We start from the raw sequence: 72,089 nt of genomic DNA on the forward strand, positions 1-72,089 counted from the left end.
ATCACAACGCGGTTTATGTGAGTCAATTCGTTTCTTTGTTGAGTTTATCGGTTTCTGTGTGAGTCTGTGGGTCTCTATGTTGAGTTTATCGGTCTCTGTGTGAGTCTGTGGGTCTCTATGTTGAGTTTATTGGTCTCTGTGTGAGTCTGTGGGTCTCTATGTTGAGTTCATCAGTCTCTGTGTGGGTCTGTGGGTCTCTATGTTGAGTTTATCAGTCTCTGTGTGAGTCTGTGGGTCTCTATGTTGAGTCTATGGGTCTCTATATTGAGTCTATCGGTCTCTATGTGAGTCTGTGGATCTCTATGTAGTTGATCGGTCTCTATGTGAGTCTATTAGTCTCTATGTTGAGTCTATGTGTCTCTATGTTGAGTTTATCGGTCTCTGCGTGACTCTGGGGGTCTCTATGTTGAGTCTTTGGGTCTCTGTGTGAGTCTATGGGTCTCTATGTTGAGTTCATCAGTCTCTGTGTGAGTCTGTGGGTCTCTGTGTTGAGTCTATCGGTCTCTATGTTGAGTCTATGGGTCTCTATGTTGAGTTCATCAGTCTCTGTGTGAGTCTATGGGTCTCTATCTTGAGTCTCTGTATCTCTATGTAGTTAATCGGTCTCTATGTTGAGTCTATGTGTCTATATTGAGTTGATCGGTCTCTGTTTGAGTCTGTGGGTCTCTACGTTCAGTGTATGGGTCTCTATGTTCAGTTGATCGGTCTCTGTGTGAGTCTGTGGATCTCTACGTTGAGTCTATGGGTCTCGATGTGAATCTATTAGTTTCTATGTTGAGTCTATGGCTCTCTATGTTGAGTTGATCGGTCTCTGTGTGAGTCTGTGGGTCTCTACGTTGAGTTTATGGGTCTCTATATTGAGTTGATCGGTCTCTGTGTGGGTCTGTGAGTCTCTACGTTGAGTCTATGGGTCTCTATGTTGAGTTGATCGGTCTCTGTGTGAGTCTGTGGGTCTCTACGTTGAGTCTATGGATCTTTATGTTGAGTTGATCGGTCTCTGTGTGAGTATATGGGTCTCTATGTTGAGTCTATGGGTCTCAATGTGAGTCTATTCATCTCTATGTTGAGTCTATGGGTCTCTATGTTGAGTTTATCAGTCTCTGTGTGAGTCTGTGCGTCTCTACGTTGAGTCTATGGGTCTCTATGTTGAGTTTATCGGTCTCTGTGTGAGGCTGTGGGTCTCTACGTTGAGTCTATGGGTCTCTATGTTGAGTTGATCGGTCTCTGTGTGAGTCTGTGGGTCTCTACGTTGAGTCTATGGGTCTCGATGTGAGTCTATTAGTCTCTATGTTGAGTCTATGGGTCTCTATGTTGAGTTGATCGGTCTCTGTGTGAGTCTGTGGGTCTCTACGTTGAGTCTATGGATCTCTATGTTGAGTTGATCGGTCTCTGTGTGAGTCTATGGGTCTCTATGTTGAGTCTATGGGTCTCTATGTTGAGTTTATCAGTCTCTGTGTGAGTCTGTGGGTCTCTACGTTGAGTTTATGGGTCTCGATGTGAGTCTATTAATCTCTATGTTGAGTCTATGGGTCTCTATGTTGAGTTTATCAGTCTCTGTGTGAGTCTGTGGGTCTCTACGTTGAGTCTATGGGTCTCTACGTTGAGTTTATCGGTCTCTGTGTGAGGCTGTGGGTCTCTACGTTGAGTCTATGGGTCTCTATGTTGAGTTGATTGGTCTCTGTGTGAGTCTGTGGGTCTCTACGTTGAGTCTATGGGTCTCGATGTGAGTCTATTAATCTTTATGTTGAGTCTATGGGTCTTTATGTTGAGTTTATCTGTCTCTGTGTGAGTCTGTGGGTCTCTACGTTGAGTCTATGGGTCTCTATGTTGAGTTTATCGGTCTCTGTGTGAGGCTGTGGGTCTCTACATTGAGTCTATGGGTCTCTATGTTGAGTTGATCGGTCTCTGTGTGAGTCTGTGGGTCTCTACGTTGAGTCTATGGGTCTCGATGTGAGTCTATTAATCTTTATGTTGAGTCTATGGGTCTTTATGTTGAGTTTATCTGTCTCTGTGTGAGTCTGTGGGTCTCTACGTTGAGTCTATGGGTCTCTATGTTGAGTTTATCGGTCTCTGTGTGAGGCTGTGGGTCTCTACATTGAGTCTATGGGTCTCTATGTTGAGTTGATCGGTCTCTGTGTGAGTCTGTGGGTCTCTACGTTGAGTCTATGGGTCTCGATGTGAGTAGCTGTTTTGTACTTGGTTCTAGATTGCCTTTCTGAGCTTTATCCCCACTGGTCACCTCCTGGAACAGGCTTCTTGCAATCTCTTCCCATAACAATCAACGTCGCCATCTCCTTCTTCCCTTCGGCCTTCCGCCAGACCCTGCAGCTCGTCGCCAATGTCAACGCTCGACCTCCACGGCCCCAAATGAAGGCATTCGAGCGTTGTATTATTACACGCTTTTATTTAACTCACTCTGTCTGTTGTTGTCGTTACCGCAAATCTTGTAACTTAATTGTAACCCATTTCCCAATGTGGTATCGACTGCAAACTTCATATAGTTATGTCTTACTGATGGCAATACTATATTCTATCATACAAAATAAAAAATATTAATTTTTAAACAATCTTTTTACACGCTTTCTATTAACTCACTCGGTCTGTTGTTATTGTCATATCCTCAAATCGTGTAACTCAATTTTAACCCACTTCCCAATGTGGTATTGACTGCAAACTTGGTATACGTATGTCATACTGATGACAATACTATATTCTATCATTAAAACAATATTTATTTTTAAACAATCTTTTTACATGTTATGTTTCGGCTTGGGTATAATTGTCCACGATCAACTAACGTTGGCTGTAAATCACCACGGTCCCTTACGTTATGGCAAGCTTCGGGGCCACTCCCTGGAGTCGTGGAGTTCTGCCATTATGAGTACGGTACATTCCATTAAAGCGTGTTTAAAAAAAGAGTATTTTTAAATATGACTTATTTCTTTTTTGTTTACCCAGGTGGTGAGAAGTCCCGAGAGACACAGACATCAAAGGGGTAGAGTCTCAATCGCAGGAGCGACTGCACCTGGATCACCAAAATAACAATCTCATCATCACCACAAATTAGCACGGGACGGCGCTCAGCCTTGTGGGAATTCCATATTCCCATGGTAGGAGACATTCTGTCCGTGGGATGAGCGCGGCGGTGACACTCACATTCGTGTCATCCAACTCAGCACCAAAAACAGCCCCGCTCGTCAAGTCCGACCCGCCGCTAAAACCCGAGCCGCGTGAAATGTGGATTTCTGGGGATGAGAGATTCCATGGCATCTGCCAAGCGACCTCCCGTGTTCATGGAAAGGGTTAAGTCAGTGTTGTGGATGTGGCCACGTGTCAACTCCCTGCCCCCCACCCTCCCAGTCACACTCCACAGAGCCATCCACATTAGCGCAGCGCTTCTGCGTCCGCTAAAGCAACGCGCACAAAGAGACGGCATCAGGGACTCGGCTCCAGGAGACTGTACCTCAGGGTCTTGAAAGGAGACCGGATCTCAGGGTCTTGAAAGGAGACCGGGTCTCAGAGTCTTGAAAGGATACATGGTCTCAGCGTCTTGAAAGGAGACCAGGACTCAGGGTCTTGAAAGGAGACCGGGTCTCAGGGTCTTGAAAGGAGCCCGGGTCTCAAGGTCTTGAAAGGAGACCGGATCTCATGGTCTTGAAAGGATACATGGTCTCAGCGTCTTGAAAGGAGACCAGGACTCAGGGTCTTGAAAGGAGACCGGGTCTCAGGGTCTTGAAATGATACATGGTCTCAGCGTCTTGAAAGGAGACCAAGACTCAGGGTCTTGAAAGGAGACCGGGTCTCAGGGTCTTGAAAGGAGACCGGGTCTCAGGGTCTTGAAAGGAGACTGGGTCTCAGGGTCTTGAAAGGAGACCCGGTCTCAGGGTCTTGAAAGGATACATGGTCTCAGGGTCTTGAAAGGAGACCGGGTCTCAGGGTCTTGAAAGAAGACCGGGTCTCAGGGTCTTAAAAGGAGACCGGGTCTCAGGGTCTTAAAAGGAGACCGGGTCTCAGGGTCTTAAAAGGAGACCGGGTCTCAGGGTCTTGAAAGGAGACCGGGTCTCAGGGTCTTAAAAGGAGACCGAGTCTCAGGGTCTTAAAAGGAGACCGGGTCTCAGGGTCTTAAAAGGAGACCGGGTCTCAGGGTCTTGAAAGGAGACCGGGTCTCAGGGTCTTGAAAGGAGACCGGGTCTCAGGGTCTTAAAAGGAGACCGAGTCTCAGGGTCTTAAAAGGAGACCGGGTCTCAGGGTCTTGAAAAGAGATCGGGTCTCAGGGTCTTTAAATGAGACCGGGTCTCAGGGTTCTGAAAAGAGACTGGGTCTCAGGGTCTTGAAAGGAGACTGGGTCTCAGGGTCTTAAAAGGAGACCTGGTCTCAGGTTCTTGAAAGGAGACCGAGTCTCAGGGTCTTAAAAGGAGACCGGGTCTCAGGGTCTTGAAAAGAGATTGGGTCTCAGGGTCTTTAAATGAGACCGGGTCTCAGGGTTCTGAAAGGAGACTGGGTCTCAGGGTTTCGCGACTCAGCTCCAACGTGACTTCCCTTCCATCAGTGCGCCGACCCCTCCGGCACACGGCATCGAAAGTGAACTTCGCCCTGGCGCAGACACCCGCGGTGACATCACCGCCGCCAGCCGCCAACCGCGACAATTAATTCCGACGACTGCGTTGCCATATTTAACCGTGGCCAGGGGCATCAAGTCACGCTCATGAATTCGTCTCGGGTGACAAATGGCAACAGCCTCTGCGCGTCGGTGTGGCTCGCCGCCGTTTACTGCCACCGAGGCCAACACGCGCGGCATTGCGGGGCCCCTGTCGAGAGATATAAATTGTCCCGCTCGATCGCGGTTGGGAACGAAGCCGCTTTTCGCCAGCGCTGCCGTTGCCCCTTGCAAGTTGTGGTTTGCTTCACGCGCGATCGGGGCCAGTGCTCGAGGAAGCTAGTGCGGGGCCGGTAGCATATGTTGTTATAAAGGGGCCTCGAATAAATACAAAAACACGTAAATATTAAAACACACATTTTTTTACTTGCACAATAAAGGAATTGATTTTTTAAATTTGCTATACAGACAGATAATACGACAAATCGCAAAGGCGGTATAGTACTATAGTAATAGAGCAAGTGCAGAATCACTGAACCGGAATTGATAGCTTGAAAGCGTTTAGCGCGGGGCCCTTGAAAGTGCGGGGCCCGTAGCATTTGCAGCTACTTCATATGACAGATGACTGGCCGATGTGCCACCTGTGCCCCCTACGGTGCCAGGCTAGGTGCAGGAGGTCACGGGACAGACCCAACAGGTGCCATGGGTTGGCTGACTGAGATGACCGGTAGGTGCACTCCTCCTGTGCCCTCTGCTGTGCCAACTCGCTGGACGTTATTCTGCCAGCGCTCTGTACGTTGTTGCGAGCGTCGCTCCTCTGCCCTCGCTGTTGTTGGAGGGCGACTGTCTCCAACTGCCCGAGAAGCAGCGTCCTTCACGAGCCTCCTCACCACACCCACAGTGCAGCATCGAGTCGTTTTCCACCTTCAGGAAGCACCGAGAGGCGACGCAGCTGTTCCAGTGGAGCCTTCTGAGCGACTGCGAGCTGCCATCCGCCTCGCCTCAGAGTCGCGCTCGAATTTTAGTCGGATTTAGAAATTGCGTTACATTTTTGCAGCTCCAGATTCCGCTCCAGGAGACCGGGTCTCATGGTCTTGAGACTCTGCTCCAGGAGACCGGGTCTCAGTGTCTTGAGACTCGGCTAAATTTGCTCAAAGTTAATTTGAGTCAACGTGACTGACTAACCGGCAAGAGCAGCAGTGGTTCAGTTATAGACAAACCGTGGATCGGTTTCATCATAATCAGCACACCGTACGGTCACCAATGTTCACCGCCGCAAAGTCTGTCTCTCTGGCAACCAAATATGGGGGAGCCTTCATTTTTTCCCCACGTCGCTTGAAAGCGCGGTCGCCACCCGCATCTTACGCACGCAAAGAATGAAGCAGAATTATTTAAATGTCCCAGTTTTTTAAGGGGCCCGCGACGGAGGAGGCAGTGAATGTGTTGCCGCAGGGAGTGTGATGCCGAGAGAGGGCCCATGATTACAGAGGACCAGGTTCAGAAGTCCGGCCCTGGCTGGGAATAGAACCTAGGTCACCGCGTTATGATAAAGCAAGCACCGCTCCCCACACACAATAAAGATGCCCCCAAAAAAGCCTTAACAGACTGTTGGGGCAAGTGCTGTTAGCGAAGGCCAGAACGGTACACGAGGGGGTGGGTGGCCAGCACTAAACCCGACCGCCTTTGTCTCCCCAGTGACGATGTTTACTACACACCGCACCAGGTACTTATTTTAGTCGAACTAGGGGAGGCCCAGTACCGGTTCAAATAATCGTCACTGGTGTTGGCCGTGAGCGGGAATCGAACTCAGTTCGCCGGGTTCATAGCGCAGCGCAATAACCAATACACTACCGCTCCCCACCTCACATACACACACCACATACATACACACACATCACACACACACACACCATACACACACCACATACACACACCCAGGGGTGGTTTCTTCATTATGGCGATTGGGCGACGCACCACCAATGTCATTCAACCACAGAGTCACGCTAGCCGTCACTGCAGCCTCTGGATATAGTCCAATCAGCGTCATGCTACGTTCTGTGGAGTACCGCCTCTTTTTGGGCGATTTCCCTCCAGCTGAGAATCGCCCCGAGTGGCCCCATAGACTTACATTCAAAGATGTTTTTTTTCGAACGGGGGCGCTGCAATGCATTCTCTATGGCTTCCGGGAGGGCTCGCCCTAACGTGCTTACGTCATCATACGTGCTTACGTCATCATACGTAAGCACGTTTCATCCAACAATATAATTTGTGGCCACCTAGTGGAATCTTTAATAAAATAAACTTGAGTGGTTTGTTTTAATAGTGAGTATAAAAACAAACAAGATGTATTGTAAGAGTCACTTTATTTATCATTAATATTAAAGAAGTGAAGTTGCCTTTACATGTTTAAGCTGTTAATTTATCCATTGCATGGGTGGACCTTATCCTTATCAATCATCCAGACATTTGCCCCCCCTGAGAGATTTTGCAGGAGCCGCCACTGCACACACCACACACCACATACACACATAAACTACACCACACACACACAGATACACCACATACACACACAGCACACACACACAGATGCACACAGCACATACACACACAGCACACACACTCCATACACACAGACACATACACACAACACACACACACCACATACACACACACCACACACACACACCACACACACCATACACACCACATACACACACCACACAGATACACACACCACATACACACATAAACCACACCACACACACACAGATATACCACATATACATACACGCACAGCACACGCACACAGATACACACACTACATACACACTCCACACACACACACACAGACACACACAGACACATACACACACACAGACACCTACACACAACACACACACACACACCACATACACACACACCACACACACACACACCCACACACACACACCATACACACAGATACACACACTATATACACACACACCACACACACCACATACACACATAAACCAAACCACACACACACAGATACACCACATACACATACACGCACAGCACACACACACAGATACACACACTACATACACACTCCACACACACACACAGATACACACACCACATAGATACACCACACACACATAAACACACACCACATACACACAGATACACACACCATACACACCACATAGATACACACACCACACACACACACACCATACACACACAGATACAAACACCACATACACACACCACACACACACACCACATACACACATAAACCACACCACACACACACAGATACACCACATACACATACACACAACACACACACACCACACACACACCACACACACACCATATACACAGATACAGACACCATATACACACACCACACACACCACGTACACACATAAACCACACCACACACACACAGATACACCACATACACATACACACACAGCACACACACAGATGCACACACCACATACACACACAGCACACACACCATACACACAACACACACACCACACACACACACCACATATACATACACCACACACACCATACACACAGATAAACACACCATATACACACACCACACACACCACATACATACATAAACAACACCACACACACACAGATACACCACATACACATACACGCACAGCACACACACACACAGATACACACACCACATACACACACCACACACACACATACACACACCACACACACACAGATACACACCACACATACACACCACACACACATAAACCACACACACCACACACACCACACACACATAGATACACACACCACATACACACAGATACACACACTATACACACCACACACACACACCACACACACACACACCACACACACAGACACACACACCACACACACACAGATACACACACCACATACACACAGATACACACACCACACACACCACACACACACATAAACCACACACACCACACACACCACCGAACTTTACAGCTCGGATGATCGGGGTGTGTCGAGCGCAGTGATTTACGCGCTGAGTGTGGGCAATCATTTCTCACGCGTGTCGCGCTCGGCAGCGCATGGTGACAGCCGCACGGGGATATTTAAAAGTGAGTCACTGCGTCTCTCTCAACCGAGGATTCATAATCGCTGTGCCAGCAACATCCGCGTGTGAATTATTACGAGATACATTTTTGGATTAACTGAACATTGTTGTTGTTATTAGTTCGTGTTGCTGTTGTTGTTTGAGGTTTCAGGGGCGGTGACGTGGCCCAGCCGTTCGACAGACGGTTCGAATCTGCGGTGGCTATGAGATGTTAACTACCTCGCCTGGTATGCAGGAGGTCGTGGGTTCCATCCCGACCCTGACGATGCCTGCTGCTGTATGTTTGGAGTTTGCGTGTCTCTCTCTCTCGTCATCATCACGGTGGCTATGAGATGTTAACTACCTCGCCTGGTATGCAGGAGATCGTGGATTCCTCCCCGACCCTGACGATGCCTGCTGCTGTATGTTTGGAGCTTGTGTGTCTCTCTCTCATCATCATCACAGTGGCTAGGAGATGTTAACTACCTCGCCTGGTCTACAGGAGGTCGTGGGTTCTATCCAGGCCACTGCGTGCCAGCGTCAGGGGTCCAAAGTTTCCGAATAAAAAAAATCACATCGCGAGCTACTCAAAATACTCCCCCGCCCCCCGTGTCGCCTTACCAGACTTGTGGGGCAAGGCGCTGTTAGCCAGGAGCTAACCTACAAAGGGCGGCACGGCACACGAGGGAGTGGGTGGCCAGCACCACGCCCGGCCGCCTTTGTCTCCTCCCAGTGGCGATGTTTACTTGGCAAACTCATTTCTTTAGAGCTGCGTTTGTGCGTTCTTCGTTTCTTCTCCTCCCTCCCCCCCCCCCCGATGAGCACCGTTGGCTACGTGAGGTGCGAAAGAAGTTCTACACATATACATACACCGCACCAGTCACTCATTTGAGGCCGACTCGACCAGGATCGGTTCAGATCATCGTCACCGGTGTTGGTAGCCGTGTGCGGGAATCGATCTCGGGTCACCGGGTTCGTAGAGCAGCGCCATAAGTGATACACTACCGCTCCCCACACTCACCCACCCGCTCATTCACACAGCCACTCACTCGCCACACGACAGATCACAACAACACACCCACTCACGCACTCGCCACGCTCCGGGTCATATAACAACTTCTCTGCTTCCAGCGTCTCTCTGCCCCAAAGCTCTTACAATAATAACCCTGCTCAATTTAAGACACTGAAGTTCACAACTCACATCCATTACATCTTTGGCGGTGCTCTTTGTTGCTCGCCCGCTTTACGTTTTTTGCCCTTTGGTGCTTCTTGTGCGAAATATTAAAAACAAAAAGTCTGTCACGTGCTCTCCTCGTCGTGATCTTGCCTCTTCTCGTATTGGACATTGTCCCAGATATTGAGTTGCAAAGTTTATCCCAATGCGTCACCTCTCTCACGTGCCCTCTGTTCAGTGCCGTGAATCTTCTGATCTCTCGTCAAATGCGTCACCCCTCCCACGTGCCCTCTATTCAGTGCCGTGAATCTTCTGATCTCTCGTCAAATGCATCACCCCTGCCACGTGCCTTCTGCTCTGGGTTGTGAATCTCATGCTCCCTCGCCCACTGTCCGCCTCTCGCCCATCTGGCTGCGTCGGCTGCGAGTGTGAATGCTCGGTGCAGGTGAATAGGATTGAGGAGGCCAAGCGCCTAACCAGCGCGAGCCACCGCGCCGCGCGCGCCTGCCTGTCAGGGCCACCGAGCCAGCGCCGCTGAGAACCTGAACTTAACGTGTAAGCCCCTGGGTCTGGCTCTCGCTCCCAGTGAGATTCATGGCAGCCACGTGTGGGACACCGAGCCAGATCCGATCGTCCCTTTCATTCTCCCAATGTGATTCACAATGACCCGGAGTCACAGACGCGGGGCCAGAGTCACCGCTATCGTGGAATTTAACGTTCAAATGCTGGGGGCTGAGTGCAAGACCGTAGCCATGGAGTCAACATTGGGGGGGACCAAGTCTTCCGGAGGGTCTGGGGGTCATCCCCCAGAAAAAAAAATCTCAATTTGAAAACGAATTTCCTGCCATTTGCTGCCTAAAATATAAAAAAATTCACTAACACATAAGATGGACTTTTTTTCTTTTTTTACAATAATGTATAACAGTGTATTGTATTACATTACTCTGTTTTTTTCTTCTTCTCCTTTTCTTGTTTCATTGTACGTAATGACAGAGATTATGGATTAATAAAGTACAACCATAACCACAATCATATAAACAGAAATCTATAGCAATATATGGGGGGGGGGGGACATTTTGAGCATATTTGAATATTGGGGGGGATGTGTCCCCCAATATCTATTATAATTACGGCCTTGGCTGAGTGTTTCCCTCTCTCTTCAAGTCCAAAGTGGCCGCGTCGATAACAACGAGCCACTGCAATTGGAGCCCTGGGTTCAGATCCCAGGCTGGGTGTCTCTACCTGTCGCTCACCGGGTCAATCGTGGACTTCCAGCGACGGTGAGCTAGAATATTCCACTCTTTCACTTGAGACTAACCCCTGGTCTTTTAGAGCTCTCGCCTGGTTTAACAAAATACAACTCAACTCGACTCAATCCCTGGCCCTGGTCTACCTGTCTCTCGAAGTTCCCGGGGTTACAATTACAACATCTCGATTTAAAGCTTTCGTGACTGCAGGGATTCATCTTCTTGATTCTTTCGGTAAAGTCACGTAGAAGGGAAATAATAAAATAATAAAAAATAAACATAATAAAATCATATAATAATATTATATTATATGAAACATAAAAATAATATAATATAATAATATAATATTATTTTTTTATGTTTTATTTTTAGTATTTTGTAATTTCCCTTCTACGTGACTTTACCGAAAGAACCAACAAGATGAATTACAATATCACTAAGCCAGCTGTTGAGTTTTTTTTATCATGATTTCGGCAGCCCGTGATTCAACCGATTTACACATTTGTTGTATACATTTTTTTTTTACAATTTTACGTGTAGCGAGATCCGCGCTTTGAACCCTGGCTATCGCGTGTCGCGAGATTACCGCTCTGGCCGCGGTCACTCAAAAATAACCGCGCACCCCGTTCGCCCGTTGCATTGCGCTCTCGAACCGGACCACTAAAGTCGGGTTGGCTCGGCACCGTCATGGGTTTGCTGAGCGTAAAGTCAAACTTAGCGTCACCTCCTGACCTGCGCCCTAACAGTTTAATGTTGAGTTGTTAATCAGACACCCCCCCCCCCCCCTGCACCGGTAATAAGAAAGCAGCTGTGAGCCTGTGTATGTGTGTGTATCTTTCTCTCGCTGACCATATATGTTAGGTACGCTTGAGGAGGGATGTGGTTTGGTGTGTTGTAATGATCGTGTCAGACACACCGAGCCAGGACCCCTGGGATCCTGGATTCAAGCCCTGGGTCTGGGTGTCTCTCTCTCTCTCTCTTATGGGGTTCATAATGGCTGTCAGACACACCGGGCCAGAACCACTAGGATCCTGGATTCAAGCCCTGGGTCTGGGTGTCTCTCTCTCTCTCTCTCTTATGGGGTTCATAATGGCTGTCAGACACACCGAGCCAGTACCACTAGGATCCTGGATTCAAGCCCTGGGTCTGGGTGTCTCTCTCTCTCTCATGGGGTTCATAATGGCTGTGTCAGACACACCGAGCCAGTACCACTGGGATCCTGGATTCAAGCCCTGGGTCTGGGTGTCTCTCTCTCACGGGGTTCATAATGGCTGTCAGACACACCGGGCCAGTACCACTGGGATCCTGGATTCAAGCGCTGGGTCTGGGTGCCTCTCTCTCTCTCTCTCATGGGGTTCATAATGGCTGTCAGACACACCCGGCCAGTACCACTAGGATCCTGGATTCAAGCCCTGGGTCTGGGTGTCTCTCTCTCTCTTTTATGGGGTTCATAATGGCTGTCAGACACACCCGGCCAGTACCACTAGGATCCTAGATTCAAGCCCTGGGTCTGGGTGTCTCTCTCTCTCTCATGGGGTTCATAATGGCTGTCAGACACACCGGGCCAGTACCACTAGGATCCTGGATTCAAGCCCTGGGGCTGGGTGTCTCTCTCTCTTATGGGGTTCATAATGGCTATGTTAGACACACCGAGCCAGTACCACTGGGATCCTGGATTCAAGCCCTGGGTCTCTCTCTCTCTCTCATGGGGTTCATAATCACCTCCAATAAGCATGGTTGGCTACGTACGGTACCAAAGAAGTTCAACATACATAACGGCCATGTCAGAGACAATCAGCCGGCACCATCGAGATCCTGGGCTTGAATCCTGGTTTCAGACCCGGGCATCTATTACTCGGCAAACGAAAAAAAAGAGACGCCTATAATTTTATTTGACAATTTTTGGTAAAATTTCAGCGGTGAGTGTGACGCGTGTTGGTTTTATCGTCGAACATCTTTTGCAGGGCATGGACAAGGCGTAGTGCCCCTAGGAGCAGGGATAAGAAGCCAGGGTTTGAAGCGACATTACGAGTTGTATTTATGAATACATATTTTTTGGTGAAGACATGTTTTTGTTTCTTTCTTCCGCAAATTGTATCCCGACTGAGCTACTGTCGGCATCGAGTCGCCACGATCTAAATAACGATCTGTTGGGAAATCACGCAGAGCAGTGCATAGCCCCCTCTGGTATTCGAGAATGTCCCGCAGAAGTGGATATCCCAAGGTTACTTCTGAGGTTCCTTCTTCCAAGTGACCTCTGGTCCAGACCAAGAGGGGGCAGCACTTTTGCCACCTGCTCTCCCACTGTGAGCGTCACGTGACGGTCACCCCACGATATGACATTCTCAGAGCTGGAATTTAGTGAAATGAAGTGCAGGAACCAAATGCAATGTGATGGTTTTTTTCGTGCAGCCCTTGGAGTCTGGTTCGAGATCATCAACTCATTACATCTTGAGACCTCCGGTGTGATCACAGGCGGGGCCGTAACCCGGATTTGAACCCTGGTGTCGTGATGCCGGGCTCAGCGTCTCTGACCTCTGAGCCACTCAGCCGCCTCCGGTTCGGTTGCTGTGTTGCCCTCTGCCGTGTGGACTCGAGGCCACTCTGAAGAGGGGAATGTCAGGAGTAGCTCTGTGATATCCACTTCTGTGGGACATTTCTTTTGAGATCTGTTTCCACAGACGCTTCTCCGCCACGAAGGGTCGATGCACCATTGTCCGATTTTGCAAACGGATCTTGATCTCATGGACGTGACACCCAAAGCAGAATCGGGATCATATTGCGGAAGAAAATTAGTAAACAAAAGATAAATATATTTTTGTCTACTCGTTTTAATTGAACCCTAAGGGAGGAAACTTACAAGGATTTCCCGTCCACACATGGGGCACCACGGAGCCAGCGGGGATGTGATGCGAGTGACTGCACTCGGAAAGAATGCCTTCACCCCATCCTTGGCACTGCTGTGCGAGGGGTCTGGGCAGGAGATCTGTGACATTGAAAGTAAAAGGGCGGCGGTGCGACCCAGCCCAGCCGTTGGCAGCTCTCGTCTTCGCATAACAATGATTCGTTTGATACGGCGTTATCACGAGTCCGTGCAAACTGCATCTCACAATAGCCGAGGAGCCACGGGTATCAGACGGGCGCTTGGCCGGCGGCTGCCAACAAGCTCGTAGCTACAACACCGAGGGGCCAAGCGGCTCGACGGCAGTGCCGACGCGAATGTAGCCTTGACGTTTCAAATTTTGGTCCGTGTCTACCAATCGCCAACTTTGGCTGTGAGGAAAATCGCCCTTCAAGGAAGGGAGCGAGGCAGACGGGGTGGAGTGAGTCATTTGCCTGCCGCGCGTTGCGGAGGAGATGGAACGATAATAATGATTTGAAGCTTTCGTGACTTGCAGGAATCCATACTCTTTTGTTCTTTTGGTAAAGTCACGTAGGTAGAAAATAAAATAAATCACAAGCGGTCGTCCTCAGGCGGAAACAAAATAATCCAGCAGTGGAACTGCTGAGGACGACCGCTTGTGTTGTGATTGAAACGTCGTGATTTATTTTATTTTATACCTACGTGACTTTACCGAAAGAAGCAAATAGTACGATGATAATAGGCGCGCCATTAAATGGCCGTTACACCACGTGGCAATTTTAAATTTGTGTGGCCGTGTCAGCTGGTGTATGTACGGGCCTTGGCGACGGTGCACGTTTGGTTAGACCGCTGCGGTGAGCGAACCAAAAAGATATTGGTGCGAATCAATTGGGAGGCGGTGAGGTCAAATCCTGGTTGGGAACGGACTCAGGCCTATCATCCCTCCCTATGGGGTCGATACAACGAGCACCACTTTGTGGGGGAAGTCCTGCGGGTAGACTCGCCTCCTCAATGTGGCAAATGCAGAATTGCCACCGCTGGCTCGGGAGATATCAGCACCGGTAGGCGCGCGGCTCCATTAGAGCAGCCAATCACTTTGAGACGGGACTCGCACGCGGCGAGAGACACGCCGAGAGGAGGAGCACGCGGATCAGAGGACGCGACAGAAGGGAGCGAGGCTTCTTTGTGCGTGCGTCGAACCGCCTTTCGTAGCCAACCGCACGCCGCGTGACTTGCGCGGGCACACACGAGCCACTCGGGAGAGTGGAGAGGTCAGCCAAGTGTTGGTGCGGAGAGACGGGTGTCTTGATTGAGACACGAGGTGGTGACACGGCCCAGCGGTAACGTGTTCGCAACTTGCTGTTGGCAGGTGGTTCGCGCTTCGAACCCGGCAGGTCGTCCTGTTTAATACTATATATACACACATATTACGGACGATAATAAGTCATTTGGAACGAGCAAGGCAAGCGTCATGGTTGGAGGCGGGAGGATGATGCAGCGTGCGTGAAGCACAGGTTACGTACGGTGCGAAAGAAGTTCAACATACATATACATACAACCAACTACACACTACACTACTATAGACTACGATACACTACACTACTATACAACACACGATACATTTACACTACTACACAATGCACTACTACACACTACACTACCTTACACTACACCACTATACAACATTGATAGCTAATTTCTTTAGATCTGTTTAACACGTAGGCTTTCGCGACCAATATCATCCATAATAGAGGTTTTTGGGTTAGATCGCGTAAATATATGAATGTGTCGTTAAACCCGCCACCACCCGACACAGCCAACTAGTAAGGGTTGTCACGTTAACAGAACGTGGCCAATTTGTCACTATGACAGCAGACCGGTGTGTTGGAGAGTAAAGCCACAAGGGGCCGTCCATAAATGACGTCACGCACCTAGGGGGGGGGGGGTCAGACATTTGTGACGATGTGTGACGAGGGGGGGGGGGAGTTGAGAAATGTGACGTCACATAAAAATGCGCAACTTTAAATAAATATAGACAACACGTTCTACTTATTTAAATAGACTTTTTAATAAATGTTTTATCCTACAACATTAGACTGCAGCGCTACATGAAATACGCACTACAATGGCAAGAGTTTAAAGCGATTTGAAGCATGTTTAAAAAAAAATGTGGGGGGGGGGGGCAGAGCTTTGTGGCGTCATATTTGAGGGGAGGTCTGACTTTTTGTGACGCCATGTGACGAGGGGTGGGGGGGGGGGTCAAAAATCGTCAAAAATCGCGTGACGTCATTTATGGACGGCCCCCAACATGTACAATTCGAGTCACAACATTTACAATTCTTTAGACCTGCTTGTTGTGCTTTAGTTTGTTGTCCGTCGATGATCACGATTGCCTACGTACGGTGTGAAAGAAGTCCAACACACATACGCACGTGCAGGTGCCGGAGCGGATAGATGCATCACCGCCACGGTGAGAGACCGGCAGGCAGACCGGGGAGGCAGCCCTTCATCATCCAGCAGTGGATTGACGAGGGCTGGTGATGACGACGACGATCACGATGACATTGACACCGGTGATCTTTAGGATCGTAGGTGGGATGGACGTGAACTCGACTCTATCGTTGGCAGTAAAACAAACTCGCCTGTGATGATCTATTTGTGTCTCTTCTGTGAAGTGTCCCCTAATCCGCCCTGGCAGTGGAGGGCTGGGGCTGTGTGGGCGGGGGGGGCTCAAGGCTGTGGGCACGTCACGGCACGTTACTATGGACGGGAACTGGCTATAAATTCTGCGCAGGGGTGGAGGAAGTGTGATAAAGAACTGCAAGGGGCATTCGACATTCGGCTTCAGGTTTGGCGAGTTGTTGACGACGGCTTGAATGCTTGCGGAACTGTTGCTCACGTTGCATTGGGCGACGTAACTCTGTGCGCGTGCTTTCTGTGCGCGTGAATGTGTGGGGGAGACAAAGGCGGCCGCGGCGTGGTGCTGGCCACCCCACCCCCTCGTGTGTCGCCGTGTCGGCCTTCATAGGTGCTGCTACTCGCGAACAGCACTTGCCCCAAGAGTCTGTCAAGGCTATATGGGGGATCTGTGTGTACGTATTTATGTGCATGTGTGTGTATGTATTTATGTACATGTGTGTATGTATTTATGTGCATGTGTGTATGTTTATTTTGTGTGCGCGTGTGTTGGATTCTGTGTAATTGTGTAACGCATTATGGTATTTGCGTGTATGCACACGTGCGTATGTACTTTGCCGTGTGAGTATATATGCATGTGCGTGTATCTATGTGTCTGGATGAACGTTTATGCACGTGTATGTATTTATGAATGTATGTGTATGCATTTATGGAAATATGTATTTATGTGTATGTTTCAAAGACAATGAGGATATTATCGGAGCATTGTTTGTATGTTCACCACAAGCAGTGCAGTGTGTGGTTAAAGCAGCAACTTGATTCCTTAGAAAGGGTTTCTTATTTTGTGTTTGAACATCTTAACTCCGTTTTATTGCCAGAAAGGGGCACACAAAACCTATTCCCATGATGTGTGTATTTCTTGGTCAGCATATTGTGTCTGTGTGACTATGAAACGTGTGTGTGTGTGTTGGGGAGCGGTAGTGTAGCAGGTAAGTGCGCTGCGCTCACGAACCCGGCGAGCCGAGTTCGATTCCCGCTCGCGGCCAACACCGGCGACGATTTTATGAACCGGTCCTGGGCCTCCCCTAGGTAGACTCGGCCTCAAATGAGTACCTGGCGCGGTGCGTAAAAAACATCGCCACTGGGGAGACAAATGCGGCCGGGCCTGGTGTTGGCTACCCACCCCCTCGTGTGCCGTTCCGGCCTTCATAGGTGCTCGCTAACAGGACTTGCCCCTACAGTCTGTTAAGGCTACACGGGGGGATCTTTTCGTCAGTCAGTCCGTCGTGTATTTGAAATGGTCCCTCTGTCGTTATCGGTATGGGTTGCGTGAGGAGCGGCGGCGCAGTGGTTAGCGCGGTCCGCTACGACCCCCCACCACCACCACCTTACGATAACCGAGTTCGGTCCCCGCTCACAGGGTTCTTGATTCTTGAGTGGATTCTGAATGATGGCCGTGTAGACATTCACGTGCGTGTCTGTGTGTGTCTGTGTGTGTGTGGTTGTATCATCGTATGAGTGTTGTGTGTTGCCGTAGTGTAGCAGGTTAGTGTCCCTGCGCTCCAAACCTGGCGATCCAAGTTCAATTCTCGCTCACGGCCAACACCGGTGACGATTATCTGATCCGGTCGTGGGGCTCCGCTCGGTCGACTCAGGGTGCGATGTGTAAACATCGCTACTGGGGAGACAAAGGCGTTGGCCACCCCACTCCCTCGTGTACCATTCCGGCCTTCATAGGTGCTGCCTCTCGCTAACAGCACTTGCCCTAACAGTCTGTTACAGGCTACACGGAGAACCTTTGTCTTTGTAGCGGTAGTGTAGCAGGTTAGAGCTACGCTGCGCTACGAACCCGGCCACCAACATCAGTGACGATTATCTTATCCGGTCGTGGGCCTCCGCAAGGTCGACTCAGCCTCAAATGAGTACCTGGGTGCGGTGTGTAAACATCGCCACCTCACCCTCGAAGTTGGGATCCGCATCGCGACGTTGTTCGCGACTTTCCCCGAGTTCGATTCCCGCTCACGGCCCAAAACCTTGAGACGAATTTCGGCCATCGCTGAACCGAGCTCGACGGAGCCTTCAATGGGCACAGCACTTGCAAACCTCCCGCGGTGTGCAAGACGACTCCACCGGGGAAGATACAAAGGGTTCTAGCCTTCACAGGTGCTCACTAACGACACTTTGCCTCAACATTGTCCATGGGCCCCAGAGCGAGAACTCGCTTAGTTAAACGTGCAACTTGAAACATTTAATGGCCGGTGGTACCCACCCTGACGTAACAAAAACATTTCGTATTTTTTTGTGGCCGATAGCGGAACTCTAACCGCTCGAGTGATGCCATCTCAGGCGGTTACCGTCAAAGGCGAGGCATCCGCCCGGCATTCGCGCGCCATGAAGAAGGGCCAGCCCCCGAAATGTCGCCCATTGAAGGCCGCTTGCGGTATGAGACCGTGGGGAGTGGGGTGTGTTTGTTACCGCCCGTGTGCTGTGTGCGCAGAGACATCTCGGTGAGGACATGGGTTCCATCGAGAAGAGTTCAACTCGCCTCGTACAAAAGAAGGTAATGAACGGTTCGTCGTCGTGCATTCGCTATCCGCCGCCTTCCCGATTCACAAGCAAACGCCACGGGAGGGTAGCTTCCTCGCTTCACGCGTTGTCGCTCCAACGTGGCTCTTCTTCCATTGGGTAGTACTTTTCGCACCGTTATAACGCAAAACGCGCACCGTTAAAACGCGGAACGTGAGCTGCTGAAAGTGTGCCCGTTGTAACGGTGAACGCTCAACGTTATAACGCTGAACGTGCACCATTATAACGCTGAATGCGCACTGTTATAATACTGAATACGCTCCATTATAACACTGAACGCACACCGTTATTGGGACAACACTGAAAATGTGCCCGTGTTGTGTGAAGGCCGTGCCAAAGCCGAAAGCGGTGGGAGACGAGAAGGGGATAAAAGATGCGAAGTCACCGAAGGCGCTCATCCAAATCCAGGCCGCGAGTCGAGGATTCCTCGCCAGGAAGACGTTCGCGAAAATGCAGGAGAAACGGTGGGTGATGGCCCAACGGCGGCATGTGTGCGAGCGGGCATGGACCCACCGGGAAGTTATAGGTCTTAATGGTCCAATTTAGAGAATAGACTTCAGGTGACCGGGACTCAGGGTTTGAGACTCGGCTCCAGGAGACTGGGTCTCAGCGTCTTGAGACTGGGCTCCAGGAGACCGGGTCTCAGGGTTTGAGACTCGGCTCCAGGAGAACGGGTCTCAGGGTCTTGAAACTCGGGCTCCAGGAGACCGGGTCTCAGGGTCTTGAAACTTGGCTCCAGGAGACCGGGTCTCAGGGTCTTGAAACTCGGCTCCAGGAGACCGGGTCTCAGGGTCTTGAGACTCGGCTCCAGGAGACCGGGTCTCAGGGTCTTGAGACTCGGCTCCAGGAGACCGGGTCTCAGGGTCTTGAAACTCGGGCTCCAGGAGACCGGGTCTCAGGGTTAGAGACTCGGCTCCAGGAAACTGGGTCTCAGGGTCTTGAGACTGGGCTCCAGGAGTCCGGGTCTCAGGGCTTGAGACTCGGCTCCAGGAGACCGGGTCTCAGGGTCTTGAGACTCGGCTCCAGGAGACCGGGTCTCAGGGTTTGAGACTCGGCTCCAGGAGACCGGGTCTCAGAGTCTTGAGACTCGGCTCCAGGAGACCGGGTCTCAGAGTCTCAATACTCGGCTCCAAGAGACCGGGTCTCAGCATCTTGAGACTCGGTTCCAGGTGACTGGGTCTCAGGGTCTTGACACTCGGCTCCAGGAGACCGGGTCTCAGGGTCTTGTGACTCGACTCCAGAAGACCGGGTCTCAGGGTCTTGTGACACGGCTCCAGGAGACCGAGTCTCAGGGTCTTGTGACTCAACTCCAGGAGACCGGGTCTCAGGGTCTTGTGACTCGACTCCAGGAGACCGGGTCTCAGGGTCTTGAGACTCGGCTCCAGGAGACCTGGTCTCAGGGTCTTGAGACTCGGCTCCAGGAGACCGGGTCTCAGGGTCTTGAAACTCGGGCTCCAGGAGACCGGGTCTCAGGGTCTTGAAACTCGGCTCCAGGAGACCGGGTCTCAGGGTCTTGAAACTCGGCTCCAGGAGACCGGGTCTCAGGGTCTTGAGACTCGGCTCCAGGAGACCGGGTCTCAGGGTCTTGAGACTCGGCTCCAGGAGACCGGGTCTCAGGGTCTTGAGACTCGGCTCCAGGAGACCGGGTCTCAGGGTCTTGAAACTCGGGCTCCAGGAGACCGGGTCTCAGGGTCTTGAAACTCGGCTCCAGGAGACTGGGTCTCAGGGTCTTGAGACTCGGCTCCAGGAGACCGGGTCTCAGGGTCTTGAGACTCGGCTCCAGGAGACCGGGTCTCAGCGTCTTGAGACTCGGCTTCAGGAGACCGGGTCTCAGTGTCTTGAGATTCGCATCCAGGAGACCGCGTCTCAGTGTCTTGAGACTCAGCTCCAAAAGACCGGGTCTCAGGGTCTTGAGACTCTGCTCCAGGAGACCGGCTCTCAGGGTCTTGAAACTCGGGCTCCAGGAGACCGGGTCTCAGGGTCTTGAAACTCGGCTCCAGGAGACCGGGTCTCAGGGTCTTGAGACTCGGTTTCAGGAGACCGGGTCTCAGTGTCTTGAGACTCGGCTCCAGGAGACCGGGTCTCAGTGTCTTGAGACTCGGCTCCAGGAGACCGGGTCTCAGGGTCTTGAGACTCAGCTCCAGGAGACCGGGTCTCAGCGTCTTGAGACTCGGCTCCAGCAGACCGGGTCTCAGTGTCTTGAGACTCGGCTCCAAGAGACCGGGTCTCAGGGTTTTGAGACTCGGCTCCAGGAGACCAGGTCTCAGGGTCTTGAGACTTGGCTCCAGGAGACCGGGTCTCAGTGTCTTGAGACTCGGCTCCAGGAGACCGGGTCTCAGTGTCTTGAGACTCGGATCCAGGAGACCGGGTCTCAGTGCGTTGAGACTCGGCTCCAGGAGACCGGGTCTCGGGGTCTTGAGACTCGGCTCCAGGAGACCGAGTCTCAGTGTCTTGAGACTCGGCTTCAGGAGACTGGGTCTCAGCGTCTTGAGACTCGGCTCCAGGAGACCGGGTCTCGGGGTCTTGAGACTCGGCTCCAGCAGACCGGGTCTCGGTGTCTTGAGACTCGGGCTCCAGGAGACCGCGTCTTAGTGTCTTGAGACTCGGGTCCAGGAGACCGGGTTTCAGAGTCTTGAAACTTGGCTTCAGGAGACCGGGTCTCAGTGTCTTGAGACTCGGCTCCAGGAGACCGGGTCTCAGGGTCTTGAGACTCAGCTCCAGAAGACCGGGTCTCAGTGTTTTGAGACTCGGGCTCCAGGAGACCGGGTCTCGGTATCCTGAGACTCGGCTGGAGGAGATCCGACTTCAGTGTCTTAAAACTGAGTGAGGCTTTCTTGGGTGAGAAAATCGCTATAAACATAACGGTAAATGTCTGTGTGGCGGCATTGGATGTCTGGGTTGCGCCTGCCGCCCTTTCCCCCCTACCCTGTGTGCGCAGAGATGCGGCGATGGTGGTGCAGCAGAACGTTCGAGTGTTCCTGAAGGTGCGATCCTGGCCCTGGATGAAACTTCTCTACAAGCTGAAGCCTCAGCTCAAGTCTAACGTCCCCTCGGGTGGACACGGGGACGACTACAGCAACGACGTAGCTGCCCTCACTTCCCTAGGAGGAGGAGGAGTTGGGGAAGATCTGCAGAAGAGGGTGATGTCGCTCTTATTGCAGAAGAGAGAACTGCAGCATCAAATTCAGGCCGTAAGATCCAGAGCCGTCTTATATTAAAAAACACACAAACAAATGATAAATGTTTGTAAACAAAAATATTTACTTGCATTAAAAAAAACCCCGATCGTGCTATCGACGTCGCATCACGAGATGGAAGAGTCCATTCAAGGCAACCACGCGGAGCGGTCATTTGATCAGGAAGGAAATCATGGCGATTCAACAATTGATCTTCGGGGTTTAGGCCGTGATGGAATGATCTGGCCACATGTGTGTCGTGGAGACCCTCCACCACCCAATGCATCCAAACAAATTACATTGTCACTTGTACAAGGGGGTTTAACAGTGTGCTAATTATGTATTGTTTCGCGCTCACTCACTGGTGAGCCGGGGAATAATTACCAAAACCTAATGCAGCAATGAGATACTCGGCAATGTGTTGCCAAATTTGGCGGTGAGAATGAATGATGAATCAGCATCGTTTTGACTTTGACTCTCCGCATCAAAAGACAAAGCCTGAAACAGACTGTTGGGGCAAGTGCTGTTAGCGAGCACTTATGAAGGCCGGAACGGCACACGAGGGGGTGGGTAGCCAACACCACGCCCGGCCACCTTTGTCTCCCCAGTGGCGATGTTTGCTACACACCGCACCAGGTACTCATTTGAGGCTGAGCCGACCTAGGGGAGGCCCAGGACCGAGTCAGACAATCGCCACCGGTGTTGGCCGTGAGCGGGCATCGAACTCGGGTGGCCGGGGATTCGTAGCGCAGCTCGCTAACCGCTACACTACCGCTCCCCACCTACACACACACACACGCACGCGCGTGCAGGAGCAGGTCAACGTGACCAGCGTGGAGATGCGTTGCGGGGGACTCAAGCGGAGCAACGTGGAGCTCCAGGGCAAGGTGGAGGCGCTGACGGAGAGGCTCCAGGACGAGGAGGAGAGGTCAGCCGACCTGGAGACCCGAACCAAGAAGCTGGAGGAGGACTCGGCCAACACGAAGCTCTACGTGGAGGACCTGGAGCTCCTGCTGGTGAAAGGCGACAAGGAGAAGGTCGCAGTGGAGAACAAGGTGGGACCCCCCCCCCCTCCCCCGGGGGGTGGAACTGCGTTGGAGGCGAGGGTGGGGGGGAACTGAGCGAGGTGGTGCAACAGATCTGTGGCCCGTTGCTTTGGGGGGAATTAGTTTTAAAGCATTCGGAGCACGAAAAAATGTTGAGCGGTCAGCAACAAACATCATTGTTGTAATCGATGAAGGTTAACGCGTTTCTTGTACCGAGAAAAATAATTTTTTGTACCATTATTATTTTGAGAGATTTTGGAAAAAGAAGTGTGGTGATCTTCAGTGTGGGTGGTAGTGAGTGGGTGGGTGAGTGAGTGTGTGGTGGGTGAGTGTGTGGTGAGCTGCAGTGTGGTGTGGTTGAGTGAGTGGGTGGGTGAGTGAGTGTCTGTGGTTACCTACAGCGTGGTAGTTGAGTCAGTGGGTGTGATCGTGTGGCTGCGACCTTACATTTTGTGGGGGGTTTTTTTATCGATGGTTGAGCGAGTAAAAAAACAGTTGCTGGCTTTCTGCACGCGCGTAGAAATGTCTCTCTAGAAACAAACAAAGGTAACATCGTCCCCTTGTCAACCGAGAGACGTAGGCAGACGCAACAGCGGCGCAATGGTCGGTCAGCAAACAAGAAGTCGTCCGGTTCAATTCCATCTCCCAGCCGGGCAGTTGAAACAACGTTGCAAGTTTCTGAAATTCCGCCCCCACCACCCCCAAACCGCCCCTCCGTGTGAATGAGTTCAACGCAGCCAATTGATCGGCAGGTTGCGTGCAGTGGTGGGGTAAGAGTGTGGGTTAGAGTTTGCGGGGGAGTGGTAGTGCAGCGGGTAGCGCACTGTGCTACGATCACCGGTGAACCGAGTTCGATTCCCGCTAAGGGCCAGCACCGGTGACGATTATCTGAACCGGTCCTGGGCATCCCCTACGTCGACTCAGCCTCAAATTAGTACCTGATGCGCGCGTAAAAACATCGCCACTGGGGAGACAAAGGCGGCCGGGCATGGTGCTGGTCACCCACCCCCTCGTGTGCTGTTTTGGCCTTCATAAGGTGCTCGCTAACAGCACTTGCTCCAACAGTCTGTTAAGGCTATATGGAGGATCTCAGTCTTGTTATTCTGCATTACATTAATCTTTTGAATTCGACTATTAGAGATTAAGTGTGTCTTCGAACATTCCACTGAACTCAGTTACCACTTCCTGACTTTCATAACCAGTGATTAATCCTCAAAACGGTTACCGTTTTTTTTTACCGGTTACGGTTATCGGTTTTGACCGGTTCGCCGGTCACCGTTCAGCCACCCTAGTGGAAATGCCCTTCATTGTCCTTCATTGGGAACCCTCTGTCCACAATGAGGATCCTGTTCCATTCTCTTTCTGTTCATTAACGAGGACCCAACTCCGCCAACCACGCTCCACCCGCAGGCCAAGAAGCTCCTCAGCGAGGTGACCACCTTGGAGGAGAGCATTCTGAAGATGACCAAGGAGAATAAGGCGCTACAAGAGATCCACGCGCTCACGCTGGAAGACCTCCGGGCAGAGGAGGACAAGGTGGTGGTGCTCAAGAACACCACTGCGCGGTTCGAGATGCAAGTGGACGAGGTATGGGAAGAGACCGACCTGCAGAGAAGGCGTCGCCGTTGCTGGATATACCGAGCACTCTCTTCTATGTCCAGGTGTCTTTATAGCTAGTTGGCTCCAAGAGACGAGGTTTGAGGATACTGAAGCTCTGGTCTCGGTACCTCGAGAGTTGTGCGTGTGTACGTTGGGCTTCTTTCACACCGTGCATAGCCAATCGTGCTGATAGGAGGTGTGAGAGAGTTAGGCTAGCGTCAGTGCTTCGTGCTGGTAGTAGTGGTGATATTGATGATGATGTATCTTCCGTTCATCGTCGTGAGTTGAGTTGGGTTCTGCGTGGACCACCACAGGTGGAGGGTGCCCTCGAGAAAGAGAAGAAGGTTCGTCTGGACTTGGAGAGGGTCAAGCGAAAGCTGGAGGTTGACCTTAAGCTCCTGGAGGACACGATGGTGGAGATGAATAATGGGAAGCAGCAACTGGAGGAGAAGTTGAGGAGGTGAGATCGAGAAAAGAGCTCTTACAATTGGCATTTTGAGATCCAGCTCAACGAGACCGGGTCTCAGGGTCTTGAGACTCGGCTCCAAGAAACCAGGTCTCAGAGTCTCGAGACTCGGCTCCAGGAGACCGGGTCTCAGGGTCTTGAGACTCGGCTCCAGGAGACCGGGTCTCAGGGTCTTGAGACTCGGCTCCAGGAGACCAGGTCTCAGAGTCTTGAGACTCGGCTCCAGGAGACCGGGTCTCAGCGTCTTGAGACTCGGCTCCAGGAGACCGGGTCTCAGGGTCTTGAGACTCGGCTCCAGGAGACCGGGTCTCAGAGTCTTGAGACCCGGCTCCAAGAGACCAGGTCTCAGTGTCTTGAGACTCGGCTCCAGGAGATCGGGTCTCAGGGTCTTGAGACTCGGCTCCAAGAAACCAGGTCTCAGAGTCTCGAGACTCGGCTCCAGGAGACCGGGTCTCAGGGTCTTGAGACTCGGCTCCAGGAGACCGGGTCTCAGGGTCTTGAGACTCGGCTCCAGGAGACCAGGTCTCAGAGTCTTGAGACTCGGCTCCAGGAGACCGGGTCTCAGCGTCTTGAGACTCGGCTCCAGGAGACCGGGTCTCAGGGTCTTGAGACTCGGCTCCAGGAGACCGGGTCTCAGAGTCTTGAGACCCGGCTCCAAGAGACCAGGTCTCAGTGTCTTGAGACTCGGCTCCAGGAGATCGGGTCTCAGGGTCTTGAGACTCGACTCCAGGAGACTGGGTCTCAGGATCAGTGTCTTTAGCAGCCGAGTGTATGGGTGCTCATGTTTGCGCGTGCGCATTGTCTCCGTTGACAGGAAAGATTTCGAAGTTGGGAATCTCAGCAAAAGCCATGGGGAGGAGATGACCCTCACATCCCAGCTCCAAAGGAAGATCATCGATCTTCAGGTCCCGCCTCGCATCTCACCAGTGTTCACCTGCTGAGCCACCTACGCGTTCTCCACATTATGTGAATCCTTCAATGATGCAAATGATTTTTTTTAGATAAATTTGACTTCATCATAAATAATAATAAATTCACAGCATTACGTCAATCCACTGCTGGATGAAGGCCTTACGCCATGTAGGCCACACCTTCGCTTCTCCAAGACAAGGACTCCTCTACTTACGAACGAGTTAGGTTCCAGATGTGTGTTCATAAGTCCATTTGTCCAACTTTACTCCTGTCGATTCCAAACATGTTGAACGGCATTTACACTAAACATGGGGATTGGCTTTAAGAGTTAAAAATTTCCTGCAATTGTAGATGCCACTGGTTCTTCACGTTCTGCAAATGTAGATGCCACTGGTTATTCACGTTCTGCAGATGTAGATGCCACTGGTTCTTCACGTTCCGCAGATGTAGATATCACTGGTTATTCACGTTCTGCAGATGTAGATGCCACTGGTTCTTCACGTTCCGCAGATGTAGATGCCACTGGTTATTCACGTTCTGCAGATGTAGATGTCACTGGTTCTTCACATTTTGCAGATGTAGATGCCACTGGTTCTTCACATTCTGCAGATGGAGATGCCACTGGTCCTTAACGTTCTGCAGATGTAGATGCCACTGGTTCTTCACATTCTACAGATGTAGATGCCACTGGTTCTTCACGTTCTGCAGATCTAGATGTCACTGGTTCTTCATGTTCTGCAGATGGAGATGCTACTGGTTCTTCACGTTCTGTAGATGTAGATGTCACCACAGCCATATATTGCGCGGCGGTTGAACTTACGACTGGACGTATGGATAGGTTTGTTCATATCTCTGAAAGTTTGTAAGTCGAATGTCCGTAATTTGAGGAGTCCCTGTATAATCATCTGAAATCTAATAATAAATAATTACAACTTGTAACGCGGCACCGCACAGCTTTCGCTCGCTGTCGGGCTACTATCAAAGGTTTGTTCATGAAGCCATCCAGATATAACTCTTCGGTTCTTTCGGTAAAGTCACGTATAAAGATAAAATAATAAATTAAATAATGGCATAATGCTATTATTGCTATTATTTAATTTATTATTTTATCTTTATACGTGACTTTACCGAAATAACCAAAGAGTAATTCCTGCAGTCACGAAAGCTCCAAATTAAGATCCATCCAGATATATAAACATAGACGTAACTTCAACCGAGAAGCTGGAAACAAATTGAGCAATCATTGGAATGATGTTATTAACCAGGTATAACCTGAACTGCTTCATGGTTGTTGCCTTCATATCTAAATCTCCAGTTTCTTCAGACTCCCACTCCCAGTCCCGCCCACCCCCCCCCCCCCCCCGGCATCACTTCTACAACGTCCCCTAAGCGCTCTCGCAGCGCTCCCCTCTCCCTACCCCCCCCCCTCTCTATCTCCCCCCCTTGCTCCTCCCCCCTCTCTTACCTATATAGCCTCTTGTCACGGCAGGCCTATCACCCACTTCAGCAATTGTGTCTTGCTGTGGTTGTCCCACCTGATGACGGACGCTTGTGTTGCACCCGGAACGTCGTGATTTAATTTATTTTATTTTTACCTACGTGACTTTACCGAAATAACAAAAGAGTATGGATCCCTGCAGTCACGAAAACTTCAAATCTAGATTCATTGGTATTTTCTTTCGACGTTACGGGAGGAAAGCCATGTAGCGTGAGCGGGCACCACTCTTATCGCATACAGGTGGGAAACGGGTGGAGAGTGACCAACACTTGGCTGCCACTGCAATCACGTTATCTGCCAACCCTCGCCGCCGGAGTGCCGGGTTACAGGCCACGGGTAGCTAGTGTGATTAGCCGCGGCCTCCTCTTCTTTGGTCTTGACCGCCCCTTAATGACGCGTGTTCTGGCACACCGCGCAGTCTCGGTACCAGCTGTTCCATCCTTGTAAATGGGTTGGGTTTTTTATCGTTTCTAAATATAGGCGTCCGGTTTTAACGAGCGCCTGGATGACTGCATACATTTCCACTATGTCGGATGCCCTTTCGTAATCCACAGGGGTCTGGCACAATAGTAACTGATATTCCTCTTTGTCTTTTACAGAGTTTTGATTGATTACATCTTCCCTTGCGCTGCTCCACTTTGGAATTCCCTCCCACTCTGTAATTCCCCCCTCCAATCGTCGTGACAGAAGAGTACCATATCAAGGATGGAGCAGTGATCGGCCACTGCGTCACGAAATCCTGGGTTACAATCCCGTCCACGGCAAGCATCGATGTCCCGTGGTTCCTTTGCGTTGCTTGTTTTAATCACAGGATTACTACTGTTTAACACGACGTAGGCTTTCACGACCAATATTATGCATAACAGAGGTTTTTTGGGGTTAGATCGCGTGAATATAAATGTGTACAACTTTGGCTGTCCGCCTGATGATGCCGTTTGTAATTACTGGCGAAACGTCACGGTACTTGATTTGTAAATGTTGTAGTGAGTTTATTCTGCAACACACGACCCGTGTGTGCTGAACTAGTATACTACAGTTTCCACTACACTATACACTACACCAGGGGTCCTCAAACTTTTTAAACAGGGGGCCAGTTCACTGTCCCTCAGACCGTTGGAGGGCCGGACGATAGTTAAAAAAAAAACTATGAACAAATTCCTATGCACACTGCATATATCTTATTTTGAAGTGAAGAAACAAAACGGGTACAAATACAATATTTAAAATGAAGAACAAGTAAAGTTAAATCAACAAACTTGCCAGTATTTCAATGGGAACTATGGGCCTGCTTTTGGCTAATGAGATAGTCAATGTCCGGTTCCATATTTGTCACTGCTAGTCGTAACAAGTGATGCAAGTGTGCATCCGTTAGTCTAGATCTGGTTGGAGATTTCAAATGTTTAATTCTGGAAAAAGTCTGTTCACAGACATAAGTGCTGCCAAAGATGGTTGCCATTTTGAGTGCATGGTTCCTGAGATGAGGATATGTCTCAGAGGGGAGAGATGCATAGAAATTATGAAGGCTGCTTGACATGAATGCGTCTTTCAGAGAGTCACAATTCTGCAGTTCAGCCAGTTCCATTTGGTAAATTGTATCCACATTTTCAATGTCAATAGAAAATAGATTACGGAAAAGCTGTATGTCCTGTTCATGGAGATGAAGCTCTTTAAATCCAAATTGGAACTCCTTTTTGCAATTTTTCCAGTGAATCCACACATGTTTTGTTTGGGAATGCAACCAATGGTTTTTCCGCTAACAGATTTTGAGTTGTGGGGAGATGGCAGAAGTTTTCCTCCTTCACTTGTTTGATGAGGAGGCCTAATTTTACTTCAAATGCTTTGACATGTGATTGCATATCACAGATGAGCTTCCCCTTTCCTTGAAGTTGCACATTGAAACTGTTGAGTAGCTCTGTTACATCTGTCAGAAAGGCAATGTGCCATTTTTATTCTGCATCATTGAGCTCTGGTACTTCTTTGTTTTTTTAAAGCAGAAAAGCTGTAATCTGTGGAAGTCATAGAAACGTTTCAAAACTCTCCCTCGACTCAGCCAACGGACTTCTGTGTGATACAAAACATCTTCATAGTCAACATTTAGCTCAGACAGAAATTCCTGAAATTGTCTGTGGTTTAGTGCATGAGCTCTAATGAAGTTAACACAAGATACCACAATTTTCATAACAGAGTCCCACTTCAGTGATTTACTACACAGCGCTTGTTGGTGGATGAGGCAATGTATGGCTATTGGATGAGAATGGTTATGTTTGTCCATCTCTTGGTTAATGCTAGCAATTACTCCTTTCTTAGACCCCACCATGCTAGGAGCACCATCAGTTGTCACACTGGCTAGTTTAGCCCAGTTCAGCTCCAAACTATTCACAGTTTGGCAAACCTTTTCATAGATATCCTCTCTTCTTGGTTCTTTCGGTAAAGTCACGTAGAAGGGAAGTAATAAAATAATCAAAATAAAACATAATAAAATAATTCTCACGACGTTTCGGCCACAACGCAAGCAGCCGTCCTCTGGTGAAAACCAGGTCTGTCGGGGAGACAGCGTCTGAATGAAACAGCACACGAGCTTGGAGCATATATAAGCTGGGTTGGAAACGGGGGAAAGAGCGCCTTGACAAAAGAATTTGCATATCAAGAGGAATTTAGCATATTTATGGAAAATGCAGGAATGTTATTAGTACTACATATACAGCACGGGCATATGTAGTACTAATCACATTCCTGCATTTCCCATAAATATGCTAAATTCCTCTTGATATGCAAATTATTTTGTCAAGGCGTTCTTTCCCCCGTTTCCAACCCAGCTTATATATGCTCCAAGCTCGTGTGCTGTTTCATTCAGACGCTGTCTCCCCGACAGACCTGGTTTTCACCTGAGGACGGCTGCTTGTGTTGTGGCCGAAACGTCGTGAGAATTATTTTATTATGTTTTATTATTTTATTATTTCCCTTCTATGTGACTTTACCGACAAAGCCAAGAAGATGAATCCCTGCAGTCACGAAAGCTTTAAATCGAAAGATATCCTCTCCTGTAGATGTTCTTTTGATGCTTTGCAGTGCAGCAAGCTCTTCTGTGACTTCGAAATAGTCATTCGTCCCACGAATAAAAATTAGAAGTTGTGCAGAATCACGAACATTATTGCTTTCGTCGAGTGCCAAGGAAAAATAGGAAAGTTTTTTTGTGGAGTTTTGCAAATGCTGATGCAAATTGTCTCCCATTTCTTCAATCCTCCGTGTAATTGTAGGTCCTGAAAGACTCACTGTACTAAATAAATCGGCCTTCTCTGGACACATCTCTTTGGCAACAGAAAGAAGGCATTCTTTAACAAATTCTCCCTCCACGAATGGTCTGCCAGTGCACGCTATTAGCTTGGCAACTTGAAAACTTGCTCGCAGTGATGAAATATTTATCTGCTTCTGCTTCACAAAAGTATTTTACTGAGTTGTTAATGTATTTTTCAGTTTTAATATTTTATCTTTTCTCACTTCTCCGACCAAACAATCATATTTATCTTTATGTTGAGTTTCATAGTGTCGACGTAAATTGTATTCTTTGAACACAAACACTCTATTCTGGCATATCAGACACACAGCTCTTTCCTTGTACTGCTTGAAGAAGTAATCATAAGTCCACTGTTATTTGAATATCCTACACTCCGAGTCAATTTTTCTCTTTCTTGACATCATTGTTTCCTAGGGAGTCAAAATTGCTATTAGTAAAATACCAATATATATAGTGCTACAAAAACAATATACCAGCAATAACTTTGCCCACACAGAGACATACAGACTGCACTGCCCATCAATGCAGTCTGATTGGGGGGAACTCCGCCCCCTCTCCCTCTTCCACCAATGACCATCCTTCTCATGTAGAAAAAAAGTAACAGACAGGCAGCGGCGGCAAAAACACCCGGCGGGCCGGATAAATGTCCTCGGCGGGCCGCATGTGGCCCGCGGGCCGTAGTTTGAGGACCCCTGCACTACACTATAATTGTAAATGTAGTGGATTTACACTTCTAAACAGCATTACTACTGTACTAGTAATGAATTGTCCACGTTTTGTTTATGTGACAAACCCCTTTACTTATCGGCTGTGATGGGTGGTGGTGGGTTTAACGACACAACATTTATATTCACGCGCTCTAACCCAACAAAACATATCGTATGGGGAGCAACACTGGCACGTGTCGTGGTGCGCAGCGCCCACCATTCGTTCAAACAACTTTATCCGAGGTACATGGGCAAGTTCATCATCAGCCACGGTCAAATCCGCTGCTCGAATGAAGGTCTCCCCCACGCCCGTCCCTCCGCGACCGGTGCCGCGTGCGCGCACGAGCAGACGCGCAACTCGGAGCTGGAGGAGCGGAGCGGGAGGCTGCAGTCGGAGCTGAGCGCGGCGGAGCGGCGCGGTGCGTGCGCGGCAGCGGCGCTGGACAAGCTGGCGCAACGCCTGGAGGAGGCCGAGGGCGAGGCGGTGGTGCGGGCCGACTCGGCGCGCAAGCGCGAGCTCGAGCTGCAGAGGCTCCGGCGGGGTCTCGAGGAGGCCACGGTGCAGCAGGAGGAGGCGGTGACGGCTATGAGGGCGAAGCACGGCGACGCCCTGGTGCACGCCAATGAGCAGGTGCCGGCCGGTTTCCGCAACCGTGATTTGGCGGTTTGGATTACTTTAAAAAAGGATACAAATTAAACGACAACAATAGTAATCGAGTATGTTGGGTACTCGCGATGTTACCTTGCCGGGTCTAGCGACGCGGAGGAAGGCGCCGCAGACTCACACAGAGACCCACAGACTCACACAGAGACCCGCAGACTCACACAGAGACCCGCAGACTCATACAGAGACCCACAGACTCACACAGAGACCCGCAGACTCACACAGAGACCCACAGACTCACATAGAGACCCACAGACTCACACAGAGACCCACAGATTCACACAGAGACAAAGTGCACTTGTTTACACCATGGGGCCTGATGATAATTAAATTGTCTAAAATGTTTTCTGATGACCAATTTTGTAAATAGACACATGAATAGTTACACCAACAGTAGCGATTACGTAACAGAGCATATCCTTCAAACGTATGACTATTGAAACTGATTTACATCAAAAGTAACATAAATAGATTGCATTGTGGGAAGAATAATATGAACCCACTTGCTGTACGGCCATACCCTAAAGGATGCTGGACAGAAGTAGCGTTACTAACACCATTGCTGACACGAGTGGTTGTGACTAACACCATTGTTACTAACACCTTTGTTACCAACACCATTGTGACTAACACTATTGTTACCAACACTATTGTTACCAACACCATTGTTACCAACACCATTGTCACTAACACCATTGTTACTGACACCATTGTTACTGACACCATTGTTACTGACACCATTGTGACTGACACCATTGTTACTGGCACCATTGTTACTAACGCCATTGTTACCGACACCATTGTTACTGACACAATTGTTACTGACACCATTGTTACCAACACCATTGTTACTAACACCATTGTTACTAACACCATTGTTACCGACACCATTGTTACTGACACCATTGTTACTAACACCATTGTTACTAACACCTTTGTTACCAACACCATTGTTACTAACACCATTGCTACTAACACCATTGCTGGGCATTGTGATGGCTGGGATGCAACGTGATGTCAGGCGCTTTTAAATTCTGGGGCATTCAGGCAGGTGGCCAGTAAATCCAAGCGGTTTCTACGCCGAGCGTAGCTAGCACGCGCCACACCCGAGGGCACATCGGAGAACTTAAAACCCGAGTTCAGGTGCAGGTTTTTGGCCACCCGTCTTTGAAAGCAGCATCGTCCCGCATAGCTCATCAAAGCCACTCGCAAATAACCGCGCGCATAACTCACCACCACCACCACCCCCACCGTTCCAGAGACAAAGATCCGCCCGTACATCGTGAACAGACGTGGCAGGCACGCACCGCTCGTAAAAAAAAAACCTCATTAAATTTACGCGAGTCGGCACGGTGGTGAGTGTGTTGAGTGCGAAGTTAAATTTAGTCTGACCCCCTGGGACTCCCTTGTCGTTACGAGTTTAATGTTTTTAGGGCTGCTGCGCGTGTGTGCGAGAGGGGTTTGTTTCATTGTTTATCCAACCACGTGCTGGCCATTGCACAAGAATCTTGTAGTGGGCCCGGTGGCTGGGGGGGGGGGATTTCTTTTTTCTTTTTGTAAAAATTTTTTTATTGATACAACCACGGCGGGGGACACATATTCCGCGACAGGTGAGTGGTGCATAGCGAGATAGGTGGCTTGGACAGACAACCAACGTGGAAGTGTAGGACCATAGCGGCGTTACGTGGTACGTGGTGGTATGTGGTGCTACTTGGTAGTGCTACTACGTGGTGCTACGTGGTACGTGGTGGTACACTACACTATACACTACACTATACACTACACTATAATAGTGAGTGAATGAATGAGTGAATGAGTGAGTGAATGAGTGGGTAGGTGAATGAGTAGGTAGGCGAATGAGCGGGTGAATGAGTGAGTGGGAGGGTAGGTGAATGAGTGAGTCAGTGAATAAGCGAGTGGGTAGGTGAATGAGTGGGTGAATGAGTGAATGAGTGAGTGGGTAATTAATGAGTGGGTGAGTGAATGAGTGAGCGAGTGAGTGACATCGCCGAGTGGCATTGCTGACAATGTAGAGTGAGAAATGAAACCCGAACTGTAATCTTATGATATTTTATTTATATATATAAAGCCTAGGAACCCCCTAAGGAAATGGAAGGCTCTGTGAATGGACTTGTGAAGAATGTTATTTATCCCTCTCCCCCCCCCCCACCCCCCCCCCACATTACAGATTGAGGATCTGCACAAGTTGAAGCAGAACCTAGAGAAGGAGAAATGTGAGCTGGGCATGCAAGTGGAGGATCTTGGAAACAGCCTTGAGCAGCTGAACAAGACTAAGGTATTTAACATCCTCCTTCTCTGGCATCTTGAGACTCGGCTCCAGGAGACCGGGTCTCAGGGCCTTGAGACTCGGCTCCAGGAGACCGGGTCTCAGGAGTCTTGAGACTCGGCTCCAGGAGACCGGGTCTCAGCGTCTTGAGACTCGGCTCCAGGAGACCGGGTCTCAGGAGTCTTGAAACTCGGCTCCAGGAGACCGCGTCTCAGTGTCTTGAGACTCGGCACCAGGAGACCGGGTCTCAGGGTCTTGAGACTCGGCTCCAGGAGACCGGGTCTCAGGGTCTTGAGACTCGGCTCCAGGAGTCCGGTTCTCAGGGTCTTGAAACTCAGCTTCAGGAGACCGGGTCTCAGGGTCTTGAGACTCGGCTCCAGGAGACCGGGCCTCAGGGTCTTGAGACTTGGCTCCAGGAGACTGGGTCCCAGGGTCTTGAGTCTTGGCTCCAGGAGACCGGGTCTCAGGGTCTTGAGACTCGGCTCCAGGAGACCGGGTCTCAGGGTCTTGAGACTCGGCTCCAGGAGACTGGGTCCCAGGGTCTTGAGTCTTGGCTCCAGGAGATCGGGTCTCAGCGCCTTGAGACTCGGCTCCAGGAGACTGGGTCTCAGCGCCTTGAGACTCGGCTCCAGGAGACCGGGTCTCAGTGTCTTGAGACTCGGCTCCAGGAGACCGGGTCTCAGCGCCTTGAGACTCGGCTCCAGGAGACCGGGTCTCAGCGCCTTGAGACTCGGCTCCAGGAGACCAGGTCTCAGTGTCTTGAGACTCGGCTCCAGGAGACCGGGTCTCAGGGGTCTCAGTGTCTTGAGACTGGGGCTCCAGGAGATAGGGTGTCGTGCCAGCTGGAACGTCATAAATCTTCCCCCAGCCTCAGTCCACCCCCGCGGCATCACACGCGATTCACGGCGCGGTTCAGTCACTCGACAGGCCACGTGCGTGCGGCGGTGATGGCAAAGTTGTGGCCGGACCCCCCCCCTCTTGCCAACGTGGACGAGCACAGAGCCCAGGGTCCACCGCCCGCGGCCGGCCTCACCCCCACAGCAGTGGCGCGAGCGAGCTCGTTGCAGGGCTGCCCCTTTACCTCCCCCTCTGTGCTGCTGCAGGTGAGCCTGCAGAAGGCCAACAGGCTGCTGGACGACCAGCTGTGCGAGCTCAGGAAGAAGGACGAGGCGGGCGCGAAAGCCGCTAGTGACCTCGCGGCGCAGAGGGCCCTCGCCCTGGCCGAGAGGGGTAAGGGGGGGGCCCCCCCATCCTCGCCGGCCACGCTTCGGCTTCGGTCGTTAGTACAACAATAATGACGACAACAACAACAATAACAACAACAACAATAACAACAACAGCAGCGGCGTAGCGCCCGCGGACACGTGCGTTTGAACTTCTTTTGCACCGTACGTCGCCAACGGCGATAATTATCGGAGGTGCCCGGTGGGGTGAGGGCACCAAGATAAACACAACAACAACAAGTAGTTTTAAAGAAATTAGTTTTCAATGTAGTCTAATAGTGTTGTGTGTAGTGGTGTATAGTAGTGGTGTATAGTAGTGTAGTGTGTAGTAGTGTAGTACGTAGTAGTGTAGTGTATAGTAGTGTAGTGTATAGTGTTTTGTATAGTGTAGTGGTATATAGTAGTGGTGTATAGTAGTGTAGTGTATAGTAGCGTAGTAGTGTAATCCTTAGTAGTGTAGTCCTTAGTAGTGTAGTGTATAGTAGGTTGTATGTATGTTAAACTTATTTCGCACCGTACGTAGCCAGCCGTGCTAATCGGAGGTGCGACATTTGGTATATCACGCCATTCTCATAGCACATGGCTATCGGCGTTGATGGTGGTGGTGGCGATGATGATGGAAGTGGGGATAATGATGGTGGTGATGGAGCTGGAGATGAAGATGTATGTTTAGATAATGATAGAGGTCGTCATGATTGTCACGGTGGGAATAATGATTGTGGTGCTGATGGTAATGATGACAGTAGTGATGAGGATGTTGGCATTGGTTGGTAGTCGCCATAGTTTTCATCACGCTTGATGATTTTCATCCACTCACTTTCATTTTAGACAAAAATAAACACCTCGTTATAGGCATATGTTCATCACGAATGTAATCACTGCTGCTACCAGGACTACTGCTGCTGCTGCTACTATTGCTGCTACCACTGCTTACTACTGTTGCGACTGCTGCTGCTACTACTTCTGCAACTTCTGCTGCTACTACTACTGTTGCTGCCATTGCTGCTGGTGCTCTTGATGCTACTACTGCTGCTACCACTACTACTGCTGCTGCTACTACTTCTGCTACTACTGATGCTACCACTACTACTACTGATGCTACCACTTCTACTACTGCTGCCACTGCTGCTGCAATTGCTGCTACTACTGCTGCTACTTCTGCTGCTACCACTACTACTGCTGCTGCCACTGCTGCTGCTATTGCTGCAACTACTACTGCTACTTTTGCAACTTCTGCTGCTGCCACTGCTGCTGCTGCTAGTTCTGCTACTACTGCTACAACTTCTGCTGCCGCTACTGCAGCTATTGCTGCTACTGCTGCTGCTACTTCTACAACTTCTACTGCTACCACTACTACTGCTGCTACTGCTGTTATTGCTGCTACTGCCGTTGCTACTTCTACAACTTCTGCTTCCACCACTACTACTGCTGCTCTTGCTGCGACTACTGCTGCTACTTCTGCAACTTCTGCTGCTACCACTACTACTATTGCTGCTGCCACTGCTGCTATTGCTGCTTCTACCGCTGCTGCTCCTGCTGCCACTACAACTGCCGCTGTCAACTCCCAGATGCCCTGGGTCGCCAGCTGGAGGAGAAGGAGCTGCAGGTCACTCAGGCGGCGAAGCTGTCGCAGTCTCTGACGCAGATGATCGAGGACCTGAGGCAGCAGCTGCTGGACGAGGGCAAGGTGAATTCTACGTGCGGCTTGCTGTCTGTATGCCTCTGTGTGTGTGTATGCAATGGCTGCTTTGGGTACACGGTCCAGACCTCCTCGGAAACCCTGGCTGACAGAGGAGGTGTTCAGGCTGGCTGAGAAAAAGAGACAGGCCCACTCTCATCGCCTACAGCATCCCACGTCAGAGAATGAGGAGGCTTACTGCAGCCTTCGCTCGGAGGTTCGGAGAGCCGTGAGGTGCTGCAAGGATGGTTGGTGGTCTCGGGTTGCTGAGGAGATGGAGTCTGCCTCAATGGCCCGTGATCACAAATCGCTCTTTAATTCCATAAAAAAAGTAACCTGCAGCACCACACCTATTACCATCATTACGGGAAAGAATGGTGATCCAATCTCCGGCCCCAGGAACAGGTTTGCATATTTGCTGAGCATTTCTGTTAGGTCCTGGGGGAGGGGAAATCCCTCAGCCTGGAAAACATCGTGGGACAAAGTGGGGATGACCCTGCTCAGGCTGCTGTGTCTCATGTATTGGAAGAGGAAGTCACCACCTCTAAGTGGCTAGCTGAGGTGCCATCCATTGAAAAATTACTGAAGGAGATCCAGAGCCTGAGACCAGGAAAGGCACCGGGCAGAGATGATCTCCCAAGCGAAATGGTGAGGGAGGGTGGTGTTTGTGCACAGACTGCCCTACATAACATCATAACAAGTCTGGACCACTGGACCGGTTCCGCAGGATTGGAAGGATGCCCTGGTGGTCCCCCTCTTTAAGAAGGGGGACTGCACAGACTGTAACAACTACAGGGGCATCTCACTCCTCAGTGTTCCGGGAAAGGTCCTGGCAAGGATTATTCAACATCGCCAGGCACGCTGAGGAGAGGCTTGCGGAGCCCCAATGTGGTTTCAGGAAAGGGCGGTCGTGCACAGATGGCATATTTTCTGTTTGTCTGCTACAGCAGAGGTGTAGGGAATTCCAACAAGACCTACATCTCTGCTTTATTAACCTGGTCAAGGCCTATGATACCATCAGTAGGCCTGGGCTCTGGATTGTTTTCGTGCTTTCGGAGTCCCTGACCCACTACTCACGATTATTAAGGACCTTCATGATGGTGAGGGGGCCCGGGTAAAACTACATGGCCAGGAGTCGGAAGCCATTCCCTGTTCACTTTGGGGTGCGACAGGGATGTCCTCTGGCTCCCACATTATTTAATATATATTTCGACCACGTAGTTCATGAAGCCTTCAATATCTGTATCGGAGGAATTTCCATCTGGTACAGACACAATGGGAGGCTGATCGATGCCCGGGTGCGGTCAAGGGATGGCTCCCTATTGCTGGTAATTGCTGCTCACTCAGAGGAGGAGTTGGAGGCGCTGCTGCTGAACCTGGAGCTTGCCACTAAGAGGTGGGGACTAAATTTCGATTTAAAGCTTTCGTGACTGCAGGGATTCATCTTCTTGGTTCTTTCAGTAAAGTCACGTAGAATGGAAATAATAAAATAATAAAAATAAAACATAATTAAATAATTCTCACGACGTTTCGGCCACAACGCAAGCAGCCGTCTTCAGGTGGAGAACAGGTCTGTCGAGGAGACAGAGTCTGAATGACAAGCCCTAGGCTTGGAGCGACTATTTAAGCTGGGATGGAGGGGGCGAAGAGCGCCTTGACAAAATAATTTGCATATCAAGAAGAATTTAGCACTCCTCAGTGTGCCGGGAAAGGTCCTGGCAAGGATTATTCAACATCGCCTTGCTAGACACGCTGAGGAGAGGCTTGCGGAGCCTCAATGTGGTTTCAGGAAAGGGCAGTCTTGCACGGATGCCGTATTTTCTGTCCTTCTGCTACAGCAGAGGTGTAAGGAATTCCAACAATACCTACATCTCGGCTCCCTAGTGCTCAACCATGTTACATATACCGATGATCTGGTAATCGCTGCTCACTCAGAAGAGGAGTTGGAGGCGCTGCTGCTAAACCTGGAACTTGCCACTAAGAGGTGGGGACTTACCATCAGCCTCACCAAAACTAACACCTGCCTGGGAATTTTGTACCATCGGACACTCCACCCCCACAACTCCCAATTGGTGATGGGGCAGTTGTGGACCGAGTGGAGAGTTTCCCATACCTGGGCAGTGTGTTCATGACCGGCTCCGGTTTGACAGCAGAGGTCTCACTGAATAAGTTGAGCGGCATTATATTTTCATCGGTTGCGTAACGCTGTGTGGAAGCTACCTGGTCTGTCGCTCTGCACGAAGCTTCAGGTCTTCTCGGCCACAGTCATTCCCTCCCTTCTCTACGCTTGCGAAATGTGGACCCCCCTAATTGAACATCTTCGCTGGTTAGAAACATTTAGGCTGGCCTGCCTACGATCCATCCTGGGTTTAACCAGGCTGGATTGTGGGAGGAGCTCACATATCCTTAAAAGATCTGGACAAAGCCCCATCGGTCAGCTCCTCCGGCAGGCAAGGCTGCTTTGGCTGGGTCATGTAGCCCGCATGCCCAGTCACTGCATGCCGAAACAGCTTTTGTTTGGCCGGACCGAGGAGGCTAAAAGGGCGCGGCACGGGCTGGAGAAAAGATGAAGTATGGGAGGATGTGGAGCTGGGTGGACTTGCCAAAGACCGGTACCAGCGGTGTCAAGTCCGGCCTCTGTGGAGGAGGCTTGTGAAGGATGTTACTGGGCAGCTGGAGGCAGTCGACTTCCAACAACAAGGGCAGAGGAGCGACGCTCACAACAACGAGCAGAGTGCCGGACGGCTAAAACACATCAAGTTGACACAGTAGGAGGCACAGTTGGTGCATCTACCACTCATCTCAGACAGCCAACCCAAGGCACCTGCTGGGTCCGTCCTGTAACCTCCTGTCAGCGAGCCTTTGACACTTCACGTGGCCTCAAAGCACCTGGCCTGGCACAGGCCCCGTGGTGAAGTCACCATCACTTAGTGGCGAACGGCGGGTATTGGTATGCAAAGGCGGCCGGGCATGGTGCTTGCCACCCACCCCCTCGTGTGCAGTGCCGGCCTAACAGCGCTTTCCCCAAAAATCCGTTCTGGCTACACAGGGGATCTTTGTATGTCCGTCTGAATGCGCACGTGTTTCTGTGTACCCATCTACACGTTTGTGATGTATGCGTGTGTGCGCATCGGTATGCGTGTATGAACGTGCATTTGCCATTTGGTACATGAACTCTCTCTGCCCGCATCTCCGCGTGCGCGCATGCGGCTCCAGCCACACCACCTCCGCCCCATGCGCCACCGCCATCCTCCTTAAACAGGCGCTCTTCGTACAGCACGTACCACGAGCACGTCGAACCCTTTTGCGCGCCGCACGCGCAGCCGAACTACGCCGAATCGCCCGTTGGCACGCGCGGTGTGTGTCCCCCTGCAGGCCCGCGCGACGCTGAGTGGCATGGTGAAGGCGGCGCGGCACGACCGCGTGCTCCTCGGCGAGCTGGGCGAGGAGGAGGAGGCGGCCCTGCTTGGCACGCAGCGCGCGCTGTCTCAGGCACATGCCGAGGTGGCGCAGTGGCGCGCCAAGTACGAGATGGACGTCATCCAGCGCACGGAGGAGCTCGAGGACGCCAAGTGAGAAATGGCGGTGGCGACGGTGGTGGCGGTGGCTCACCATGGCCGGGAGGGGGCGGGGGGGTGTTCATTGATTTAATTTTCGTTGTACGGGCGCGGAGTACTGCCACCGGAGATGAGACTGTTCAAAGTGGTTTGGTTTTGAACGTTTTATTTTAGTCAAAAGCGGAGAAACAGGTGTAGGGTGAAACAAAGCGAAGCAGGCAAACACCGGAGGAGCGGAAAGGGAGAGAAAGAAGGGGCAGACCGGGGGGAGCCGTACACAGCTGCAAAATCGTGCTGGGGTCTGCGCGGGATCATGTACGCGTGTATGTTGAACTTCTTTCACACCTGTGCGTAGCCAAATCTTGGCTAATCGGAAGGACAACAAACTTAAACACAACAAGCATTTTTTAAGAAATCAGTTCTCAATGTTGTATAGTGGTGGAGTGTATAGTAATGTGGTGTAAAGTAGTTTGTAGTAGTGTAGTTTGTAGTAGTGTAATGTATCATGTATTGTATAGTAGTATTGTCTATAATAGTGTAGTGTGTAGTGTATATTAGTATTATGTTGAATATCTTTCGCACCAGTGCGTAGCCAACCGTGATAATCCGAGGTGCGACAATTGGTACATCACACGCCATTCTCATAGCGCATGGCTATCAGCATTGATGGTAGTGGTGATAATGATGATGGAAGTGGGGATGATGATGGTGGTGGCAATGATGACGGTCGGTGGTGGTGATTATGATGATGATGGAGTTGGAGATAAAGATGCTTGACCTGTGGATAAGTGAACACAAAAGGCAGTTTCTAAGGAAGTGAGTTTGTTAATCTTGATGATGACGATTTAAAAGTTGCATAGCTCCCAGTGGTTTCCTAACGTTGGAAGGAAGAAGCGTGTCCCAGACGGCCGCGGAAGCGCGTATCTGAAAGCGCCGTGCGATGCGGCGTAACCGTCTTATTGCTGAGCTGGCATTGCCACAGCTGAATATACGAAATCCGGCCTGCCGGGCCTTGACCGTGGAAGTTAATTTTTTGGGAGGTTTAACGTTCAACGCGTTTGGCGGTCGTGATTGTCTCGTTGGCAGGAAGAAGATCACGGTGCGGCTGCAGGTGGCGGAGGAGGAGAAGGAAGCCGCCAACGCAAAGTGTGCGTCGCTAGAAAAAACCCGGAAACGACTGCAGATCGACGTGGATGATCTCACGATGGAATTGGAGAGAGTCCAGGCGGCAAACACCAACCTGCAGAAGAAGCAGAAAGCTTTCGAGACGGTGCGAGTCCAACCCTGAACCCCTGCATCTGTGTGTCCACCACTGCCCAGAGACTCCATCAGAGACTGGTCTGACTGTCGATCATTATCTAGAGACACAGAGTCCCACCTCCCTGTTGTCACTGCCTTGAGGCCCCAGTAAGTGATGCTCTGATGACCTCTGGGCGTCCGTGGGGGTTGTAGGTCCTGGCCGAGTGGAAGCAGCGGCAGCAGGAGACGCAAGGCAAACTGCTGGCCGCTCAGAAGGAGAGCTGCGCGCTCGGCACCGAGGTCTTCAAGCTGAAAAATCTTCATGAGGAGATGATAGCACAAGTGGAAAACCTCAAGAGGGACAAAGAGGCCCTCCAAGGTACTTTTTATCAAAATATTATCTCGCTCAGTGTCTCTGAGACACCAGTATTGGCCACCTGGGCCACCTCTGCATCTTTGTTTTTGATAACCAGGAGAGGTGCAGGATCTGGTGGAACAGCTGGCCGATCGTGAGAACATCGTGCGAGGTTTGGAGAAGTCCAGGAAGCAACTGGAGACTGAGAAGATGGAGGCCGTGGCTTCGCTGGAGGAGCTTGAGGTCAGTGGTTCAGTTTTCATTCATAAGATACTTCACCTCAGCTCCAGGAGACCGGGTCTCAGGGTCTTGAGACTCGGCTCCAAAAGGCCGGCTTTCAGGATCTTGACACTTGGCTTCAGGAGACCGGGTCATAACAATCAAGCGCATCTGTGTCTAACCCCTCCCCAGACATCGCTGGAGTATTCGGAGGGCCGGGTGATGCGCACCAAATTGGATATCACACAGGCCAAGGCGGAGATGGCTCGCAGGCTCTCGGAGAAGGACGAGGAGGTGGTGGTGATGGTGAGGCTCCACCAGCGGAACGTCGAGAGCCTCCAGTTTTCCCTGGAGGCCGAGATGAAGGCCAAGGCAGAGGCTGTGAGGCTCAGCAAGAAGATTGAGACGGAGCTGATTGAGAAACAGACAGCGCTGGCTCAGGCCTTGCGCCAGGCCTCAGAGGCCCAGGAGCATCTCAAGGGCCTGCAGGCCCAGATAAAGGTGAGAACTTCGCTCGGACTCCTTCACACCCTGATCTATCATCGTCTCGACGCCCTTCCAGATAGCGGTCTGTCCGCCCGCGGTTGAGTTGGCATGGCTACGCCAAGGTGGATGGGACCCGGCTCACCACCATGTGTCACGGCGGTCGAGACTCCCAGGCGACGTCACAGGCTGCTACGCGCGTTGTGGGGGCGAGCAGGCGCTGCAGCTGCAGCTGGACGAGGAGGAGCGCGGGTCGCGCGAGCGTGCCGAGCAGTGCGTGGAGCTGGAGCGCCGATGCGGGGTGCTCCAGGAGGAGCTTCAGGAGGCGGCGGCAGCACTGGAGCAGGCGGAGCGCTGCCGCCGCGCGAGCGAACAGGAGGCACAAGACGTTGCGCAGAGGGTGCAGCTGCTGCTCACGCAGGTCTCTCGCCATCTCTCGCTCTCTCTCGTCCCCTTTTTCCACTGGCACACTCGAGGGTCTCAGGGTCAGGATCTTGAGACTCGGCTCCAGGAGACTGGGTCTCGGAATCTTGAGACTCGGCTCCAGGAGACCGGGTCTCAGTGTCTTGAGACTCGGCTCCAGGAGACCGGGTCTCAGTGTCTTGAGACTCGGCTCCAGGAGACCAGGTCTCAGTGTCTTGAGACTCAGCTCCAGAAGACCGGGTCTCAGGGTCTTAAGACTCGTCTCCAGGAGACCGGGTCTCAGCATCTTGAGACTCAGCTCCAGGAGACCGGGTCTCAGTGCTTCGAGACTCGGCTCCAGGAGACCGAGTCTCAGTGTCTTGAAACTTGGCTCCAGGAGACCGGGATATCGACTGTCTCTGCTGTGGTGTGTTTGCCTCTGTTGGGAGCAGAACACAAGTCTCATCTCTCAGAAGAAGAAGCTGGAGAGCGATCTGGCCGAAGCGAGCGCCGCGCTGGAGAAATCTGTGCAACAGAACAGCATCGTGGAGGAGAGGGCCGCCAAGGCGACGTCTGACGTGAGGGCACGATGCACGACACACGAGGCTCGACACGACACACGCAACGCTCGACATGACATACTAGACGCTCGACACGACACACTTGACGCTCGACATGAAACACATGATGCTCGATACGACACATGCAACGCTCGACACTACACACATGACGCTCGACACAACACACAATGCACGACATGACACACATGACGAATGACACAAAACACACAATGCGCGACACGACACACGACGCAACGACACGACATTCGCCATACACCACAATTGATACCCGACATAACCACTCTGAATTGTATTTGGTGGTTTTTGCTTAGATTTCGATTCGTTTAATTGTTTCAAAGTTATTTTGCTTTTTTCTCCCTGTGTCTCTCCACGCGTGCGCATCTCTGCATGTCCCCGTGTCTCCGTGCGGTGGTCGCACAGCTGTCCATGGTGTCCGATGAGCTCCAGGCGTCGCGGGACGTGCTTTCCCACATGGAGCGCGTCAAGGCCAACATGGAGGACGCGGCGCATGACCTACAGGCTCGCCTGCAGGAGGCCGAGGAGGAGGCCATGAAGGGCGGCAAGAAGCAGCTGCTCAAGATGGAGGCGCGGGTAGGTGCCCGCGCGCTCCTTTTCACAAAGACGCCCCCACACAGGTAGTACGAGGTCGGATACGGCGGCTTGAGGAAGCCTTCATTCAGTAGTGGACACATCGTGGTGAGCTGGTAGCCCCGCCCACTGCTGAGGTAGCCCCTCCCACTGCTCAAGTAACCCCTCCCCCCACTATCAGGTAGCCCCTCCCACTTCCTCGGGTAGCCCCGCAACATGAGGCCAGAAAATGTTGAAATCTAATTCTAAGAAAAAGACACCAGAGACACGGCCATTATGGACCGTCCTGGCCAAACCAGAACACTTAATAGCTGCTTGCACTTGGCTGGGCATGCGCGGGCTACATGACCCAGCCTATGGAGCCTCGCCTGTCGGAGGAGCTCACCCATGAAATTGACCAGATCTCCTGAGGATCTGTGAACTCCTCACACAATCCGGGTGGATCTTGGGCAGGCTGTTCTCACCGCTCATGCTGCTGCTACCTCTGTTGCTGCTGCTGCTGCTGTGTCTCAGATGCGAGAGCTGCAGTCAGATCTGGACGAGGAGCAGAGGAGGAGCGCGGAGACTGTGAAGACGGCTCGGAAACACGAGCGCAGAGTCAAGGAGCTCACGATACTGGTGACACGCGCCCTGGGACACGCGCGCACTCGTGCACACACGCACAGAGTGGTAGTGTCACGTGTACAAGTGTTGAAAAACGAGCCAAATGTTATTGTTTCAGCTTACCGGTGAGTTGAAGAACAAATTCTCACAAGCAAATTATGCAAATAGATTTTTGCCGAATTAGTACACAATGTAAATTAATTTAAAATCATAACACATTGAGAAATTGTCCTTAAATATAAATCATGCAATCTTATACATTTAAAACAGCACCTCACCCGTAATACATATGTACGTACAATCATACAAGCCACCCTGCCGCGATGGCGTAATCGATATCACGTGGTACTTGAAATCCAGGAGTCGCCGGTTCAATTCCTTCTCCTGGCTCGGCAGCGAAAACAATGGGGGGGGGGGGGCCAGGGTTTGTTACATTCCTCGACACTCCACCGCAGTAGCAGCAACAGTGGCAGCGCAAATGGGTTCACCGTACTTAGTCCAAAACGTGGCACTGGTACGGGGAGGCCTTCATCCGGCAGTGGGTAGGCCACGGTTGATGATGATGGTGATGATGATGGCAGCGATGGGACTGATCGTGTGGTGCTGTGCCGGGGCCAGGCGGAGGAGGACAGGAAGACAGCCGTCCGCCAACAGGATCTCGTCGAGAAACTCCAGCTGCAAGTGAAGTCGTACAAGAAGCAGAGCGAAGAGGCCGTGAGTGCGACACGGTTCTGATCGTGGTGTGGACGATTGCCGTCGAGAGCGTTTGGGAATTTCCGCGCAGGGCCGTCGCTCTGCCGCCGCCACTGGGGGGGTGGGGGGGGGCGCTGCTGTGTGTGGCGCTCGGGAGTGATGTCACCATGTGCAGTCCCGATCGCGTAGTTGGCAGCTTTCATTTTTGTTCAGCTTGTACGTACGTTGGAAATTCTTTCGCAGTGTACGTAGCCAACCGTGTTAAATTTGGACCCTGATGACCGTACACAACGGCTGACTTTTTTCAAATACCTGTCAACCCCTTATCAGTGCCCTACCTTATTACAGACCAATTCAGACCTTAATGGTCACTCCGTGCCCTTGTAATTCTCAACGTTCATCCTACAAAGTCCCATCACAAGGGAGAAACACAAACAAATAAACAAAAACATATTTTTGCCCGAATTGAAACGGCTGTACATCGTATATGGGTTGACAGATATGCTTTTCCAATGACGTACAGGGTATGTATTAACATCCGGTGCGAGGCAAATGGCGCGTAGTATTTGACGGTTGATATGCATGCTGTATTAACCATGGGCACCCTCTCCGAACTGAACCGCGGTGCTTCACGATCAGATCATTGCACGGCTTCACCCACGAATATAATTCCGAGTCGAGTTTAATTTACTTGGCCGTGACGGGGTGGTGGAGGGTGTCGCTACGTTTTGGCCGGACAATCGCTTGGCCTGGTCACCCCCAGTAAATCGCCGACGACCCTGGTCATGTCCCGTCCTTGTTCCGTGCAGGAAGCGCAAATCAACACGAGTCTCGCGAAGTGCCGCAAGGTGCAGCATCAGCTGGGCTCGGCGGAGGAGCGTGCGGACGCAGCTGAGTCACAGGTTCAGAAGCTGCGCTCGCGATGCCGCAACGGCGTCGGCCTCAAGGTGAGCCCCCCCCCCCACCGCCGTGAACGCGCGCGGGCTGCGCTCGAAAAAAACGTAATCGGAATCTTTATTCACGCTGGCGGAATCCGATGGGCTATGAAGCTGCGGTAAAATAAGAAAATAATAAACCAAATAATGTGTCCGCACATATCTGACAATATATATTTATATAAAAAAATATATTACACAAACCATCATTGGCCCGCACGGCATTCTGGGAGTGCATCATTTCACCAGCTTTGTTTCGAGACGAGCAAAACTCCAGAGGAGTTTCGATGCTCAGCGTCTCGTGAGCAGAGTCAGGCTTGCTGAACTGCTGATTGTACAGACAAGTACCCCCCTCTCTTCCTGCCATGAGTTTTTAGTTCGACGCTAAATTATAACGCGATACAAAACAAAAGTAATCGTTCTCGTCGTTGTCGAGAATATTTAATGACACAAATAGGCACATGATGCGTCTCCTTCACACGTCCGTCTCTCCTCATGAAAAATAAAACTATTGATTTCACAATCAATCAGCCACGCGGCCTTCTGGGAGTGCATCATTTCATTAGCATTGTTTGAAGACAAGGAAACTCTGGACCGGCTTCGACACAGTGTCTCATTAGCGGCTGGATAACAGAAAAATAGGTAAACCATTCATATTCCCTTTTGAAAACTGGTCATCAGAAAACATTAATAAAATTGCAATTTATTTTTATCTTGCCCCATGGTGAAGGGCAGTCTCCAACCCTTTATTATCCACTTGACCTCTCTGTTCATGTGGTCTGAAGAGAGGCTCATTGCCGGAACACATTGGCTGTTAAATATTCTTCCTTTTAAGGCCATGGAGTTATTGACAAATGTGGCAAAAATAGTGCAGGTCGGGAAAACTCAGAAGCTTCTAACAGAGGACCAGAATGCAGTTCTTCAGAAACTGCCGATGGTTTTTTTTGCGCAAAAGCTTAAATGCCGAGTGCAAATGTACAGGCCTCACAGAGTGTTAATGTGGCCATCTACTGGCCTGCTAGGCTATGACAGGACAGCTGAGTGTGATATAATTATATAATTACGCTTGTTTACCCACAGAGAGCCTCACCGAGTCTCAAGACTCTCGTACAGGGAGGGCCCTGCCAAGTTGTTGCAGTAGGGGGCGATGTTGCTGCTGCACTGTGTGTACTCCTAATTGAGTAATTTGTAGGTACTTTTTTTGGTGTTGCCACCATTGACTTGGTTTGGCCAATACCAAGTTACATTGTGCGTATATGTTTTAGCGAACAGAGAAAAAAAACAGAGAACCCGGAGCACATGCAGCAGAACAAAGGGGAGTACTCCACACAGAAAGTCGCCCGAGTCAGGAATCAAACCCAGGTCCTTTTTGCTGAGGCACGAGTGTTACCGCTGTGTTGCCACCCGGCACGTAGCCGATGACGTGGGCACTGTGGAGGCAGTGAGGGTCGATAGATCACGCGCACTCGCGAAACTCCCTACCACGCTGGCACTGAAGTCGCCATCTCTCAAGTGGGTTCATCCCCATCTCTCTACTGATGATGAGTGTTAACTCCCCGCCCTCCCCCGCCGTCCCTGGTGTGCGTGAGTTTTCTCTTGAAGTCCAGTTTCCTCCCACGCGTAAAACAAACCAGCGAAAAATTATTTGTGGATGTTGGCCAACCGTTCCGATGTAGGACCGCTGAGCTTGTGCAATAGTTTCCGCCGGTCCCGTCCGCCATCACTTGGCTGTGGTTTCCCGTGCCCCTGAATCACTCGCTGAGAGTGAACGTAATCTGTGCACGTTACAAACCCTGAATTATAATTGTAATTATTTAAAGTCGATGGCCCTTCGGAGCTCAAGGGTTCCCAGATTTATGACCCAGTTTAGTCATGGGTGGGTGAATCCTGGATCCGAATCCGGGAATCTTTAGGCAGTGCTGGCTCAAAGGTATAGACACGGACATCATGAACCCCGTTTAGTTTGTCCTGTGTGTGAAATAAATTATTTGCTTTTTCTTTCAGACCGATGCAAAGTAACTGCAGCACAATTTTACGACGAGAAGCTAACTCAGAAGCACAGATTCCACCACAAGTTCTTCCATCCGAAGCTTCAAGAGCATGGAGTCTTGAGACTCGGCTCCAGGAGACCGGGTCTCAGTGTCTTGAGACTCGGCTCCAGGAGACCAGGTCTCAGGGTCTTGAGACTCGGCTCCAGGAGACCGGGTCTCAGTGTCTTGAGACTCGGCTCCAGGAGACCGGGTCTCAGTGTCTTGAGACTCGGTTCCAGGAGACCGGGTCTCAGGGTCTTGAGACTTCACCAGGAGAGCAGTTTTCCTTATGGTTAATAAAATAAGTCTGTATTTGTGACATAAAAACACATGAATGCACAATAAAGGTGATTTCAAAGAGAAGAGCGGCGTTTTTTCTATGTCATCCTCACGTAGTGCCCTCCCCAAGCGAGTTCTGTGTGGAACTCTTTTTCCAGCGTAGCTCCAAACCCAAATCGTAAATGCACTTCCTATTGGCGCTGTGACTAGTAATAATCACGGGTGTGTCGAGGAGAGCCACAAGCACTCTTTGTCAGGAGTTTCCCCGCTACATTGTAAGATGTTTTTAGTCCATCATTGTGTTATGCTTTTTGCATTTCGGTGTGCTTCCCCCGCACCTCCGATTAGCACGGTTGGCTACGTATGGTGCAAAAGAAATTCAAAATACAACCTACTATACACTATACTATACACTAAACTACTATACTCTACACTATACATTACAACACTACACACTACACTACAATACACTACACTACTATATTCTACACACTACACTACTATACCCTACATCACTATATAACATTTAAAACTTATTTCTTTAGAACTACTTGTTTAGTTTGTTGTCCTTCCCCCCCCCCGCTCCTCCAATAAGCACGATTGGCTACCTGCAGTGCGAAAGAATTTCAACATTCATGTGGGAGGGAACCGAGACTACCCTGAGACAACTCACGCGTGTGAGAATGGGGAGGCAATGTTTAATCCCCATACAGATGGAGATTATTCCACACTTGCTGTGGCGCCTTTTGGTAAGCCAGGGTATACGGCACCTCGACACCGACGGGAAGGGAGTTTCGCAGCCCATGTGCGCGGTGATCCACCAACCCTCGCTGCTGCCTCCAGGGCGCTGGATTACAGGAAGCCATGTGGCATAGCTACCACAGTCGGCTGTCGCTTAGTGGGGTGCGATGTTGCTGCTGTCCCTGTAATCCCCCAGTGGGTACGTTCGCGGAGTCATTCTCCAAGTTTGGGCCGTGACGCCGGCCGGCGCGCAATGGAGGACTCATTCTGAACGACGTTGCGGGGATCTTTTGACCTCCAGTGCCAGTGAAGCAGATGGCGTGACGTGTTTACCGGGGCAGCCTGCCTGATCCGAACCGCTAAACCTCTGCAAGGAGCCCTCCTGGGCACTCGCAAAACGAACCGATAACCAATCTTCAAAACAAATTTTAGGCGTTTCCAAAAATACCGGCGTGTTGACACCAAACCGGCAAATTATTTATTAATGGCCAAATAATTGAAATGTATGTGTGTATTCTGCAGAGATCAATATTCTTGATTATTACATTGCCAACCCCTTCACACATCAATACAGCAAACATAACTTCAATCAGTCGTTGAATAATTTGGGGAGCTGCCACTGTTGTGGGTGTGAAGCCCGCACCAGTTCGAGTCCATCTCCCGGAGCGGCAGTTGAAACAATGGAGTTTCTTGAATCCCTCCCCTCCACCACCTCTGCCACCGCCGCCTCTGCCCACCCCAGCGGTACAAATGGGTTCCACCACACCGAGTCTTATGATTGGGAGGTTCCTGCGTGCTGTGGGGTAAAGTGTGGGAATTCCCACATCTTCTTCAAACACGTCTCGTCAGGACGGGAGAGTAAGATTACAATCCACAGCGGTGTTTCTTCACCTTTAATGAAGCCGTGCACCCCTTTGGTTCTCAATCGTTAAAAAAATTACAATATTAATCAATACATACGTTTTTATAGAACTAAGTTGTTTAATACGTGGGTTAGATTGCATAAATATATAAATGTCGTTAAATTGCCATGTTGTTTACGTGACAAACCCTTACTAATTAGCTGTGTCAGGTCGTGGCGGGTTTAATGACGCATTTATATATTTACGCGATCTAACCCAAAAAAACCTGCATTATGAAAGTTGTACTTACGTGCCCGTGCTTAATTTGTATTTCGATGAAATACCTTCTAAAACAAATCTGGCCATGTCTCACGACCCCCCAGTAAGAACATCACACACCCCCAGATTAAGAAGAAGAACCGCCGATCTCGAGCTGACTTGTAGCGGCTGCCTTCATGCCAAAAGTGGCGGGGCAAGCAATTAGAGAGGACTGAGTTTTGGAGCCATATCAGAAGTCGCAATCGGGTACCCGATACCCGTACCCTACCCGATACCCGTACCCGGCCGGGTACGGGTACGGGTACCCGTTTGCGACCCTGGTGCGGTCGAGTACGGGTAGGCCGTGAGTCACTGGTGAGTAGTCGTTGTCACTCATTTCAGGTAGGGTACGGGTAAGGAACGGGTACCCGTACCTAGTCGGGTACGGGTCACCGTTTGCGACCCTGGTGCGGCCGGGTACGGGTACGGGTAAGGAATCAAAACCCGTTTGCGACCTCTGAGCCATATACAGGAGTGTCATCGCCCCCCAAATGACCTTCTTGTATTCATACCGAGTGGATAATGTATGGCCCTTCGTGGATCTACTGCTGGATGAAAACTTCCACCAAAATGGGGGTTGTTTTGGCCATACTTCACCGTGCCAATGAGCGTGGTTCAGAAATCACTCGCCACGAACGTTGGCCGGGTCGCCGTCGCTCCCGCAAACACGGCACGGCATTGTTACGTTATCATCATCGGCTATGGTCAATCCGCTGTTGGATGAAGGCCTCCCTATGCTTCTGATGCTGCAACACATCATTATTTGGAGAGACTGCATTGGTAACGATGCACAAGCGCAATGAACAATACACTGAACACATTCGTCAATAACAATGTGGCCATATATATAACAGGTGGCGTTTTGGGAAATGATTGTGCATTTTTGTTTTAAACGTCTTATATAATACATCTAGAATAGCCACAATTACATAATCTAATATCGGTTTGACTGTCATGCACCTCCAATTAGCATGGTAGGCTACGTACGGCGCGAAAGAAGTTCAACATACGTACATAGCCCGAACAGACTGTTGGGGCAAGTGCTTTTAGCGAGCACCTATGAAGGTCGGCACGGCACCAGTGCACGCGCAAACATGACACCATTTTGAACAGAATGAGCAGATCCCGTCTCAGAGCTGTCGAGATTTGGATTAACTTTGTTTTAATGTGGGTCAGAGCCTGCTAGGAGAGAGCGAGAGAGAGAGGCACGCGGAAGAGATGAAAGCTGCCTCAGCCCAGGATGGCTGGGCGGTGGAGCAGCCTCTGTGATGATGCATCGCGGCGGCATAATGAGCTCCCCTGGGAGATGTAGTCGGAGGGATTCATTACGTATTCCGGGACGCGGAATCTATCTCTGTGCAACGCCTCGCTCCGCGCGGTCACAGCGAGGCCGGATACAAGGGGCGCAAGCTGGGGATCTGTCGGGAGGCTTGTGCCAATTAAAAAGGTGTGTGCACCTAGCATGGCACAAGCACCGTGGTGACGTCACCTCCACTTAGTGGTGAACGGCGGTTGTTGTTGCAGTGTGTGCACGATGCAGGCCACCAACCCCACCCGCCACCCACCATGTGCCATGCCGGCCTTCATATAGGTGCTGCTCGCTAACAGCACTTGTCCCAACAGTCTGTTAGGGCTAGATGGGGGATCTTTGTATGTGTGCATCAATATCCCCCAATCTCATCCCGATAGTTCCATCGGCCTCACGGAAGCAGACCGGAGCCTCAATTAGGAATGCATTATGATTCCGCTGGTTTACTCAGGAATGCTGACTTAAAACTTCATGACTGCAGGAATTCATATTCTTGGTTCTTTCGGGAAAGTCACGTAGATAGAAAATAAAATCAACAGATAATATTTAATGAGATAAAATAAAAAATATAAAATAATAAAAGCAAAAAACCCACGGCTGAAGATCGCAACACAAGCGGTCTTCATCAGGCGGATGAAGACCCACTTGTGTTGCGATCGAAACGTCGCAGGCTTTTATTATTTAGAATTTATTCATTATATTTTTCATTTTTATTTTATTAAATTTTATTGTATGTTATTTTTATTTTCTATCTACGTGACTTTACCGAAAGAACCAATAATACCCAGGAATGCCTCACTGGAGCTGAGACTCCGGACTCTTTCTGTGCCCTTAAGCTTTTATTCCCAATGCTTCATCAGTGCACACATTTCCGATTTGATTCACGTAATGCAGATCTCATGATCTAAAAAATAATATAATTTTTTGTATCTTGTAGGAATCAATTAGTTTCCCAGACGATGGGAAGGCAGCACTAGGGTTTATGAATATATCAAAAATGATCCATCAAAGCTTTGGCAATGAAAATCTTTATTACACAGCTGCATAAAGCTTTAAATATGTAATTAAACTTTCAATCATGATATTGTAATACATAGACAAATATTCCTCGTATAGCCTTATTAGACTTGGGGAAGGTGCTGTTAGCAAGCACCTATGATGGCCCGGACGGCACATGAGGAGATGGGTGGCCAGCACCACGCAGGACCGCTTTTGTCTCCCCAGTGGCGAAGTTTACACACTGCACTTGGAACTCATTTGAGGCAACCGCTCCTCCATACCTTGTAATAACGCACATACTAACACACCTCAACTGGATTATAAGACGCATCCAATGCAAGTTATATAAATATTCTTACACAACTACAGCCACCATTCGCCACTATGTGGCAGTGACATCACCACAGTTCTCGTGTCAGGCGAGGTGCACTTTGTAGCCACGTGAAGTGCCGAAGGCTCACTGACAGGTCAGGAAACAGACCAAGGTGTTGTGGGTTAACTGAATGAGATGGCAAGTAGATGCACCACCTTTGTTCCCCACTGTGCCAACTCGCTCAGTTTTAGCCACCTGGACAGCATCTCGTTGCTGTGAGCGTCACTCCTGCGCCCTCCACTATGCTTGTACGCTGCATCCAACTGCCCAGTCACGTCCTTCACGAGTCTCCTCCACAAGAGCCTGGTCACACACACACTCGCTTACCGGAGCACAATAAACACCCATTAATGGAGTTGGCCAAACATCCTACTGTAGGACCGCAGAGCTTGGAAAGTTGCTGGCAATGGTTCTGCCTGCCCTTCCAGCATGTCTGTGGTTTCCATCACTTCTGAATCATTATCTCTACTCTCTGTGAGATGAAAACAAAACACATTACATGCAATTAACTATTCAATTACATGATGCACCCCAAACTTCCGTTTTAAAGCACTGGGGAAGAAACGTGAGTCGTATAATTCGGGTGATATGGTGGGCACTTTGGCAGAGTGCAACCGCTGTTTTCGAATACTTGAAATTCACCCCAAATGAAGATTATATTCATTTGGCAAATAAATAAAATGACACGATAAGGTTAAGAGCCCTGGTGCATCTGGCGAAATCTTCAAAGCCAGTTCCATTACGTCTATGGGTCTCTATGCGAGTGACAACTAGAGCCCGACATATACATTGGTCGAAATTTGGCTTTTTTTTTAAAACACTGTTATCGGCATTTTATGCCACCGATTTGCCCCGATGTTGGTTCGTTTCTCAGTCCACTTGTCCCGGTAATGGTTGCGGCGGCAGCATGTTGAGTAGTAGCTGTCCACACCTCCATTTTCCTGGCGAAGACTCCAGCACTACATTACCATACACTATGCACTACACTACTATAAACTACACTATTTTACACTACTACACTGCACTACTATATACTACTACACTATACACTACTACACTATACACTACACTACTATACACGACACTACTATACACGACACTACTATACACAGACTCCAGCTCTTCCTGGGGAGTTCCCAGGCATTCCCAAGTCAGCCGAGCGACATCGTTCTGACAGCGTGTCCTGGGTCGGCCCCGGCGTCTTCGCCCAGTGGGACGAGTTCCATGTGGAGTCGACCGGGACCCAGATGTTTGATACATCATACATAATGAACAAATAAAAACATCGATTCTTGTTCCAATAAATGTATGTTTGACAGTACATGATCATTTTTTATCTCATTTATCTATTTATATTTAAGTCTAATGATTTACTAAGTAAGTGCTGGTTTGGGTTTTGTATCGTCTGCGTAAGAAACCTGCAAATTGTATGTTGCACCGTTGTGGGATGGCAATTGCAAGAATGGCGCTCTGTAAAATTAAAATTATTTACTAAAGGATCCGGTAGAGGGAGCTCTAATACAAGCGTGAGGTGGAGCAGTTGACGCGTGCACATACGTTGTAGCACAGGGGTCCTCAAACTACGGCCCGCGGGCCACATGCGGCCCGCCGAGGACATTTATCCGGCCCGCCGGGTGTTTTTGCCGCCGCTGCCTGTCACTTTTTTTCTGCATGAGAAGGACGGTCATTGGTGGAAGAGGGAGAGGGGGCGGAGTTTCCCCCAATCAGACTGCATTGATGGGCAGTGCAGTCTGTATGTCTCTGTGTGGGCAAAGTTATTACAGGTATATTGTTTTTGTAGCGCTGTATATATATTGGTATTTTACTAATATCAATTTTGACTCCCTAGGAAACAATGATGTCAAGAAACAGAAAAATTGACTCGGAGTGTAGGATATTCAAAGAACAGTGGACTTATGATTACTTTTTCATGCAGTACAAGGAAAGAGCTGTGTGTCTGATATGCCAGAATATAGTGTCTGTGTTCAAAGAATACAATTTACGTCAACACTATAAAACTCAACATAAAGATAAATATGCTTGTTTGGTCGGAGAAGTGAGAAAAGATAAAATATTAAAACTGAAAAATACATTAACAACTCAGCGAAATAGTTTTGTGAAGCAGAAGCAGCTAAATATTTCATCACTGCGAGCAAGTTTTCAAGTTTCCAAGCTAATAGCATGCACTGGCAGACCATTCGTGGAGGGAGAATTTGTTAAAGAATGCCTTCTTTCTGTTGCCAAAGAGATGTGTCCAGAGAAGGCCGATTTATTTAGTACAGTGAGTCTTTTAGGACCTACAATTACACGGAGGATTGAAGAAATGGGAGACAATTTGCATCAGCATTTGCAAAACTCCACAAAAAAACTTTCCTATTTTTCCTTGGCACTCGACGAAAGCAATGATGTTCGTGATTCTGCACAACTTCAAATTTTTATTCGTGCGACGAATGACTATTTCGAAGTCACAGAAGAGCTTGCTGCACTGCAAAGCATCAAAGGAACAACTACAGGAGAGGATATCTTTCGATTTAAAGCTTTCGTGACTGCAGGGATTCATCTTCTTGGTTCTTTCGGTAAAGTCACATAGAAGGGAAGTAATAAAATAATTCTCACGACGTTTCGGCCACAACGCAAGCAGCCGTCCTCAGGTGAAAACCAGGTCTGTTGGGGAGACAGCGTCTGAATGAAACAGCACACGAGCTTGGAGCATATATAAGCTGGGTTGGAAGCGGGGGAAAGAGCGCCTTGACAAAATAATTTCAATATCAAGAGGAATTTAGCATATTTATGGGAAATGCAGGAATGTAATTAGTACTACATATGCCCGTGCTGCATATGTAGTACTAATAACATTCCTGTCACCATGAGCAGCAGTCATGCACACTTGCATCACTTGTTACGACTAGCAGTGACAAATATGGAACCGGACATTGACCATCTCATTAGCCAAAAGCAGGCCCATAGTTCCCATTGAAATACTGGCAAGTTTGTTGATTTAACTTTACTTGTTCTTCATTTTAAATATTGTATTTATTCCCGTTTTGTTTCTTCACTTCAAAATAAGATATATGCAGTGTGCATAGGAATTTGTTCATAGTTTTTTTTAAACTATAGTCCGGCCCTCCAACGGTCTGAGGGACAGTGAACTGGCCCCTGTTGAAAAAGTTTGAGGACCCCTGTTGTAGCACGTTGGGGTGCTAACAACGCTGCAGGAGTGCGTGACCCCATCATGACCTCACCAACTCTTCCCCACGACGTAAGTCTCTGCACGTAGCCTATTTCATTTCGCTACTAGGACTCGGGAACTGAACCCTGATGTCTGAACACTGCCAGACTCTCCCGAGATAGCTTAAGTTCAATTTGCAAATATTGTTTTACGATATATTTATATGTTAAATCCGTGAAAAAAAAGTTCCTGATGTGTGTATTCTTATTTGTTGGTGTGCTCGTTCATATGATAATTTAAGTGAAATGTTCTCAAGTTTTGAAAGTTTAATGAAAAAGGTTTTTCAAACTGATTATAAAATGTAAACAAAACTTTTTTATAGTAGTAGGTTTTTACCCTTTTAAACTGGTACAAAACTGACACCTTTATTCAAGGCATCATGTTTGCAATAACCACAACACAAGTAGTCAAAAAAGCAAACAAAAAGAAGCAACTCTGATAATGAGTTGTCCGCCTTCTGGTGTCATCTGGTCCAACACCAATGGGGACTAGGCTCTAAAGAAAGCCGTCTCGGGTGTGGACCAATCAACTTCAAGGACAGTGCATATTATTATCATTATCAGAGTTGCTTCTTTTTGTTTGCTTTTTTGACTATTTGTGTTGTGGTTATTGCAAACATGATGCCTTGAATAAAGGTGTCAGTTTTGTACCAGTTTAAAAGGGTAAAAACCTACTACAATATTTTGCCAATGGTAAAAGAGATCTCAGAGAGAAAACTGTTTTCCTTATATATCAAATATCGGTCGATATATTGCCAATTTATCGGTATCGACATCGAACCCAAAACATCTGCCATCGCTCGGGCTCTTGTGATAGTTGTTTTTGCATGAACTACGTGAACATTTTTATCTGGGAAAAATAATATCGTTTAATCCTGAATGAGAGATTAACATTCCATTCACTTCATTAATGCTACTCCTACCCCCTCCCTTTGATTCTGCTAATCCTGCATAATGCACGAGCATAATGACTTTAAACCCCCTTCCCACCTCCTACGGACTTCACAAGTAGTACTAATCCCATATCTGCATTTCCCATAAATATGCTAAATTCCTATTGATATGCAAATTATTGTGTTAAGGCGCACCTTCCCGCTCCAACCTAGCTTAAATAGACGCTCTAACCCTGGGGCGTGTCATTCAGACGCTGTCTTCTCGACATACCTGTTTCTTCACCTAAGGACGGCTGCTTGCATTGTGGCCGAAACGTCGTGAGAATTATTTTATTATGTTTTATTTTTATTATTTTATTACTTCCCTCCTACGTGACTTTACCGAAAGAACCAAGAAGATGAATCCCTGCAGTCACGAAAGCTTTAAATCGAAAAATTCCACGAAGGTTGAGATGATTAGTTGCAGCCATGAGGCTGAGGGTTCGTAATGGCCAGGTTAATGATACTGAGCCAGCAGCGCTGAGACCCTGGCTTCAAACCCTGAGTCTGGGTGTCTCTCTCAGGTTCATAATGGCTGGGTCACAGACACTGAGCCAACACTGCTGAGATCCTGGGTTCAAGTCCTGGGTGTCTCTCAGGTTCATAATGGCTGGGTCAGAGAGACTGAGCCTACAAAGGTGAGTCATGGGTTCAAGCCCTGGGTCAGCGTGTCTCTCTCAGGTTCATCATGGCCAGATTTGAGGCCATAATGGTCCTTGAGAGATATGTCTGAGAACAGAGCTGTAGAGCTCAATGGGCTTTAGTCGGGTTGTAAACCTCTGGCTAGCATAGCAATAGGGACACCGCAGTACATCGGCCATCACAACGTGGGGAACGGTCACGATCTCAGCTGATGACCTTCAAAAAAATAAAACCTACCACTGGTGTTAAATGCTGAGAACAACTGTTTTTTCAACTGCCCAAAACGAATTGAGAAACAACGCGGCCTCCAAGAATAAACACCTCAGGTTGAGACTCCTGGCTCAAACATTCCTCCTCGCAGACACTGGCGGTGCGACCATCAGCCGCGTCAGAACATCACCAGGAGGCCGTTGCGTCCGATCTCCCTCGCCAATGTAAAGTTAAAAACGCGAGCCACAGCAGCGCCACTGTGGCCACTGCAACCCAGACTTTGTACAGTGGGTACAGTGCACTCACTGTAGTCTGCGCTCCGGCAGTTAGTTCCTGAATATATTCCCTTACACAAGAATGGAACGGACTGCGTGAGGCTATTGGTCTAAATGCGTCTGCGTGCAAGTGTAGGGCTGTCTACGCAAGTCGATTGGTCTCTAAGCAAGTCTGGGGATATCTCTGTGAGTCTGAGCATTTAGGCAATTATCTGGGTCAGCATGTGGGTCTCGATGAGTCTATGGGTTTCTAAATAGGTACAGTAATTGGTATCAGCGCAGAGACCATCAACTTGCCACACTCGAGAACCAGGATTAATCACGGTTGCGCAGTTTGATTCCTGCATTGGAACCTGGGATCTAAGCTAAGTTAAACACAGCACAGGCCTGCAAAGTGAGGGGCATTGAGTCGACCAGTTGGGGACTGCAGGTCTCTATGCGAGCCGAGGAGTCTCTGCGTAGGTCAAAGAACTTGTGGCTGGGTGAATGAGAGACGCAATTGAAGCGGCCGACTCATGCACTGCATTGCAAGTCCACTCTGCCAACACGCGTTGTGCGGTGCGGTAAAGTGTGGGGACTCTCTCACCTTCATCCAAGGATGTACTTGCCGACGTGGAAGAGTAGGCCAAAAACAATAAATACACCTCCAGAAGCGCTTCTCCAGAGCTTGCTCTCGTCGAACCCGTTCTCCAGCAGCGGCGAGAGCGAGCACTTGCAGGGCTGCACCTTCACCCCTCTAGTGACGAAGTATTTGGACACATCCCGTCAGCCACGCGGCCTGAGTCGACCCAGAGCGAGGCCCAGGACCGTCACCAATGGCGGCCACGACACCCGGAAGAGAAACTTTGGCCGCCCTGACGTCACTCACCCACGTGGCCGCGCAGCACCGGAAGTGGTAAAAGGGGGCGGGGATCTCCTGAATCTCGGTCTTTGACGTCACTGTGATGTAACAGCCACGACATCTGGTCTCGGGCCACGTGACCTCAATGTTGGAGAGACACGTGCAGGAGACGGACGCAAAAGAAAGTAGCTGAAGCCACTCCGAGCGAATACTCGAACAGGTGAGAGTGGAAGAGGTGTGGGGAAAGAGCAACAGAGTGGGAACGAATCAGAGTTAGACTTGGATACATTCGGTAGCTTCATGTGTTAACGATGTGATTTTGTGTTCATGATGCAAGTCCGTGTTGATGATGTGAGTCCGTTTTGTTGATATGAGTTTGTGTTGATGATGTGAGTCGGATGATTTGGGTCCATGTTAATGTGTGTATATAAAGAACGGAACAGTTAGACTTCACAAATGTGGCTGTCGCCTGATGAAGCTAGTGGTAATTAGTGGCTGAACGTCGTACTCAGATTGTAAATGTTGTGGCTTGGCTCTCCAACACACCGGTGTTCTGTACTAGTGACGAATTGGCATGTTCTGTTAAAGTGACAACCCTTACTAGTTGTCTGTGTCGGGTGGTGGCGGGTTATAACGACACATTCATATATTTACGCGATCTAACCCAAAAAGAACTCTATTATGGATGATATCAGTCGTGAAAGTCTACGTGTTAAACTGTGTTTGTGTTGATGATGTGGGTCCGTGTTGATGGTGTGCTTCCGTATTGACAATGTGGGTCCGTGTTGATGATGTGAGCCCGTGTCGATGATGGATGTCCGTTTTGACGATGTGAGTTTGTGTTGGAGCTGTGGTTAAGTCAGGGGACAGAGACGGCGAAGCATAGAAGTGCAGAACAATGATGGATTTTGCTGCTCTGCCTCACACGTTACTCTCCCATCTCACCCCCATTCAACCTCTAGTGGTAGCTATTTATGTGGGTCACCAGGTGGCTCAGCACTTGGCCTGCAAGTGGTCATTAGTCTGCCAGTAGAGGGCGATGTGCAATCCCAAATGAGTAATGATATAAATGTTCAGGATTTCACGATATAGAGATGTGAATCGTATTGTGAGAAATGATCCTAGACTGTGTATGACCCGAGACTCGTCTCCCGCTTCCCGCACAGAGCCCCAGAAGGTGTGAGACACAAAACACTCTGCAAATCCTGTTCTGCACATCGCCAACATGGAGGTACGGCTCTTAAACTTGCGTGGTGAAGTATGGGCGAATATGTGATTCACATGCCTGTGTTCTCTACACTCTATCCGTGCACCTACTCCTCACCAGTTCTACCTGGCTGTGTGTCTACCTGCCTGTGTCTAGGCATCAAAGTGTGTCTGACTGAGATTTTGTCTGTGTACCTGAATGTCTATTTTAAACACATTCCTGCGGGAAGGAGCTGGTAGGAACGTTGGGTTGCTCGGTCAATGGCCAGGGTCAACGGCGGCGTGGTGTATTCCGCAAATATGCCCGACTGTGAGGGCGGGCACAAGCCGGCGTGAGTAGGTTAAACGTTGAGTTTTATAAGGGCCCCACGGGGTGACCAGCCCCTCCCCACCAGCCCCACCCCTCCCACCCCCCACCCAGCCCCACCCAGCCCCTCCCCATCCAGCCCCACCCTCCCCACCCACCCAGCCCCTCCCTCCCCACCCAGCCCCTCCCTGCACGATGGACACAATTATCCCCTGTTGACCGGTGTAACCAGGAGGTTCCTACCAGTATCAGAACATCTACAGCATTTTTATCTCTCCACTGATGAATGAAGGCCTCCTCAAGGCGATGACACCTCTAAATATCCTGTGATGTAATGTTCCATTCAGCTCCTGCTAGCTGAGATGATTTTATCGCTCCATCTTCTAGTTGGACTATCTCTCAGATGTGTTCCATTTCTTGGCTGTCACTGTTATTTTTCTTGACCAATGGTCAACATCCCTTATTGCCACAATGTGTCCTTTGTAAGTCCACTAATTTTTATTAAGAGTTTGAATGTTGTCATTAACCTGCGTATATTCTCTATTCCATGTGATCCTCTTCTGAAAAAAAATCTGCAAATGAATAAATTGGGATTACACCCAGTAACATCACGCACTGCCAATAAAACATGCCAAGACCCTCCTGAATTTGGAAGCGAAGATTTCAGCAATGCTGGCTCAGTGCTCAATAACTGCACTTGCTCCAACAGTTTGTTAAACGCTATATTGTGGACATTTGTTTTTGTGTGTGTAGGCGAGCCAATCGAGAGAGAAAGAGAGGATAGACGTGAGATGGAGTGCGCTCTCAGACTCACAAGACGGATCCTCCATCCAGTGCAAAACCCCACAAGGTAATACCAATTATGGGGGACATCATATAAGCCATGTTGCATGGGAGTTGTCATTACGGTGGCCATGTTGCATTGGTGATGTCACATCGGCCATGTTACATGGTGGAGTGCGGATGTGACAGCGGCAATGTTGCATGGAGGATGTCATGGTTGCCATGTTCTAGAGGTGACTTTAAGTGAGTCATATGGCATGGGTGACATCGTTGCTGGTTTTCTTGTATGGGTGATGTCAAGTTGTCCAGTTTTTACATGGAGGACATTACGTCAGCCATGTTGGTTGGGGGATGTGAAGACAGCCATATTGCATGGGTGCTTAACTTTGCTTGCAGCTGATTGGCAGCTGATTGGCTTGTGCAATGGAAGTGTTGCTGTAATACCTAGCAACCGTGCTTATAAAAGTGAGAGTTACCATTTAACTACAACTCCCATGTTTACTTAAGTGTGTTTTCTCCTTCATTGTCTACCAGACTTACGATAAAATGATGAATTTCTTTCCTCTGTCCCAATGTGCTTTCATATGGCATCTAAAGTTTGGGCAGCAAGGTGTTACAGTGGTACTACAGCAATAAGGCTTGGGTTTGATTCCTGACTCAGATGGCTCTGCTTGTTGAGTCTATGTTTTCTACCTGTTCCGCATGAGTTTCCTCCAGGGACTCGAGTTTGCTCACGTAAAAAACAAACTGTTATTGTCATTGGCCAAACTTTCAAGACTTAACAATTATCTGCAGTTATTCAGTTGTGATTACACCATCAGCCCCTATTGCAATAACTCGGCAGGAACAAGGCTGTCCGTGGTAAACCTACTTCCGTTCCTCCCTTAAATAAAAGCCATCTCTTCTCCCTTGCCCATCCTACTGCTACTCCCTGACTCGGCCCCTCAGCTGCGATCAAGCCTACCCCAACCTATATCACTACCTCAACCCCTATCATCACCCCTATCACTGCCTCTACTGCTGCTCCCTCATCCCCGACCCTCAGCTAAGACCAGGCCTACCCTCACTTCTCCTTAACCTCTCATGCCTGTTCTCCTGTCACCATAACTACACCACCACTTTTAATAACCCTGCTCTTTGTCTCAACTATTATCATCTTATGCACAATGTTATAATTGTGGGAATGCACGTTGTAATTAGGCACGATATAAATCTAAAATAAGAAACAAGCATAGAAATAATGTAATAATAATTGTTTTTATTGTCATTTCTACAGAAATCCTGCAGCTCTACGGCAGCTACCTGACCCAAAGTGAGCGAACAGAGCTCTTAGCCATGCAGGAGATATGGTACCTTGGGCTCCAAAATCAAGCTCAGGGCTTGTACCATAATGGTTACGATGATGAAGACAAGAATTATATTCCGGTAAGACACTCCACAAAATACCCGCCTTGGAGGTGATGCCATGGCTCGGTGGTAGTGGGCTTGCTGCTCGTTGCAAAAGTTTGCGGAATGAATGCGGCAGGCCACCCTAGTTATTACTTCAGGTGTCATCATCATCATAATCATCGTCATCACATTCAGCATAATCAACCGCAGTGTTGACAACACGGTATCATCATAGCGTTATCACACCACGGTGTAGTCACACACCCGTTGTAACTGGTATTGGCCAAAAATCTCAATGCTGAAAAATTACCTGCATATATGCAGTTGGTATTTGATGTCAATGTATTTACTCTGGAAATACACTTTGATTCTGATAGCAACATTGCTATACATTTTTCAGGACGGTTCTAACAATTTACCGCAGTATTTAGCGAGGTTGCTGTGTGTAAAATCCATTGATCAATTTGCAGGTACGCTTTCAGCATGGTTGGCCATCACCAGTTACGTTGTGAGTGATTATTAGCAATGGGCAGATTCCAAAGAACCAGGATGCAAGCCATGCAGAACAAGGGGAAAGCATACAAACTCTACACACTCACAATTTTCTAAAGAGGGGTAGAACATAACTCCACGCAAAAGGAGACTGAACTGCACATTTAATCCAGGACCTTCGTGCTGTGTGCCAACAAAATGGTTATCTAGCACGGCAAATGAACACATCAAGTCTTGTCTTCACCCTTCACTGGAATTGACAAAGCTAGGCTATTTCTGTAACTCGTGTTCTTTGTCACTGCATGGATTAAGTCTCTCTTTACATTGTCTAACGAGCACTGAATTAGCAGTAATTGAATGAGCCTCGATTGAATCGGCACTTAACCACTGTGTGATTGTTGCGCAGGTAAAGCACGAGCACCTCAACTTTCGGTATGAGGTGCTGGAAACGATTGGGTTCGGCGGTCAAGGCATAGTGGTCAAGTGTCTTGACCACAGGACAAATAGCCTGGTGGCGGTGAAAATTCTGGGCATTCCAGTGAGGTAAGACTCCACAGTGGCCCATGCCACAATCAGGCTGATGTTATTAACGGAACTATAAGAGAAGGCAGGGTGGCATAGTGGTAACATTTGTGCCTCACAGCATGAATGGCCCGAGTGCCTTTCTGAGTTTATATCTCCCTATTTCGCATCGGTTTACTCCAGATTTTCTAGTTACCTCTCAAAGCTAAAAAACCCTCATACAATTTAAACAGGCTTAACTAAACATCCCAATGCTGAAAATTACTACTGAATTTAAAGTAGGCCCCTACCCTGAAACTACTGCAGACTGTGTCTGTGAATCATAGCGCCTCTCTTTGCGATAGCCTTGTGCTTTGAGAGCCATCTTCATGGTCGCGACCCAATCTGTGACTATAAATATTAATTGGCGGATTCATCTTAACATACAAATGATCTCCCAGCTTGGGAAATTGTAAGTGCCAGCTCACTGCTTGGCTGCCTTCCCATTTGTATGTGGATCCTCACGCATCTGAATAGGTCTCTGTCTTTGATAGTGAGCATGGTCTAAGTCTACCTTATTATTATCGATAATATAAAATTGTGGACTATATCTTTGCAGCGCCAATCATGCCAATCTCCAGAGGAGGGAGATAGAGATCGGGAATCAAGTTCAGGCGTGGGACACCGACGACTCCAACATAATCAAGATGTTGGATTGGTTTGAGTTCAGAAAACACTACGCCATCGTCTTGGAGCTCTTGAGGTACTTACCACGTGTCAGGTAGCATCGTTGCGTTGACGTGCTCTTGCGACAATATGTCGTTTTAAGACTCAATTGGGACACATGTCGAGCTGGCAGCCATTGCCGTTTCTCTGCCAGCCTTGCTCACCTTTACATAGCCATATCCCCTCAATCAGTTGGTAAGATAAAACGTGTATTGTTTCTAATAAATACCCAATGTGACTGTGCTTGGCCAATCACCCCAATGGCTGAATACTACCGACACATTACTAAATTGGGATAATGCATAGCAACAACATCGCCCCCTCTAGTGTCAAAACTTGTCAGGACCCTCCTGAAAAGAGGCGTGAGGATGTCCTGTGTTAAGCGTAATAATCCATTGTTATTATATGAATCAGAACTTCACCGAATGGCACCGACTTTGTATTGTTGCCTCTTTCACAGCGGAACCCTGGATGACCTGAATCGTCGCCGGAATGCCGAGCCCCTTCGGATGGAGGAGGTGAAAATATTCACCAAGGGGATCCTCAAGTGCCTGTCTCACCTCCAGGCGAAGAAAATTATTCACGGTGACCTCAAGCCTGTGAGTGGACACAGTGTTTGGCGGAACCTCACTGTAAACCTGGAGAAAGCCCCAGCCACATTGATCAAATGGATTTAATGTATTAGCTATGTTCATCTGTCTGGGAGGGGCGGTGGGCGAGTCATGGTAACTCTGATAAAGATGATCGAATGTGAAGCAGACTTTGGGCAAAGTTGTGTTGCTATTACTGACTTGGCTTAGAAAGAAACTATTGGCGGACACAAACCAGGAGAATAAATAACTCCAGTAATTCCCTGATTTATGTCTTCCCCTTTTACATTGCTTGGACATTCGTCATTGCACATTTTTGGAACGCATCCCCGACGTAACCTGGGGTATTACTCAATTTGTAAATATACAAATTAATTTTTGAATCAGGAGTTTATTTTCCAAATAAAGCCCATTGAGCTATTAAGCTATTTTTCTGGGCGCTCATCAGCCTCCATCCGGCTAAATAAATTATTTCCAAGACAAACGCGTGGTGGAAAACGTTACCGAATCCATGCGTGTACATAGTTTTTCCCAACTTGTTAGCGTGGACTAGCAGCTTTAGCTATTTTAGGGCCTCTTTTTACAAGCAATAATCGACTTGCATCTCATCTAACATTTGAAAGGGCACCCCCAGTGGCAGCTGTCAGTAAATATATCCTGTCATTGCAACTAACCTTTATGACAGAGAGTCACCTAGTCTAACTCACCGTTTCGTAGATATTTAGCAATTTTGGTACATGATCACTGGACTGCTGGATGAATGCTGTTATACCCTCTGTGAATCCCTTCTTCTGTTCTTCATCTAGGAAAACATATTGGTCAAGGACCGCGCGGCAGGGACCATAAAGGTCACAGACTTTGGACACAGCTACGTTGAGGGGTGTCAAAGTGAGTGCCCTCACCTGAGTGAGATTGCTAGTAGCGGTTATCGCACTGCACTATGAACCTAGCGACCCGGCTTCCATTCCCGTTAACAACCACCTACCCCAGTGACGATTATCTGAACTGCTCCTGGGCCTGAGTGGCGACTTGCCGTCAACTGCCAAGTAGCCTCAAAGTCCACCTTGCCTGACACTGCCCTGTGTCGTATTTCACGAAACTGATCTCAACGCCGCTGGTAACAGTCATTGCCAAGTCCAACCGGCTCGAAATCCTGTAATCCCACATGAGCACATCTCTACTGTGACATGGCCCAGCAGTGACACCACAGCCGCCACGACCACCGACTCGGTATCAAATGAATACCTGTGTAATGGGTTCCGGAGACACTTTGTAGATGCAACTTCTTTATTACAATAGACCACTACAACAGTCCTGATACACTGTTATAGCCTACTTCTAGCGTGCCTGACACTGGCTACGCTCTCGGGTCCTCCGGCTACAATTACCTGAGGGGAGGCTACCTGACCCGACCCAGCCAAGGTGCCGGTCTAGACTATGGCTTCCTCGGACCTCGCCCTTACAAGGGCGTAGAGCTGAGAGTCCCAGAGTCCCACCACTGGCCCGCACAGCGTCCCGGCCTTTACAAGGACAAGCAGGGCGAGGGGGTCCAGGGTCCTAAGCTGGCTGGTCTTTGTACTTCGTCTGCGACTGGTCCCGATCGGCTGGGGAGGTCCCCTTTTATGCTCCTTTGCCCATAGAGGGGTGGCATTGCGTGGGATTGTAGATCCCCCGCAGCCCCCCCGTTGGTGGCACCGAGGGGATTAGCTGTCTGGGGTCCTGAGCCCCCAGCAGCTCCTCCCCTCTTGGGCTGGCATGGCAGCCCCTGCCCTGGCGGTAAGGGGAACCCTTGCAGATGGACCTCGTCTACCACTGCCGGTAAGCGTGGCCCATCTACGGCACTACACCTGTAGAAAAGTGTAAACATCACCTTTGGAGAAAGGCGGTAGTGCGTGGTGGTAGCCACCCATCCCGTGTACCGTGCCGGCCTTCATAAGTACTCGCTAACACCACTTGTCCCAACAGTCTTTTAAAGGCTATATGGGGATTGTTTGCCTTTGTATGCCCCTGTGTCTGTGTGTGTGCGCACACGTATGTACATGTGACCGTGTGTGGGTAATGACGTGTCAGTTGATGCTTTTAAAGGTTAAATGGGGATCGTTGTCTTTGTGATTTTCAGCCGCTATGACCTTCGGTACCCTCATGTTTATGGCTCCGGAGGGGCACCTGGGCTACTCGTCCACCTGCTCAGCGGACATGTGGGCTCTGGGTTGCACGGTGGTGGAGATCGTAACCGGAACAGCCATCTTCAACCCCATGAACTTTGATGACCAGTTGGTGTGCTGCATGGAGGTACTGCCCAAACACACACTTCACTCGTGAATAATAGATTCTTGGTCACGTATTGATTTGGGCATATTTTTTACCTCCATTTTCTGATACCGCCAGACATAATATATCGTCATGCATGCACAAACTTAAACAGCTTCCTGTTTAGGTTCACCACCAGTAATTTGAAGAACAATTCTTGCAATCAAGTTTAGAAATTAATTAGGTTTTACTTGAAGCTACATCCAGCACACTTGCAGGACCATAACTCGTGCACACAATGGCCTACTCCTTTCAAATAACGTCATGGGATCATTACATCCACTGCGAATAAAGCAGGTGGCACGTAGGAGTTTACGGTTTGTACACATCACAAGTAAAAACTGGGTGGCAAAGTGCTACTTCTGGGCCAAGGCATTACCACTGCCCTGCACCTGTGGGGGAACCGTGGGGAGTGGTAGCGTAGTGGTTAGTGAACTGTGCTGCAAACCTCGTGACCTGAGTTTGATTCCCGCTTACAACCAAGAGTGTTGACAAATACCTGAACTGGACATAGGCCAACAGCGTTAAATAATCATGTGAGGTGGTGTGTCAAGTACCTATTGCTATGGGGCCCATCCTCTAGTGTGCTGCATTGGCCTTAATAGGTGCTTACTAAAAGCACTTGCCACAACAGTCAGTTACATTTATATGAGGCATCTTTGTTTTTTGCGTGAACCGTGCGTAGGTCCTGGGGCTGCCTCCGGACGACTTGGTGAAAGCCGCTCCTAAAGTTTACGAATACTTTGGTAAGTTGAAGGGACAAGCTGACTGGATTAAGTTTGAGGGGGTGCGCCAGAACTGTTATATTCTCGGGGGGCTATCTTTGCACATGGCTCGTAATAGATTTTCCGGAAAAAACACTTAATGATATGACCGTTTATGTCATTAAGATCCTCCGACACCCGACATACACAAATGAAAGTTGAATGTGTAAAGTGTTTCACGAGCCAACTATTCTTCTTTTAACTTAACCACCCATAAATATTTCAACTTAGAATTTTACAACCCACATTCGCAATTAGATGCAACGTTTCACTTGAAACTGCGTCAAGCATCATCAGGGCAGGATGCAAGAAGTCGGACTGAAATCCAGGCAGTTAGCCTTGAAATGCTTGTACATCTGACAATTGGGTCCTACAGCAGAAAATGTGGCTCAGTCATTAAGCAGCCTGACCCAAATATCGATAATGAATCATGCATATGTTCCATTGTCGTACCAAAACCCATGCCAGATGATGCCAAACATTCCATTTTATTTGTATGTTTTATTACAATAATTAATCATTATCATAATAACAGAGTACATTTGGTGTGCCATTATTTTAATGAGCTAGAATGAAGGTGCTGCTGTATTTCAGACGGTCTGCTGTAGTTTCACAGTAGTGGGCGATGTTCCATTATACTTCTAATGGAGTAATTTTCAGTTTCATTTTTCACATTGGCACGCAATGGCCGACAATTTCTAATGACGTCACGGGATCTGGAACGTCCACTGTGAAGCAAACAATGCGAATTTTGTTATGGTTAATACACCCTACAAACTTCTATAACAAGCGGCAAAATGGCTACCGCTGGGCCTGGGCATAGTGCTATGGCATCGCATTGTTGTGGCATCGCTGCCGGTGTGCAACAGCTATATAGGTTGTGAAATGTTTCTCCTGTCTGTGCGTGCTACCTGTAGAATCCGACAAGCAGCCAAAGATGTTTGGCTGCATCCGAGTGCCAGGGAGTCGCCCGCTCTGCATGCTGCTCGCAAAATACGGCCCGGAGTTTGTGGACTTCATCAGCAGCTGCCTCCAGTAAGGGCCCCTCTCCCCCACGAGGATTCTCACATCAGTCACTCTGCTCTAAATGATGAGTGACCGATCACCTCCAGCCAATAGCTCCATTCCTCTCAAGCAGAATCAGAAGCCCTATCATTGCATACACTTACATGATCCATATAGTTACAGAGAGACCTATACTCTTATCGTCTTCGAAGCCAAAAGTCCACAATTGCTCATGTCCGCAACCACGTCCCTTGGCATTCCCTCTTGGCTAGACCGCAGTAGCGCACGGGAATGGATGAAATGTGATGTAAAGTATGATAATTGGTTCTTTACCCTTCTATCTGGCAACAAAACTGACACCTTTTTGCAAGGAGTCATGTTTGCATAGACCGCAATACCTGCAGTCATAAATACAAACAAAAGACATAACTCTGATAATGTGCACTGTCCTTGAAGTTGATTGGTCCACACCCGAGACAGCTTTCCTTCGAGCCTAGTCTCATATGGGTTGGACCAGATGACGCCAAAAGGCGCACAACTCAAGGACAATGCACCATCAGAGTATGAGAGCTCGGGGCAAGCATCTACACTATGGGGACCTCATTTGCCAGTAAAAATATGATAATTGGTTCTTTACCCTTCTATCTGGCAACAAAACTGACACCTTTTTGCAAGGAGTCATGTTTGCATAGACCGCAATACCTGCAGTCATAAATACAAACAAAAGACATAACTCTGATAATGTGCACTGTCCTTGAAGTTGATTGGTCCACACCCGAGACAGCTTTCCTTCGAGCCTAGTCTCATATGGGTTGGACCAGATGACGCCAAAAGGCGCACAACTCAAGGACAATGCACCATCAGAGTATGAGAGCTCGGGGCAAGCATCTACACTATGGGGACCTCATTTGCCAGTAAAAATATGATAATTGGTTCTTTACCCTTCTATCTGGCAACAAAACTGACACCTTTTTGCAAGGAGTCATGTTTGCATAGACCGCAATACCTGCAGTCATAAATACAAACAAAAGACATAACTCTGATAATGTGCACTGTCCTTGAAGTTGATTGGTCCACACCCGAGACAGCTTTCCTTCGAGCCTAGTCTCATATGGGTTGGACCAGATGACGCCAAAAGGCGCACAACTCAAGGACAATGCACCATCAGAGTATGAGAGCTCGGGGCAAGCATCTACACTATGGGGACCTCATTTGCCAGTAAAAATATGATAATTGGTTCTTTACCCTTCTATCTGGCAACAAAACTGACACCTTTTTGCAAGGAGTCATGTTTGCATAGACCGCAATACCTGCAGTCATAAATACAAACAAAAGACATAACTCTGATAATGTGCACTGTCCTTGAAGTTGATTGGTCCAATCCCCGAGACAGCTTTCCTTCGAGGCTAGTCTCATATGGGTTGGACCAGATGACGCCAAAAGGCGCACAACTCAAGGACAATGCACCATCAGAGTATGAGAGCTCGGGGCAAGCATCTACACTATGGGGACCTCATTTGCCAGTAAAAATATGATAATTGGTTCTTTACCCTTCTATCTGGCAACAAAACTGACACCTTTTTGCAAGTTT

At 49.3% G+C, this 72,089-nt stretch overlaps 1 protein-coding gene and 1 long non-coding RNA gene across 2 annotated transcripts; both read left to right on the forward strand.

Moving 5' to 3' along the window:
• The first annotated feature begins 16,756 nt into the window (after positions 1-16,756).
• On the forward strand, positions 16,757-49,793 carry LOC133358868 (myosin-1B-like). Its single transcript, XM_061577324.1, has 24 exons — positions 16,757-16,825; positions 19,112-19,174; positions 19,528-19,664; positions 22,139-22,391; positions 23,189-23,431; positions 24,833-25,009; positions 25,336-25,481; positions 26,302-26,392; positions 32,249-32,530; positions 34,752-34,859; positions 35,954-36,080; positions 37,642-37,760; positions 41,127-41,323; positions 42,395-42,578; positions 42,761-42,926; positions 43,021-43,145; positions 43,314-43,622; positions 43,822-44,025; positions 44,459-44,584; positions 45,008-45,178; positions 45,689-45,793; positions 46,397-46,492; positions 47,281-47,418; positions 49,411-49,793. Exons 2-24 carry the CDS (start codon positions 19,130-19,132, stop codon positions 49,423-49,425), a joined length of 3,564 nt encoding a protein of 1,187 aa, XP_061433308.1. The 5' UTR covers positions 16,757-16,825; positions 19,112-19,129; the 3' UTR covers positions 49,426-49,793.
• A 15,264-nt stretch (positions 49,794-65,057) lies between these two features.
• Positions 65,058-66,350, forward strand: LOC133358864 (uncharacterized). The gene is made up of 3 exons (XR_009757134.1): positions 65,058-65,145; positions 65,723-65,866; positions 66,290-66,350. It is a non-coding gene; the product is annotated as an uncharacterized LOC133358864 (long non-coding RNA).
• The last annotated feature ends 5,739 nt before the right edge of the window (positions 66,351-72,089 follow it).

This window comes from Lethenteron reissneri, chromosome 63 (assembly GCF_015708825.2).
Source record: "Lethenteron reissneri isolate LAM-NWPU_2019-01 chromosome 63, ASM1570882v1, whole genome shotgun sequence".
Taxonomy (NCBI): Eukaryota; Metazoa; Chordata; class Hyperoartia; order Petromyzontiformes; family Petromyzontidae; genus Lethenteron; species Lethenteron reissneri.

Coding starts and splice junctions, on each gene's coding strand:
- LOC133358868 (XM_061577324.1), top strand. CDS start 19,130: ATGGGTTCCATCGAGAAGAGTTCAACTCGCCTCGTACAAAAGAAG. Junction 44,026..44,458: donor TGCAGCTGCTGCTCACGCAG/GTCTCTCGCCAT, acceptor TGTTGGGAGCAG/AACACAAGTCTCATCTCTCA. Junction 45,794..46,396: donor TCAAGGAGCTCACGATACTG/GTGACACGCGCC, acceptor TGCCGGGGCCAG/GCGGAGGAGGACAGGAAGAC.